This window comes from Rosa rugosa, chromosome 3, assembly GCF_958449725.1.
Source record: "Rosa rugosa chromosome 3, drRosRugo1.1, whole genome shotgun sequence".
In the NCBI taxonomy this organism is placed as follows: Eukaryota; Viridiplantae; Streptophyta; class Magnoliopsida; order Rosales; family Rosaceae; genus Rosa; species Rosa rugosa.
This window is the reverse complement of record NC_084822.1, coordinates 39541283-39604224: the sequence shown is the minus strand read 5'-3', so window position 1 is coordinate 39604224 and position 62942 is coordinate 39541283. Positions and strand designations below refer to the sequence as shown.

At 39.2% G+C, this 62942-nt stretch overlaps 8 protein-coding genes across 8 annotated transcripts; 6 read left to right on the top strand and 2 right to left on the bottom strand.

The window, feature by feature from the left end:
- The first annotated feature begins 3002 nt into the window (after positions 1–3002).
- LOC133740817 (E3 ubiquitin-protein ligase PRT1-like) lies at positions 3003–4974 on the top strand. The gene is made up of 4 exons (XM_062168759.1): positions 3003–3265; positions 3371–3553; positions 3922–3998; positions 4667–4974. The coding sequence occupies exons 1-4, from the start codon at positions 3121–3123 to the stop codon at positions 4856–4858; spliced, it is 597 nt and encodes a 198-aa protein (XP_062024743.1). The 5' UTR covers positions 3003–3120; the 3' UTR covers positions 4859–4974.
- A 451-nt stretch (positions 4975–5425) lies between these two features.
- On the top strand, positions 5426–6418 carry LOC133737708 (uncharacterized). The gene has a single exon (XM_062165213.1). It carries the CDS (start codon positions 5426–5428, stop codon positions 6416–6418), a length of 993 nt encoding a protein of 330 aa, XP_062021197.1.
- An 11415-nt stretch (positions 6419–17833) lies between these two features.
- LOC133738602 (large ribosomal subunit protein P1-like) lies at positions 17834–18323 on the top strand. The gene has a single exon (XM_062166175.1). The coding sequence runs from the start codon at positions 17929–17931 to the stop codon at positions 18259–18261; it is 333 nt and encodes a 110-aa protein (XP_062022159.1). The 5' UTR covers positions 17834–17928; the 3' UTR covers positions 18262–18323.
- Positions 18324–23180: 4857 nt separating this feature from the next.
- LOC133738732 (cyclin-dependent kinase inhibitor 3-like) lies at positions 23181–25959 on the top strand. The gene is made up of 3 exons (XM_062166320.1): positions 23181–23818; positions 25035–25238; positions 25394–25959. The coding sequence occupies exons 1-3, from the start codon at positions 23376–23378 to the stop codon at positions 25461–25463; spliced, it is 717 nt and encodes a 238-aa protein (XP_062022304.1). The 5' UTR covers positions 23181–23375; the 3' UTR covers positions 25464–25959.
- Positions 25960–32559: 6600 nt separating this feature from the next.
- Positions 32560–38576, bottom strand: LOC133739737 (uncharacterized). The gene is made up of 4 exons (XM_062167529.1): positions 37878–38576; positions 34238–34350; positions 33858–33955; positions 32560–32972 (listed from the first exon to the last, which is right to left on the bottom strand). The coding sequence occupies exons 1-4, from the start codon at positions 38050–38052 to the stop codon at positions 32828–32830; spliced, it is 531 nt and encodes a 176-aa protein (XP_062023513.1). The 5' UTR covers positions 38053–38576; the 3' UTR covers positions 32560–32827.
- Positions 38577–41972: 3396 nt separating this feature from the next.
- LOC133739942 (BTB/POZ domain-containing protein At5g48800) lies at positions 41973–45124 on the top strand. The gene is made up of 4 exons (XM_062167766.1): positions 41973–42250; positions 42813–42879; positions 43054–44223; positions 44360–45124. The coding sequence occupies exons 1-4, from the start codon at positions 42168–42170 to the stop codon at positions 44891–44893; spliced, it is 1854 nt and encodes a 617-aa protein (XP_062023750.1). The 5' UTR covers positions 41973–42167; the 3' UTR covers positions 44894–45124.
- A 1352-nt stretch (positions 45125–46476) lies between these two features.
- LOC133735413 (uncharacterized) lies at positions 46477–52673 on the top strand. The gene is made up of 2 exons (XM_062162827.1): positions 46477–47500; positions 47877–52673. Exon 2 carries the CDS (start codon positions 47878–47880, stop codon positions 49000–49002), a length of 1125 nt encoding a protein of 374 aa, XP_062018811.1. The 5' UTR covers positions 46477–47500; position 47877; the 3' UTR covers positions 49003–52673.
- Positions 52674–53790: 1117 nt separating this feature from the next.
- On the bottom strand, positions 53791–55515 carry LOC133738776 (cytochrome b5-like). Its single transcript, XM_062166388.1, has 3 exons — positions 55266–55515; positions 54369–54435; positions 53791–54241 (listed from the first exon to the last, which is right to left on the bottom strand). Exons 1-3 carry the CDS (start codon positions 55350–55352, stop codon positions 53982–53984), a joined length of 414 nt encoding a protein of 137 aa, XP_062022372.1. The 5' UTR covers positions 55353–55515; the 3' UTR covers positions 53791–53981.
- Positions 55516–62942: the final 7427 nt, after the last annotated feature.

The window sequence follows — 62942 nt, the reverse complement described above, 5'->3', positions numbered from 1 at the left end:
GTAATTATCGTACCCTCCATCAATTGACACATCCAATTTCGATTTGGATTAGAAACCCTAACCCACTACCATTGAATTTGAAATTGAGGATCGGATGGATTTATGCATTCTGGGAAGTTTTGGAGTTCTGGAAGAGAGGAGCTGCTGGGTCAGCTACGTTGATGTCAAGGAATGGTAAGGAACTCGGGACTTTGCTTTGGATATGAAATCTGTTAAGAGTTGAGTATTGATCATGTTTTGTCTGCTAGGGAGTCGAATGGTCAGTGATGGTGAAATGCTACTACGACAAAATGATCTCTACTTCGGGGAAAGAAGAATGGTAAGGGTCTGGGTTTTTGGATCTATCTTGTCGTGTGATGTTCATACTTGGTGGAATTCTGGTTTTTTGGATTATTTGTTATGATATCGATATGTGTTGGGAATTTAACATGGTAGTGGACAAGAACGAAATTGGTTGTATGTATAGACAGAGTTGGTTTTGTCAAATAAGAAGATGGATCTGTTACCAATATTTTTGGCAGTGTCATTCCACAAGTTGAACAAAGGGAAATTAATTTGGTGGTAATTGAGAAGCAAACCGATTTGTTAAAGGAAGTTAAGGAGTTTGAGTGAATGCAAATATTGACGGAAAATTGATGATGAGGAAGTTAAGCTAGTAAGGTTCACAAATTGAATTACAATTAAAGAACACGGGAATTACCATATCCCGAATGAGCAAAGAGAACAAAATCATTCGGGAATGGTAACTGTTATTTAATTGCTTAATGTAGAGATGCTAACTAAAGAAAGGTCAAAGTGTTAAATGTGATACCATATTTCAAATGATTCAAATGCCTTTTCACTTGGATTATATGGGAATGGTAAGTGTATTTGTTGCTTAAGAAAGGAATGCTAGACCATGACATCAAATATTTAATCCGAACTATATTACGGAAAGGAGTATGATCACCATATCCTAAATGGTTCAAATGCAATATCATTTGGATTGTTTGGGAATGGATAGTAGATTTTTATGTTAAAAGATAATCCGTTGGACTTTAAGGAAACTAAGCAAATGCTTTGGTTGCTCGGTTAGTTGAGTTATAATGAAGTCAAGTTACTTATTGGTTTAATTTTATTATAAAGGACTTGTGCGTGTGCCTTTGGAACCGGACGAAGTATCGAAAGTCGAAAAGGAAGCTAATTGTGGACGAGCACTCGATATCCAGGTAGGGTGAGATGTCCCTTCCTTGTTAGAGGCTTTTCAGTATATGTGGAATGCTATACTAAGATAGTATGTTGCCTACAAGTACGATTTTGGCTGTTCATTAGTCGATACCTCGTGATACATGTGTTTTCAGAACTGATAATTGCTAATTGCGAAAACCGAGGCTAGACTTGCATGTTGTGATACTGTACCCTTGTATGTTTGTACTTGTGACCTGAAAGTGAATGGGACCTAGACGCGTAGATTTCTAGGGATCCCACGGTGTCGATAACTGTGAACCTCCGGAGGGGGCCGTGCTCCTATGTTTGTCGAGAAAAAGTGAGTATAGACAGTGAACCAGTCATAGGAGACTCAGGGCCAGGAAATGGACACTTTCGCTACTTGTAGTCGGAAGTACTACAGAGTAGTTGGCCGGTTCTCGAATTCAGGACGAACCAGGTCGGTCACCGATTTGATTTATATTGGCCGGCAGGTAAGTATCTCGGAGCTCCAAGTGTGTGAAGCATACTGCACATGTTTTATGAAAGAAAACAAATGTTTGTGGTTGCCACTTTTCTTAAAACATTTTTCGATAAACGTGCACAATATTATGTAGTAAATATTTTCGATTATTATTATTATTATTTTCAAACCTAGCATGGTTGGGTCGGCCCCTATTGGGCATGCGAGGACGAAAGCTCACCCCTACTATAGTGTGCAGGTTTCGAGTATGTGGTCGGGAAGCGTACAGGGGAGGCACATGGCACGGCTTGGCGCATTTCTCTTTAGTTTTATCAAAAGAAGGTTTTGGTCCTTAATCGGATTTTGAAGTAGCTTGTTTATTTACTTTTTATCTATTTCCTAATCGTTTACCAAAATTTTGAGAGACCCGTAACCCTGGGGCGCGTCTCTCATACTTGTATTTACTTGGTGATTTGTTATTTTCCAAATTGGGCTCCTATTGTAAGCCCAAATCCTTTAGCCCACTTTAAAATTCCGCTTTTGATAATGTGTTGTTAGGTTGCTAGAATGATTTGTCCAAGAAAGTGTTTTGTAAACCAACAACCTAAACCCAAAAGGCCTTGCGATTTCGGGTTGATGAGTTATCGGGATGTCATTCGTGACATGTCGGTTCCTCATTGGCTCGGAGTCGCGGCGCTGTGGGACCCCCCCCCCTCTCGGGTTACCACATTACAGGTCATGGCCCCAGCTAGGATGCGTGGGAGGCCCGTGGTTCGAATGATACTTTGGCACAACTCAATCCTTTGATCATCGATACTCAAAATTCATCTCATGAGAATGTTCTGGATTAAGGTTATCATTGGGGGACGCCTCAATGTCAGAGCCTACTCTTAAGAATATAGAGCTTTCTGAAAATTACATTAGTGTACATGAGACATATATGGGATAAAAACTCCATCATGATTGATAATGTATTCGCGCATTTCATTGCGCATGAGTTCTTTGAGTCCGATGATATCGAACCACGCTCTGTTGATGAATGATGAATGCCAACGTAGAGAAATTTGGCCTAAATGGAAAGATGCGATCCAGGTTAAATTGGGGTTGGATTAACTTATTAATGATTGTGTATCCGGAAAAGATTGTTTAAACTTGTTCCTCCATGTTAGTTAGCAGTCACATGTGTTATGTTTTTCGCGTTTGAAAGTTATCATGTTAGAGTTCACACAAATCGCTAATTGTGTTAATTGTTACCTTCACATGTTGCAGAAGAAGAGGAGAAAACTGGCTACTTCTCACCACAGTTTGATGTTCAGGCTTGGAGCTCACAAGCTAATCAAGACACGAATATTCTGGGTGATTCGGTAAGCTAAGATTTGAGTGCAAATGTGGAGAAAACAGTTTTCGATTCATATAATCTAAACAATGGCATAGCCGTTTCTAGGCCTACTGATGGTGGAGACTATGAGGGAATGGAGAATGTTACTGATCAAGTAAAGAATCTCATGTTATGTCAGCAGCGGAGTGGAAGCCCCAAGCAGATTTCAGTTGCAGATGTGCTATGTGCTGCATGCAAAGAACTGCTGTTTCGTCCTGTGGTTCTTAACTGTGGCCATGGTAACTTCTGCATTTATATTTTAAAGTTTCTATTAATTCTATTAGCTGCTAGTCCTCTGTTCTAGAAGTCCAATTATTCTAATATTCCTTATTTTGATTGCACAGTATATTGTGAAAGTTGTATCGTCAAACAAGATGAAGAGAAGATTAGACGTCAAGTTTGTCAAAGTTTCCATCCAACCGGACTTTTGGATGAGGATCTGCAAAACTTTTTGGTCGAACAGTTTCCTAAAGAACTTGCACATAGAAGAGATGGTGTACAGCTAAAGCATGTTAATCCAACTGCATGTATGTCAACTGAATGCTCAATTCCATTCTATTTTGATGCAGTATAATATGGTACTAAGTCATTCATCATAGAAACATGGGATGTTGTGCTACCTATTTTTACTTGATTTATATAGCATAGGAAAATAGAGACGGATAATGTTCCTAGGCTATGCATCCTAGACTGGTAGTTGTATCACGTCAGCATGCATTATTTCACTAAGAAAGCCAAATGACAAGCTACTAAATATGATTTATGAAATGTGTTTGCCTATTGAGCTGCTCTTTCACTTTTACCTACTAAATATTTCACTCGTCAATTATTTATTGATTTATGATTTTTGTCTGTCTTAGATTTTGGTATTAATAGTGTTGCCATTTACCTATAGGTGAAAGCAAAAGCAGTAAAGAAGCAGAGAAGTCATCGGGTTCATATCACATAGGAGTTGGCTGTGATTATTGTGGGGTATACTTCTTTACTTCTTTCTCTGCACATTGATGCTTTGAGAAAAAAAAATTTGCCTTCTCCATCTTGGATAGGTTTATGGCAGTGCAAGTGTGGATACTAAAGTATTAACCAGACAGGTTTATAACTCAAATGATCAGGACCATGAAAAGTTAGGATGAAATAATAACCAGAAACAGTGCACGCTACTTATTTTTGATAGCCCTAGATTCCTAGAAGATAGACACGTTTTCTTATTGAAGTATCTGCAAATTATACATGATTGTTTGATTTATGATGGCTTAAATAGTTGCTATAATATTGCCTGGTCACACTCTGTAGCTGATGATACTACTTTATTGCCTGTCAAGTTTCCGTACTACTATTAACCTCTGCTGGTGAAATTTCAGTTCTGTTTCAGTTACTTGTGCATTTTCATCTAGTTTTGCTGTACATTTGGTATGAAGAGGGCTTGGAGTCAGGGTTAAAGTAATCTATAATGTTTGTATGAAACAGTCTTTATCCCAGAACCTTTATGCTTGCATAAAATCGGAGTCTGATCACTCTAATTATTAGATAATCTTTTTTTCCCTGTTTGAGCCTCAGTTGTAATTAAAAATCTCTCCCCCTCTCCCATTACTGATATCACAATTGCACGAGATAATAACATCTTAGTTTCTTTTCAACAGATGTATCAGATAATTGGGGATAGATACCGGTGCAAAGATTGTGTGGAGAAAATTGGATTTGACCTTTGCAATGATTGTTATAATACTAGTTCCAAGCTTCCATGTCGATTTAATCAGCAACATACAGCAGAACACCAGTTTGAGCTTATACGCGGCAACATTATTCGTGATCAGTTTAAGGATAATGAGTGAGCGGTTAGGGGATGGTTCTTTTGCTGTTTTACTGGCTCACATGTCAGGGATTCCAGAGGAAGATGCCGGGAATAGAGGGCTCCCCCATGCTACCTCCACCAATGGTGAAAGTGATGAGGATGGTGCTGTACAAACTAATTAATAAATGAGAAAACGAATGTTCTCTTATATGATTTATATGACAATGTGATAATGGTGTCGAGAATCTATTGTCCAAATCTGATTATGACACTTCAGATTTGAAAATCTTCCATTAGATATAAGACATGGCGGTAGTTGCATTTCACTAGCCGTTGTAGAGATCACTCAATTTCCTCATTAGCTTTTTAATGTGTTAAGAGCATAACTTTGTTAAAAACTCTAGCTCTTCAGAAAAATTAGTCGAAAAGAGCTCATTGGTAGTAATTTCCTACTTATCACTTTTACATAGCGGTGGTGTAATATCAATGAGATCGAGATCCAAGCTTACCTTCTCGAATTCATAAAATCTCCTCTCATTGTTCATATTAAGAGCCAAATTGACTCTCAAAATAATATTAAGAGGATTGTATGTCAAGAATTTGGGCGATGGGTGCCATTGCTTTGAAGCCTGGAACATTGAGATTCATGCGCTGGGTTCCTAATTTTTCCCCTGCATGTCAGCGCAATACAAATGCCCAAGTTTGGGTGAGGTTATGGGATCTTGGACTCGAGTACTGGGAAGCCCAAACACTCTTTGAAATCACCAATGGAATTGGTGTCCCCATCAGGATTGATGCGAACACACTTGATCGAAAGTTTGGTCTATATGAAAGGGTTCTGGTGGATATTGACCTTTCCACAGAACCCCCATTGGAAATTATGGTAGAACGTGAGGGTGGTGGAACCCTAGTTTTGGAAGTTGAATATGAACATCTGCCCTTATCATGCTCTCACTGTGGTAATGTGGGTCATGCTATTAGTTCTTGTAATTGGCTTCGTCCTTCTCAAGCAAAGGAAGTGAAGGAGAATGACATTAATTCAAGGAGGGGGCGTAAACGAAGTCGATCCCGTCGACATCGTGCAAAGAAGAGTAATGTTTTTCAAGTCTACGTTGCTAAGAAAGTGGTGGAGGTGGTTCAACAGATTGGAGACCCCTCCTCTACTGATCCTAATGCATCATCTGGGATTTCACGGATAGTACATAATGACATGGTCGAGACTTCACAGGTTCCAGAGACACAACTTTCTCCTTTGGCTGCACCTTCTCCAAGAGTGCATTCACCAATTCTAGGACCTCCGTCTGTGGGAGGTTTGGCAGGTATTGTAGCTGTACCTACTGTTAATGCTTTTCAGGCCCTCGCAAATGAGTCTGAGACTGATAGCGAGGGAGAGACCACAGAGATACAATCTAGTGATGATGTGCAACGTGGAGCGGATGTTATCATTGAAGAGGATACTATTTCCAAAACTCCTTCCCCTAAGGAGTTACCTAAAGATATGGCTCAGTCAGAATCTGATGTTCATAAAGCTAAGTCTGTTGGGGTGATTTGGAAAATGAAGAACCTCTTGGTAATCATACATATGCTCAGGCTGAGTTAAGTCCTCTGTGTTCCTGGTTTGATGAGGGTGAAGCAACTGTGGAAGATGAGAATCTTCTTAAGTCTCTCCCAAAATCTCAAAATAAAAAATTGAAGTCCAAAAGAGATTCACGAGACCCTTACCCTACCCGCAATTGGACGCCTGTTGTGCGTCTTGATCTTTGATTCAACCGGCTCTGCTTAATCATGCTTATGTTTTGGTTGTCTTTCCGTTTTGTTATTTCTTCTAAAGGGTATTGGCTTCATGTCCCCCCCTTCGGTACTATTTTTTTTTATTTAATAAAAAAAATATGAGAGCATAAACTCAGAGCAATTGGTCACTAGGTGTCAAAATTGGAAAGATAAAAGAAAAACACTCAAAAGCGTAGGACAGTAAAAAAAAATTTATCATGTGAGAATTTCATTTTATCTTTTCTTTTTTAAAAAAATAGTCCAAATTTAAAACATCTTTCACCAAACAGAAGACAAAGATACTAGTAATCTTTATGATTTAAAGTATCGATATCCTCATTTCTTACGTAAATCTAACCATCAATCAATTATATTTTTCAACTATTGTCTTTTAACTTCGAAGAAGTATCGAAACTCTAGAACCATATACCCTATCAATAAAAAGTTTGGAATATATCTGTTTTGTTTTTGTTCATCAAAGATGGAATAGATATCATCTTAGGCCTCGTTTGGTTCACGGAAGGGAAATCAATTCCCTTATCTTTCCTATGGGGGTGGGAAATCAAAATTCCTGTCAGTTTTCCTTTCCTGTGTTTGGTAAAGTATGGAAAGTATTCAGGAAAGACTATTTGATTTCCTTTCCTGTGTTTGGTTGGTAAAGGAAAGGAAAGTAAAAATATGTCTAAGTTTCAATAATACCCTTGTATTTTGAAATAAAAACAACATCATAAAAATTTAAAAGCACACCAATTTTTTATGCATAATCAATCAATTTTTTATGGGTAAATTTGGCAATTGTATATTTGAGCAGGGTTATTATTGTCCAAAATTGCAGTCATAAATGCTGGGAAAGAAGAGGGGAAAATCAATCCCATGGGTCTTGAGTGGAATGACCTTCCCCCCTATTTTCCCCTCTATCAGGAAAGTGCTTCCATATTTTGTGGTTACCAAACAAAGGAAAGGAAAGACTTTCCTTTCCGGATGCCTCAAATCCATGAACCAAACATGGCCTTAATTAGAGCAAGTTCAGTGGTTGGGTCAATAGGTCAGTGTTACTGGGTCAGTTACTGTTCACTGCCACTGCACTTCTGTTTCCACCCGTTCTATTTTTTGACCGGTCAGTTACTGTTCATTGAATTTTTTATTAATTTATTTATTGTAAAATTGAAATATATTTGATGTAGGGGTCGTCAATGGGCAGGGCAGGGCCGGCCCTGCCCAAAATTAATGGGCTCGGGCCGGGCCGGGCAGGGCCAAAACATATTTTTTTTATTTTTCGGGCCGGGCAGGGCCGGGCTTCTCTTAAAAATCAAGGCCCAGGGCCGCCCATGGGCCCAGGGCCTTACGGGCTTTTTAGGGCCGGGCCGGGCCGGGCTTTTTTGGGTGGGCAGGGCCGAGCCCATTATATTTATATGTCATAATATTTTGTTAAAAAAAATACAAAAAGCTATGAAAAAATTATGATATGTTAATGATTGATCAAAATAAAATACAAAATTAAAAAAACATATGACCTAATGCAATAATTAGTTCAATATAACTACATAAAAAGATATTAATACAAGAATTGAATGGGCTTTCGGGTGGGCTTATAAGGCCGGGCCGGGCGGGCTTTAATGGGCATATAACGGGCCGGGCCACGGGCCGGGCCTGGGCTTTGAACCCTCCGCCCTAGCCCTGCCTCGTGCCCAATGGGCAGGGCCGAGATGGGCTTTGCTGCGGGCCGGGCCGGGCTTTTGCCCACTGGGCCGGGCGGGTGCCCATGGGCTTTTAGGCCCGCGGGCCAAATGATGACCCCTAATTTGATGTTAATAGATGGTAATAATGGACATTTATGGATAACTTATGTAGAACTATTTGGCAACAAGGATCGAAGAGCAGCTTGATCGTGAAAATGGAAAACCTGATTTGCTGCAAATCTGGCATTATGAGTCAGAATTGTGATTGCTATACCTTTTCGAAAATGGAACGACACTAGGAACAAAACTCGTTGCTTTGCCACGACATGTAGGCTTTTTCGGACTTTCGAGATTGTTTTGGGCCTCAAAACTTGTTTGAACCTAAATTTGGCAAGGCCTACGTGCTGTTAAGCCGGGTCCCACATGAAGCAGGCTTGGGTCATGTTGTGCCGTGATATAATAAATATTTAGCCAAGGCCCGGCTCACTTCACTTCAGCCGAGGTCCGGCTCACTTCACCTCAGTCGAGGCCTAGTTCACTTCACCTCACTTGAGTCGAGGTTTGGTTTACTTGTGGTTGAGATAGTCCTAGCCAATGCCCGTTTCAATTAGTCAGGGACGCTGATGGCGAGTTTGGCAAGACATTATGAGTTGATAAAAGCTACTAAATGTCAAATTCTACATTCAGAGACATTACAGCACTAAGTGTAACCGTTACAAAAATAAGTATTGAAGAGTCATGATGGTTGATCGCCAGTTACACATGCACATCAAAAAAAAAATATTCTTAGAATTCAATTTGTAATCAATCCAGTCTCAATAATTAAAGCTGAGATTGTATTTGTTTTATTATCTTTATTATGTACTATAAAAAGGGTCGTAGACATCTTTGTTAGAGGTCCACGACCAAAAACACAACAACTCAATACAAATTCAATATTCTCAAATTCTCTATCACATCTCTACACTCTATCACTCTACAGTATCTCTTGTGAATCATTTTACTTACTGGTATTGTTCTTGTTTTTCATGCACTTTACATTCTTGCAGATTTATTTTGTAGTTCTTTACATCTCTTGCTCATTATTTTGCCTGCACTTAATTTCTTTGCATCTACTTTCCTACTTTTACTTTTTAACCATATTAAGAAAACCATATAAACAAGTTTTTAGGGTTCATGCATTTCTTCGTCCGTACTCGTATTGAATCAAGGCATCAGGGTAACACCTTATATTTTGATTTTGTTTTTACTGTGACTTGTGAGTATCTGCATCCTATAGATTTATCAATTGTCACTCGCACTTTCACATTCACTCACTGAGTTGCACAGCATGAACACTCTGGTTAGCCAAACCGACTCGTGTAAAGTCCTTGCATCCAAGGCAGAGAGAACCCCGCAGCCAAGATTGATCCTTCCTCGGCCCACAATCAACTGATTAAAAGTCAGATCAGCGCAAACTCAGTAACTTAGATCAAAACCTCGCTTGGCCTCTCGGCCACGAGTTGGCACGCCTACGCACACGTCACCAAGCCAGAATGACACGTGTAAGCCAAGAAGACCTCGACCGAGATGATTTTTGAGCGAACAAAACTGCAATTTACTATTTTTCTGACTTTTTATTGAAATGAGTGAAACAACCACTGACAATTTTTTTGAAAAGATTACCACCAACAACTTTAAACGAATCAGATTATTTGCATACCATTCAATCTATGTTGCCTTCGCCTTGTGCGGCCACATTGGAATAAAATAAAAAAAAAATAAAAAAATTAGGAAGATGAAAGCTATAGGAGGAGGAAGAAAAATAGAGGTTAATTGGCTGCCGTCAAATCTCTTGCTTAATTGAAACCAACGGTCCAAATTAAATGACTGTTGGTTTCAAAATCCCAAAAGAACCAACTGTGGCCATGGTAACTTGTGATTTAGATTTTAAAGTTTCAATCAGCTGTCCGTCCTTTGTTCTAAGAGTATACAATTATTCTAATATTCCTTATTTTGATTGCACAGTATATTGTGAAAGTTGTATCGTCAAACAAGATGAACAGAAGCTTAGATGTCAAGTTTGTCAAAGTTTCCATCCAACCGGATATCCAAAAGTTTGTTTGGATCTGCAAAACTTTTTGATCGAACAGTTTCCTAATTGCACATAGAAGAGATGGTGTACAACTTAAGCACGTTAATCCAACTGCATGTATGTCAACTGAATGCTCAATTCCATTCTATTTCGATGCAGTATCATATATACTAAATCATTCATCATTTAAAAATGGTATGTTGTGCTACCTATTTTTACTTGATTTATATAGCATAGGAAAATAGAGAAAGAAGGCACTTAATGTTCCTAGGCAAGTATGCATCTTAGACTGGTATTTTTCTTAATTTTATTTTATTTATCGAGATCACACGGTTCCTCAAATGCTTCCTAGGTCCAGAAACTAATCATTCATCATATCAGAACACCTCCTCCTCCTCGGCCACCAAGAATAGATTGAGATTTAACTCCAATCAGCGTCGGTGGGATTCGAACCCAAATGTGGGGGTTCTACACCTTGAGGCTCTTACCAACTCAACCACATGTAGTGGTTTCCTAGACTGGTAGTTGTTAATACTTATGGCACGTTTACTTAATTGGAATGGAAAATAATCATGAATCGGAGACAAGTGGAATGGGAGAAGAAATGAATCGGTATTGATTCCGGAAGATTGATTCCTAAACCCATCTCCCCCCTTCGTAATCAAATTCCTGAGTATTCAGGAATCGATTCCTGATAAGGAGATGGGACGTACATCCATTCCGATTCCTTGATGTGTTAGTAAACGCAAGAATTCTTTTACCCGGAATCATTCTGATTCCTTTATGTGTTAGTAAACGCAAGAATATTTTTACCCCGTAATCATTCTCTCTCATTCCAAGTAAGTAAACGTGCCCTTAAAAGATATAGTTGTTGGAGCAGGCTCTACTAATCTCTTTTTTTTTTTCTCTGAGTATCACTCAGTATGCATTATTTCACTTAGAAAGCCAAATGACAAGCTACTAAATATGATTTATGAAATGTGTTCGCCTATTGAGCTGGTCTTTCACTTTTACCTACTAAATATTTCACTTTGTCAATTATTTATTGATTTATGATTTTTGTCTGTCTTAGATTTTGGTATTATTTTAATGGTGTTGCCATTTACTTATAGGTGAAAGCAAAAGCAGTAAAGAAGCAGAGAAGTCATCATTGGGTTCATACCACATAGGATTTGGCTGTGATTATTGTGGGGTATACTTCTTTACTTCTTTCTCTGCACATTGATGCTTTGAGAAAATCTTTTTTGCCTTCTCCATCTTGGATAGGTTTATGGCAGTGCAAGTAGATACTAAAGTATTAACCAGATAGGTTTGTGTAGGTCAAATGATCAGGAACATGAAAAGGTTGGATGTAATAATAACCAGAAACAGTGCACGCTACTTCATTTTTGATAGCCCTAGAAGATAGACACGTTTTCTTATTGAAGTATCTGCAAATGATGCATGATTGTTTGATTTATGATGGCTTAAATAGTTGCTATATTGCCTGGTCACACTGTGTAGCTGATGATACTACTTTATTGCCTGTCCAAGTTTCCGTACTACTATTAACCTCTGTGCTTGTGAAATTTCAGTTCTGTTTCAGTTACTTGTGCATTTTCATCTAGCTTTGCTGTACATTTGGTATGAAGAGGGCTTGGAGTCAGGGTTAAAGTAATCTATGATGTTGTATGAAACAGTCTTTATCCCAGAACCTTTATGCTTGCATAAAATCGGAGTCTGATCACTCTAATTATTAGATAATCTTTTTTTCCCTGTTTGAGCCTGAGTTGTAATTAAAAATCTCTCCCCCTCTCCCATTACTGATATCACAATTGCACAAGATAATAACATCTTAGTTTCTTTTCAACAGATGTATCAGATAATTGGGGATAGATACCGGTGCAAAGATTGTGTGGAGAAAATTGGATCTGACCTTTGCAATGATTGTTATAATACTAGTTCCAAGCTTCCATGTCGATTTAATCAGCAACATACAGCAGAACACCAGTTTGAGCTTATACGCGGCAACATTATTCGTGATCAGTTTAAGGATAATGAGTGAGCGGTTAGGGGATGGTTCTTTTGCTGTTTTACTGGCTCACATGTCAGGGATTCCAGAGGAAGATGCCGGAAATAGAGAGCTTCCCCATGCTACCTCCACCAATAGTGAAAATGATGAGGATGATCAAGATGGCTCTGAACCAAGTTTTCAGCGCGGTGGCATTTGAGGCTTGTGTTTTGTTTGGCTTCCAGACTCTGCCTTATGCTGTAAATAATGTCTTTTCCCAGGATTATATCATGGCAAAGGTTTCTATGGAAGACTACTAGATTGTACAGCTTTAGAAGTTTCGTTGATCTAGGATATATAAATTCAGAAGATATTGGTAGTGTACAAACTAATAAATGAGAAAATGGATGGAATATCTCATGATATCATCTTAGGAGCCGCTAGTCTGCAGAGAATTCCTCATAATACTACATGTTAGTCTCTGGGGATCAGCAGCTACACGTGTAACTAACTCATGAGACACCAACCCGTGAGGAGAAAAGACCACGCGCTCCCTGATTGGCCGAGTTTGGGTACCGAAACCAGTGCCTCATAAAACGCACCACGTAAGCATGACGTCACCCGTTTGTCCTTGATTGAATTAAAGAAAATGAATTTACCTGGAGAGAGGTAAAAAAAAAGGGCAGGAGGACTTGAAAAAAGTATTGAAAATAGCAATTGAATTTGCTCACCACAAGATTTTATGTGGTAATCCCACCACTCAATACTATGCTGCCACGTGTAATGATCCATAACCATGGTTAACTATAATTAACAGGAAAGATAATGAGAATTTTGGAATCAAATTTGCTCACCACCAACAGTTGGTGGTGGTGTCACCACCCTCTCAAATACTGACATGTGTAAAATAAGATAACTATAGTTAATTTTTTTGCCAAACTCACACAATAAATGTAATAATAAAAATCTGTTTTACAATTAATACTAATCCATCTTATTTCTTTCTCGTTTGGGTATCGATCTCTCAGTCTCATCTGTAGACTCTCTTTAACCATCTCAATTGCCAAACCTTAATCTCTCCAACACCACAACACCCAGAAAATATACGATTTCAGAAAGAAAAGATATTTAGGATCAGCAGTTGCATCCCTCATTCCCACACCTCAACATGCAACAGCAGGCCTTGCACAGATCTGTTTCAATTCTGCAATCCGTTGAATCAACCTTCTTCCTTGTGGCATCCTCCACAACACCCGCAACACTCTTCAACGTGAATTTTTGAAATTTTTTCTAAACTCCTCGTCCATGATGTCTTCATTTAGCTCGGGCTTTCTTCGATTAATTCAACTTCCCATGCCAACAACCCGTGGAGGATCGTTCATCGTTGTTCTCCTTCACATCGTCGCCGCCGCTGACGTCCCTGGCAGTGGCCTGAGAAGCTTTCCGATTCTTCTTTTGCTTTCTCCTTCGACAGTACGTCATGGCTTTGGCCTTTGGAGTGAGTGGGGGGGGGGGGGGAGAACAAATCCAAAAGAAAACCCATAAAAAATGATGATAATTAAGGATGAATGATGAAAGATGGAGATGAATATAGTAAAATAAATAAAATATAAAGATTTTAATAATGTTAAATGTTTTTTTCTCATTCTTAATTGATTAAGTTAGACGTAGTTAACTAGATGGTATCACCACTTAATTGTTGATGGTGAGCAAATCTGCATCCAGTTTCAACCCCCTAATAAGAGAAAAAAAATAACAAAGACTTTTTTGCAGTAAAAATTAAAACCAAAGGACGACAATGTCAAAATCTGTTGGCTCCTTGCTTTGGAATTTATAGGAGATTCTCCTTGGAGTTTGGGCTGTAAGGCGAGGGTTTCAGGGAAGGAATAAGCTTTTCCACACTCTCAATGATACCATTGCTTGTTGATTTTTATTTTTTACTTTTTTCTTTAAAGAGTATTTCAACAAGGATATAGAAATTATATCTACTATGTTTTCTGTAAAGTTCTATCAACTTTCTATTTTTTTCTTCTCTTTTTTCATCCAATCAATCACTCAGAAATGGTAAAGTATCTAGAGGTTGAAGATGGATTTTTGTAGTAGAAAATTGAAAATCGCAGTGATATTTGATCTAAATATATTGCAATATTCAAAGAGTATTAGTCAAATATTTTAGTATTAATTTATTGAATTGTATTGGAATTAGTTTCTTCATTCTATCTTGCTTGTTGAGTCGCTACCAGAACTTCAATCTCATAATTCCTTTGTATTTTAATTGAGCAATGTAGTAAATGCAACTACAACAAATCTAGACCCACGGAAAAAGCTTTTCAATAGGTTGGATGTCCATTAGGGTTATTGCAAAAAGGTGGAAAGAAAAAAACTACGGTAAGGATTTAGCTTAAAAGACCCTTGAATTCATAGGCCTAGGCTGTCACTTCATTTCCAATCCTCACAATCGACCCTACTATAATATGGTTATCAACAAAATGTGGGAGGCAAAATGACAAAATTTGCATCAGCTCACTGCTAATTGACGAAACTTTGTTTCTCAACTTGATTTAAGACTTTGAAACCTTGGTTTATGAATTGAATTTTTAAAAAGTTAGAATGTGATATGTGGTCAGCTGAGATGAAAACGACAGTCAACCAACAGTGTAACTCCCCACCCCACCCCTGATGTCAGTGAGATTTGAACTCATGACCTCTACAGTGTTAATTAGGCTAGCTAACCAATAGACCATGACTCATCGACGACAGTAAAAGTTAAAACTAGAGGAACACACTGTCAAAATCTATGGGATCCTTGTTTTTGAATGTATAGGAGATTCCCCTCGGAGTGTGGGCTCTATAAGGAGAGGGTTTAGAGAAGTAATAAACATTTCACTCTCAATGGTACCGTTACTTGTTGATTTTAGTTTTTTTTTTTTTTTTTTTCATTTTTTTCTTAAAAGAGTATTTCAACTAGGATATAGAAATTTTATTATTACCTTTCTATTTTTTTTCCTTCTCTTTTTCATCCAATCAATCACTCAGAATTGGTAAAGCATCTCGAGGTTGAAGATGGAATTTTGTGGTGTCAAGCTATAGAAAATTGAAAATTGCAGTGATGTTTGACCAAAAGATATAGTAATATTCAGAGAGTATTAGTATCAATTTATTGAATTGTATTGGAATTAGTTCCTTCATTGTATCTTGCTTGCTGAGTCACTACCCAAACTTCAATCTGAGGCTTACCCGAGTATAAATGAAAATTAGAATTCTCATCAATGTAGTAAAAGAAACTATAAAAAATCTAGACCCAAGTAAAAAGTTTTTCAATAGGTTGGATGTCCATTAGATTTATTGCAAAAAAAAAAAAGTGGGAAGAACAAAACTATAGTAAGGATTTAGCTTAAAAGACCCTTGAAATTCAAAGGTCTAGGCGGTCGCTCATTTCCAATCCTCACGATCGACCCTACTATGATATGGTTATCAACAAAATGTGGGAGGCAAAAAGACAGAACTTGTATGACCTCACTGCTAATTCCCAAAACTTTGTTTCTCAACTTGATTTAAGGCTTTGAAATAACCTTGGTTTATGAGTTGAATTTTAAAAAAGTTAAAACGTGATAGGTGGTGGGCTGAGACGGGAGCCATGGCCAACCACGATGCAACGAATGGTAAGTGGCCAATGACTTGATCATGGAAACCCTGATGATGGTGGTGAATGAGAAGAACCAGATTGAAATAAAAATAGTAACACAAAGAAATAAATGGTAGAATTATTGGATTTCCAAAACTACATATATTAAGTTTGTTAGGATGAGCAAATGAATTTTCACCCAAATTCACAGAATTGGCGGATTGCAAAATATTCTAATGTATACACATTAACCAAGAAAGAAAACAAGTGTTGGAATTTCAAAAAACAAAGCAAGTTCCTTCATTTTTCATTTTTCATTTTTCATTTTTCATTTTTGATTACATTGGAACAGAGAAACGATCTCCTAACCTAATTTAATCCCTCTCACCACTTGAGCTAATTCAAAACTATAAAAAAAAGTTTCTTCATTATTCATTTTATTATAAAAAATAAAATAAAAAAGAGTTTCTTCATTTCATAATGGGGCATCGTAGAGGAATCATCTATGTTTTTATACAAGTGTTGTGGGTCCTCCGCGGGGTCCGCCTTGTTCAATCATCTATTTTTCTGCACATCATCTATTGGTGACTGCACCAATGGGATGGCTGCGTTTTGGCGGGAAATTTGTTGCGGGAAAAAAAGATTCCATTTGCGATGACCGTACTGGTTTAGGGAATTATGTATGTTATGCATTGATGTGTGCACTTAATCCCTAAAAAGCCATAAATTCAGGGGAAAAGTTGGGATTATTATTCCGATACCAAATCGGGTACATGATTTTTAAACACTGATTCAGCATTTCGAGGAACCACGAAGTGAAGCTCCCTAACGTCTAACGATTTCCTTCAACATCTTTTCTCCTTCTTCAATTGTGCAATTATATATACTAGCATCTTGGCATGTGCTCCGCGCTTGTTAATTTGCTTTTATAACAAAAAAGGAAAATAGTGAAATTTTTTTTGAAAAAAAAAAAGTGAAATTTTAAGAAAATAAAAAAGAGAAAAAAAAATTGAAGGCAACATAACGGTTCAAAACGTGGCATTTTTTCCTTATTTTTTGGCTATTATTTCTTGGGAAAATAACTGATTAGATTTATTTACTATTTTAGCCTCATAATATAATTTTTATTTACTAAACAATTCAATTAACAAAGGGCATAATGGGATTTTCAAAAATTTAACCATGGGAAGTAAGAATTTGCTTAATATAATAGATATATATATATATATATATATATATATATATATATATATTTTTTTTTTTTAAATTCAAAAATATTATATGTAATGTTGCTGAATTATAAAAATAAATATATTATTCATTTGTAAACTCGCATTTACTGGCTTTCCTTTTAGCTTTGTGGTTACTGGTTAAGGCCTTTGGCTTTTTTACAAGAGAGAGGAGTTCGAAAACTGATATGGTGGTGTTGAATTGGTTGCGGTGTTTCGTGGTTTGTTCCTTAACTTCAAAGTAAACTCGCATTTCTAAATAAGTAAACCAAAATTTGTTGTTACAAACTATATTATCTTGCGACACTACTTAATTGCTTCCACCACTGCCAATATCAGCTAGTCCCCGCTAACCATTACCATTGGTCATTCATAATACTATTTAGTATCGAGACGATGTGAAGTTTTCAATATCTTGTTATTTATCTAAATATGAAGTGGCCAAGTAAATGTTTTAGGTAAGAGTAGTCGTGAGAATCTGGGACTTAAGGCTCAATGAGATTAAATACATACCACTAAAGACCTTTCCGTACATTTAATAATTCAGGGGGCTAAAGTTTGAACTATTTCTTTTTTACTAACCAATATATAAAAGAATTATTAAATGAACCTAAAATAAAGATTGCATAACACTTTAGATGAATTTATTCTAACAAAAAGGAAAGCAGAGCCATTGTGGTGTTGCAGCAGCCGCAGAGCACTCTTAAGCACAATCACTCTCAGATCTCATCTTCCTCAGAACCATGTCGATTTCAGAGATTGCTTGCACCTACGCCGCTTTGATCCTCCACGACGATGGCATCCCCATCACTGCTGAGAAGATTGCCGCTTTGGTCAAAGCTGCCAATGTCTCTGTCGAGTCCTACTGGCCTGGTTTGTTTGCCAAGCTTGCCGAGAAGAGAGACATCGGTGACCTCATCTTGAATGTTGGTGCCGGAGGCGGTGGTGGTGCTGTTGCCGTTGCTGCCCCAGGTGCAGGCGCCGCCGCCCCTGCTGCAGCTGCTCCAGTGGAAGAGAAGAAGGAGGAGCCAAAGGAAGAGAGTGATGAAGATATGGGATTCAGCTTGTTCGACTAGGAGATCCTTTCAGAATTATAAGCAGTGATTTTATGTTTCAGAACTTGTAGTACTTTTGAGACTATTTTACTTTATTTAATCTACTAGGGTTTCTCCCTTTTGGTTTAAAAAAAAAAAAAAAAAAAAAAAAAAAAAAAATTCTAACAAAAAGGGTTTTATGCACTTGAGAACCAAGATTAAATTATAAAAAATTCTGTAACAAGTGACTCGTCTTGCAACTTATATAGTCTATCAGTGGGTTCGCACCAACTTGGAATCTGGAACAGTTAGTTTGGTAGCTTCACTTGCAAAGTCTCTTCTTCAAGCTATTGCGGAGGGAAAAGTAGGCATTACCATGAGGTTGCAAAATCAAGATGCATGCTAGGTCAAAGCCTAAAGCCAGGGTTATGACAAAGGTAAGAAGAAACCTAAGGGCTGCAAGAACAAGAAGTTCATAGGGCAGGTCCTTTTGCCGGTGCTTCACTAGGAGTAACTTGGTAACTCCAATTCTTTAAGGAAATAGAATATTTTAGCTTAATTTATTTTCTACTATTCAGGTCTATAAACTATCGAAAGTGTATTTGTTACTCTCGTACAATTGTGATACATTCAACGGCTTAATAACTACACAAAATTTCCTTAAAAATAAAGTGCTTTTGTTAAGTAATAGGCTTATTTATACGAGCTCCGATAGAGTATTTGTGGGGTACGGAGTAACAAGAATAAAGAGATGTTGTTAAAGCAAAGCAAAATTTTCTTACTTTGATTGCCTAAGATCATTCCACTTTAATTGTCCTCTAATGCTAAAACAAAAGAGAGTTGGGGACACCGGTATTGATAATGCTACAGAAGTGTGTACTGTATCCAATTTTCAGCAGGAAAAATTTCCTTGCTCCCTTCGGTCCAAGTTGACCTAAAAGACTTGAAGACTTTGAATGAGTCTGTCCAATTTAGCTCAACTTTGACGTGAAGACTACTAAGCGTGCCAAAACTTTGAATAACTTACAAAATTACAAAATTTAAATGTAGGTAACATTACAAAATGACTCATCGGGATCTCCCGGCTACGACAGAGTTGAGCCATGAATAGAAACCCTAAAGTAAAACCCTAGAGATTCTAACATAATGTTAACCTTAGAGTGAAGCTCTAAGTAACCAGTGACCAGTAACCTGACGCTACTAGAGAATGCCCCGAACACAGTCAAAAGCATTCTCCAATATACACTTAGGCCCCAATCCACCTGGATCCCAAATACGGGCCCAAAAGTGAACAGGCCTAACCAACACAGCCCACTCAGAACCACCAGGCCCTATAGCAGCCCATGACACCAGAAAATCGGACCATGCCCAGGCCCCTGAAGAAGTACTCAGGGCACCTAGACCACCATCCCGACGCCTCCACACTTAGTCAGGCCACCGTCGGAGTACACCATCTCCATCACTCTCTGCGGCTTTCGTCCTCACCGGGTAATTGTCGCTTCCTGGAGCTCGGATCCACCACCAGCCCACAAAGATAGTCGATCTTGGAACCCATCGAGGAGCACCATGGGGCCAGACAGCCCAAAGCAAGGCCGCCGCCATAGACCGGAACAAACCCAACCACCACACACCACCAACCACCCTCAGACTCCTAGATCGGAGACCAAGCCAACCTCCCACCAGTGAGCGAACTCGTTCACCATCACGCCAGCCCCGCCTTCCTCGAAAAGGGGAAAAAATAGAACCATGATCCCAAACTTTATTTTCTGCATCAGACAGAGTACGATGAGATTCCCTAAGAGCCGGATGCCACAACCCACAGGTTGAATAGAAGGGAAGTACGACCCCGAGGAGGGCGACAGACAGGCTTCACGGGGCGGAGAGACCTCCACGGAAGCCAAAGATCTCGACAAGCAAAACCCTAGAGATAGGGTTCGTCGCCGCCAGAAGAGAGAGAGGAGAGCTCTCATATTTTTTTCCTACAAAACTACAAGGAATCACCTCTTAACACTTTTTAAGAGTTAATTCTAAGACATGGTTTATCCTAAAATCTGTTATGTGGTCTGAATATGCTTATCCTATAATCTGCTCTGTGGTCTGAATGCTTATCCTATAATCAAGAGGAGCAATTTCAATAAATAAGTAATAATATTAGAGAAGAACACCATGATAAGTGGTCTAATAGAAGAAGTTTTCTTGAAATATTACCAACAATAACAAAGAAAAAAAAAAGCCTAGAAAATAAACATCAAACGATCTTATAGGAGCCTTATTCTCTATTGATCTCGATTGTCCGGCAAAAAATAGACCTAGGTATCATATAATCCTCAAGTAGGCGAAGCATAAAAGGAGGCAGGAAAAAAAAAAAAAACCTAAGCTCAATGAAATGCCCAATTCATATGTGAAAGTGGAGCCGTGCTTTAACGACACCATATGAGTTTGAGAAAGAAGGGCAAATGTTAACAACACCAAAGTATATATGACCTTTATATTTGGGCTAAATACAAATTACTACCCTGTGATTTAGGTCCAAAATCAATTCAGTCCCTGAACTTCCAATTTCATCAAAAACACCCCTGCACTTTCAATTTTGATCTAATAGGTGCAATTTGTTAGTTTTCCGACAATTGAGTTATTTAACTTGTTAATGTGGCTCATATATGGCCTATGTTTTATGATGTGGTGTCGAGGTGGTCTGCATAGTCAATTTAGGAGTGAGTCCTACTATTAAAAATAAATAGTTTTTCAACAAATAATCCAACTATAACTTGAACCCATAACAGAATATTAACGAATTGGACCTATTAGATCAAAATTGAAAGTGCAGGGGTGTTTTTGATGAAATTAGAAGTCCAGGGACTGAATTGATTTTGGACCTAAACCACAGGGTACTAACTAGTATTTAGCCCTTTATATTTTTAACGCTCGTGTTTTATTTGGGATCGACACTTTGGTGTGGACACGTGTTAGCCACGAGTCCAGTGAATGAATCAGCGGGAATGAAAGTGAGTTCCTCGAATTCACTCTTAGGTGAACTTCAAACCACAATTAAGGATTGACCAATTTTATCAGTTGATAATTCAATCAGATTACATATAATGATCCGCTCGTAACGTCGGTAAAAAAAAAAAAAAATCATATAACAAGGGACGTAAACAATTTCAATTATTTTTTCTTTTGTATAGTGAAAAACAATCTCAATTTTCTTAATTGAGAATTTGAGATAATGAAAAAAAAAAGGGAAAATGCTCATTTACCCAATTTTAGCTTAAAATGTGCCCACTTGCCCGACTAAGAGTTTTTAAACCCCATTTACCCAAAACACTCTAAGGGATTATTTCCCCTTTACCCAATTAATTCTTTTTATTAATTTTTGGGACTTTTTTGCCCTCTCCTTCAATCTCTCTACTCTCAGTTTCTCTCTCTCTCTCTCCCCCTCACCGATTTCTCTCTCCTCCCCCCTCACCGATTTCTCTATCTCTCTCTCTCTCTCTCTCTCTCTCTCTCTCTCTCTCTCCAGAAGACGTCAGATCTCTCTCTCCCTCCCTCCATCCCTCCGGCAGGTCGCCCACGACGCCTGCTCTAGCCATCGCCGCACCGAAACTCGTCGTCGTGCTCTCCGCTGCCAGGCTCGACGCCAAGCCGACGGTCCTCGTCGCTGAGAAGCTCGGCGAGGCCGGGGTTGACCTTCTGAAGGAATCGACGACGGACTGAAAATGGCTATCTGCTATTGTGCAGTCATAACCATAAAAGTTGTAACATTAGTGCCCCCCAGTAGACTTTGTATTGGGGGCCAATGATGACTGCTTTATTTATTGACGGACTGAAAACTGCTATTCCAAAGTAAATGTAGTGTTAAATTGCAGTAGTTGATAAATGAAAAAAATTGTGTTGTTTGTGTCAGTCTAGTGGGGGGCAGTAGACAGAATATTGACCCTCATAATGTGGGTTTTTAGACATTATCTGTTGTTTTGAGTGTGAATAACTTGTATAATCTGCGAAACATAGGAAGCGGTGTAATGTTTGATGGTCTATTGGGGGGCAGTAGACACATTAGTGCCACCCAATAATGTCTTTCTTAGGAGACAGTAATCATCTCTTGTTGATTTGTTTGTGATAAAGTGCAATACACTGTGAATCCTTGAAACTGGTGCAAGTTTTAATGGTTTAGTGGGGGGCAGTAGACACATTACTGCCCCCAAATAATGTCTTCATACGAAGTCAGAACCCTTCACTTAATTGGTGCAAGTTTTAATGGTTTAGTGGCGGGCAGTAGACACATTACTGCCCCCAAATAATGTCTTCATACGAAGTCAGAACCCTTCACAAAACTGGGGCAAGTTTTAATGGTTTAGTGGGGGGCAGTAATAATAGTTTAGTGGGGGGCAGTAGACACATTACTGCCCCCAAATAATGTCTTCGTGTTAAGTTTAGGGTTTAGGGGCAGCGTTAGGGGCAGTAGACACATTGCCGATGAACTGCGACGAGGACGTTGGAGTGGCTGGATCGCCGATCAATCGAACGGCGACGAGAACGTTGGATCGCCGACTGGAGCTTCATCGTCGTGTTCAGATTTGGACTGCATCTCCGGCTCGGCGATCAGAGAGAGAGAGACAGACCGGAGGTGGAGATCATGGGGAGGAGAGAGAGAGAGAGAGAGAGAGAGAGAGAGAGTGGAGGTGGAGATCGGGGGGAGAGAGAGAGAGTTTGGGAAGGAGAGAGAGACTGATAAGACATGGATGAGTTTTAATTTAATTAACAGGGGCTAAAATGTCAATAGATGTAAGATTGGGTAAATGGGGTTAAAAAACTCTTGGTGGAGTAAGTGGGCATTTTTTGGGCTAAAAATGGGTAACTGGTCACATCCCCAAAAAAAAAAGAGATGGGTCCACAAAATAAAATTAATAGATGATGAAGAATAGGAGGGGAGGGGAGGGGGGAAATGTAGATATATAAAGGACTGTTCCCTAAACCCCTACCCTAACTTTTCTTCTCTCTTCTCTCCTTTTACAGATTCATTCATTTTACAAAAAAAATTGGTCTCTCCCGCTCTCTCTCTCTCTGTGAACTCTGAACCTGCCTTTCTCTCTTGCTCAGTCACCCCACAGCCTTAAACCCCCAAAACGAGAAATTCAAAATCAAATTGAGAGGGCCGAATGGGAAAATACATGAAGAAATCCAAAATCACAGGCGACATCGCCGTCATGGAGGTTTCAATTTCACCTCAGTCCTCCCTCGGCGTTCGAACCAGAGCCAAAACCCTAGCCCTCCAGAAGCTCCACCAGCAGCAGCAGCAATCGCCCGACTCCGATTCCTCGTCTCTGTACTATCTCCAGCTCCGAAGCCGCCGCCTTGAAAAGCCGCCGCTGCGAAGCGACGTCAACAAGCAGGCTCAGGGTCCTCGGGATTGCTGCGCGGGGGGCAGGGCCGTGAATTCGAGGTTGAGTGTGGGCTCGTCCGCGGATTTGGGCTTGGATGAGAGGAGGAAGGAGAAGGACGGGGAGGGGTGTTTTGGTAATGTTGAAAGTGAAGCAGAGTATGCCAACGATGTTGAGGCTTCATTTGGGGAAAACAACTTGGATTTTGATGGCAGAGATAGGTATATTTTCCTTCTCTCTACTTTGTGATTTATTTTGTTTTTTTTTTTATATGTAGGATTTATCATAGATCTATAATTTCTGGTGCGCATTTCTCTTCTCTGTTTCGTTACTAGTCTGGTTGATAATCAGAACACAAAAGAAAGGAATTTGTATTTCCCTCAACAAATTCTTCCCTCGCATATGGAGAGGGGTTAGACATTTTGAAAGCTTTGAGCTGTACCGGTTTACTTTCTTAGTTTCTTTGCTTTGGCTTTTAGGCACAAGTAAGATTTTTCTCATGGTTGTTTCATTTTAAACGTTTTTTTTTTTTTTTTCTGTTTGTTTCTTCCTTCTCTCACACACAGGCACGGATTGAACTCTTGTTCCATTGGTGGTATTGCTGCTCTTTGATTGATTTCCATGAAAAGGGACCTTTGAGAAAGTTCTTTAATGAATATCTAAGTTTACAAACCACATGTTAGGAAAAGCAACTTTTCCATATCGAGGAAAGCGGATTTATTTCTTTCCTGCTTACCAAATAGGAAAAAAGGTCTAATTGTGCACACATCATACATGACTGCATATTAATTGTATTCAATGTTAGTTTGAAACTCCAGTTTTGTTTGTCTAATTTGGCCCCTCAGATTTCCCACTGAACCTGTTTCATCAGCCTGTTGCATAACTAGAAACACTGTTTCCATCTGTTTGTACATATTACGAGAAACTATTGTTGGTATTCTGGTTAGGAATTCATTTTTTGCTTGATTGTGTTTTTACCCGTCAGTTAAGTAGTATTTGATGAAAAGAAATTATAAAATTGTCTATTGCAGTACTGACAGCAATAGCTCCTGCACTTCATTTGTGTTAGCAATCATGTATCGTTTTCACGGGGCCTAGTTGCCCCTGAATACATTTATGTGGGACACTCTATTTCTGAGGTTAGCAGTAGGTGACAAAGAGTTGCAGATCTCGTGCTTTAATTGTATCACACACTGCCAACTTGAAGCTTGTTATATTCAATGCACACTTTTTCCTCTTTTTTTTTTTTTTTTTTTTTTTTTTTTTGTTTTTTTTGGTGGCACTTTAATTTGTAACTTGGTAAGTGTTCTTGATGTTTCATTAGTAATTTAGTCTTATGTTAAGAAAGCAAAGAGTAAATAATTTGGGGATGGTCTTTTACATATGCTGGTGAATGTTTTTAAGCAAGACCTTATCAAATTTGTCATGATTATACAGGAGCACCCGAGAAAGCACGCCATGCAGCTTGATAAGGAACTCGGACTCTGTTGGAACCCCTGGTTCTACAACAAGGCGGTCAAGTTCTATTGCAAATAACCAAAGAGTTAGAAATGATACCCAAAGAACCATTCCAACTGCACTTGATATGGACGAGTTCTTTGCCCAAGCTGAGCAGCAGCAACAGAAACTCTTTATGGAGAAGTAGGTTACTTTCAGTCCATCATTGACTCTTTTAGTTATTTCAATGTGTTTTAATTCGTGGTACCATGGGCTGTAATGCACCCACAAATACCATGAATTCCCCTTACGTAGGTTACTTTCAGTCCATCATTGACTCTTTTGCTTGATTTTTGCAGGTACAACTTTGATATTACCAGTGATATGCCCCTTCCAGGAAGGTATGAATGGGAGCAAGTGATTCCCTAAGCGAGGCAAATGTTCCGATGCCCACAGTTTCTCAGTTATCTTTTTGGTTGAGAATTCGAAGCAAGTGTAGTAGTTAGTGGCTCAGCGTCTCAGATCAACCTCATAACCCCATGTAAAGAAATGTCATCTGACTATTTATGACAAATCTGTTAATCAGTCCCTAGAGTATAAACCCAGGATTTTTGTTGAAGAGTGTAGGGATCGTTTCAGAAGGGATCGGGTGGTTGGTTTTATTTCATTGATGGCTCTTCTGTCAATATCAATTGGAGGGGTATATCTAATTATCTAGATTTTCAATTTGTCCTCTCGGAATTAGCCTTTGTCTATATTTAGGTAGGGATGACCGGATGATGAGCTCATTGCTCTTTGGAAATAAATGTTACCTAAATTTCCTTTCCCATATCTCCGTCTTCTCAATTTCATCTGAGTTTAAGTACCCAGCATTCTATTGATGACTAATTAAATCAGTCAAACCTACCTGTACTTTTTGGTACAAGTCTTGATGCTGATGTTTCAAAATTTTGGAAATCTTATTTGAGACTGCTTTCTGATGTGGTTGTTTCCTCTACGTGTTTAATGTGTTTCAAGGAGGGTGATCGTTGATGTGTACCGGTTAGACTTGAGAGGCTTAGAGCTATCATGGTCCATGCACCCAGTTGGACTGGTTGGTTAAGTTGAACTGCAGTTGGTTTCATCCCTTCTGATTAGTTCTCTTTCCTCTGCTCAATGATTTTATACCTGTTTGCTAGTAGGAAGGTAGGATATGCTTTGTTTTTGCCCGACTTCTAATTCTAACCGTGTATTGTATGAAATAGTGAGATTTTGGACTTGTAATACACAACTAATATTGAAGCAAGCAAAGCAAAGCTGCAAAAGCATGCACTAGATTTTGGATCCGCAAAGAATCCATATCAGAATCTGGAAGTTGATTTGGGAAGTCGTGCTTTTGCACAATTTATATCATGAAGAACAAATGTGGTGTGGTCTGTGACTCTGTGAGTGACCCGGTAGGTGGGGTTGGGGAGGCAGTTCTGGAGTGATGAATAGTATTATGAAACTGAAGAGCTCCAGGTCTGCCAGACATGAATGTTTTTGTTGAATTTGTTGTATTACTCTTTAACATTTTCTGCTTCTAGATTTGTGGTGGCAAAGAATGGCCCCAGTTTGAGTGTGTCAAGTGGGCAATTACATGAAACCATGAATGTAAATTTTTGAAGTTCCAATGGTACATGATAGGGTTCTGATTTCTCAAGAAGCTGTGATTACATCGCAAGTGGAGGCTTGGATTTTCTCATCTTTCTCGTTTTTTTTTTTTTTTTTTTTTTTTTTTTTTCAGGGGGGTCTGGTGTGACTGCCCTCAAGCCTTGATTAATGAAATTGCAGAATACAAGGAGGGGGGGGGGGGGGGGGGGACGTAGAGCCTGAACCCAGATTACAATAAACATAAGGAGAACATCCTAAAATAATACCAAGACTCTCTACAAAATCTATGTATGCTAACAAACACCAATTAGCAAAGAGTGCGCTAACGGCTACTCTATTTACTTTGACATAGCGGTGACATATCGGAAAGATAACTCTATCAAGAAGAAGCATTATTACAAATAGCACAGCTTTCTCACTATGTTGTCGCACAAAAATAAATCTGGCGACACTCAATTTCATCCTGCCACTAGGAGGTTGCGTCCATTTGATCAAACAAATAGCTCGCCGCCTCACTAGGCTAGACAATGCACACTGAATGTTCATAAAGCCCACGTCGCCCTACCAAAAGATTGTAGGGACTTATTGCCAACAAGAAACCACGTCTTACTAAAAATAAAAAACAATAACATATAAAATAAAAATTAATATACCATGGGTCCTGGGCCCAAGCCCAAACATCACTAAGCCCAAGCCAAGTTTGACCACTGCAGATGGTATGACTCCACCGTCCCGACTGCCTGACCCCTACCTCCCCGCCACCGGCCACTCCATTGCCACCTCCTTGACTCCAAGGGATCGCGCGCCGTTCCACATAACGCTCATCAACCCCGTTTCGCCGGCGAACGCCGCCACTCCCCAGAACAGATCCGGACTGCACATCCCAGATCGGATCCAATTGACCCGATCCGAGCGAAGGGAATCCCAGCCACGCCGCCACACTGTAACCAACACCCAGTGACCTCCAATCAGGCAACCACCACTCAAACCACCCTTCTAGCAATCCGTGCACCACTATGGGGTAAAACGACCCCCACCGCACCTGCCAGTCATCTACCCATCACCGCCCTTCACCATCGAACCCTCCAGACGATCTGGACAGAGCCTCCCTCCCCCCGCAGAGCCTACACCGGCTGAACCACGTACCAACCGACCGTCGGTCCCTTTAGGCCCGTCTGATGACGAAGCCTCGAGGGCGTGCCGTCGGACAGGGCATAAACTTTCACAAAGGCTGTCAAGCGCGTACGACGCGTTCTAGGGTATTTTTCTCAAGCGATTCGTGGGTATTTTACACAGAATCCTTCTTTCTCATTCTTTTTGTGAAAGCTTTGGTTCCATTGGAAGACTGGAACTTGAAGGGTTGGCTGTTGCTATCCAGTCCAATTTGGTATGATGCTTTTGCAGTTTTGCACCACTTTTTTTTTAGTTTTGATGTTACAGAATATGCTTTGGATAGTAGAGGATAGGATACCAATGAACTAACAGAGCAGTAGAACTTAGGTTGGGGTGTTTTTACTGTTTGAAAGTGGTGATTCTCGATGATGTAAGCCGTATTTGCATTCCGGTTTTATATTTGTGGGAATTGTGGCAGCATCATTAGGGCAACTCCCACCTATAGTCCTATATGGAGATCCCAAGTCTCATTTTGAGGACTCTAATCGTAGTATTCATATAGCACCTCTTCATCTCCAATCTTTAGGTCCTATAATAAGAGCCCTATTTCTTTTTTTGTTTCTTTTGACGATAATTTGATCATAGTATTAATTGGTAATTTATGAATGATTTATATACGCAATATATAGTCATTAAATAAAAATGAAAAATAAATTTTGCGTTTTTGTTATTATTTTTGACAACCATAGATTTACGTGCCACATGTCATTACTACTTATGATATGATGTCTTATTCCTATTTTGGATGTGATTTTACCCATCATGTGTCAACAGATATAAGTTTTATTAACAAAAACCCTAAGTGTGCTCTCTAAGCCGCGCCTCCAAGCTTCCAAAGCCGCCATATTAGTGCCTTGTGCACCACCCCGCAGCCGTCTAGCGACCCTCCCCCTTCTCCTTCATCTTTGTTCTCAAATGGCTTCTCTTGCGGAAGTTACTGCAAGCTTTCAAGCGTCTCTTGCACTTGCAGGAGATGATGTGATTGATATCACGATGTTGTCCCGTGGAAAAACTCGACGAAATTCTCAAGCATACTTGTTGGGAAGATCCCTCTCACCCAAGCCTGTGGAGAACAATGATCTTTGCTGTCACTTTCGTCGGATTTGGATGTTGAAAAAAAACTTCAAAATCTAGGAGAGATCAAACTCCCTTTTCCTCTTCTCTTTTGATCACCGGGGCGACTTGCGCAAGGTGATTAGAGGAGGGCCTTGGAACTTTGCTCGAGCTCGATCCAATGGTGTTGATGGAATATGATGGTGTGACACCAATTGAAAAGATCCCTCTGAACCTGCTATACTATTGGATGTCCAGCAAGAGAGATAAGCGCACTCCTACCCCTTCACCTCAGAAAGTCCAAACCCTAGTCTTGATTGATGAAAACAGAGGACAAGTGGCTCATCAACCAAAGAAGCTCAAGATGCCTAAATTCATCACCAAATTTACTGCAAAATCTTTGGGGCTTCAAGAAACTCTAGGAGGTCCAATGGTGCCAGTTGTAGCTGCAGAGATGAAGAAGAAAAGGGGGCGTCTTCTTAGAACCCGAAATAAAAATCCACCAAAGACTAAGAATGACAAGGAACCTGCTCCTCCATTGAGTCTCACTTATTCACCATGTTCCTCTAGCCCTTCGGGTAAGGGTAAGGGGAAAGAGATTAAGTAATTTGTAAGTTGGGTTTTAGCTTGCTCTCTAAACTCTGCTATGTTTTTGCACTAAATATTTGATCCTTCTGGAGCACCACAATTGCGGGCATTGGCAAAAGAAGGCTCAAGTCAAAAGTATTTTTTTGTAAGCCTAGTTTAGGTTTAGTGTTGCCAAGCTCTTTGAATAATTGAGCATGATTTGTAACAGTGAATGGTACCGGGTGTCTATATGGACCATTTGTATGTGCCGTTCTCGCCGTTCAATCAATGGAATTCATTTGAACTAAAATAAAATAAAATATAAGTTATATTAAATTGTGGATAAGATATGATTTATCATCACGAATTAAGAAGTGATGTTTTTTGTCACTTGTCAAAAAACATCACTTCTTAGTTCGTGACGATAAGAAGGAAAGTAGTGTTGACATGTGTGGCCCAGCACAACAGAAGCGTGTGGCCCAGCACAACAGAAGCTGTGATTACATCACAAGTGGAGACTTGGATTTTAGATCACAAATTCGTGACAAAAACATCACGAACTGAGAAGTGATGTTTTTGTCACGGATTTGTTTCTTATTCGCCACGTATCATATCTTAACTTATCCAGATAATCTTTTTCACCCTCCATAAATATAGTCATTCACTCCATCATCTCTCGCAAAATAATGCATAATTAAAAACAATCATCTCAACGAGGTGGCTTTTAGCACTTTGGCGATGTTAGATCTTGGCAGCATATCATACATGCGCGCAATTAGCTTTTTTTCAATGAGATTCACAACTTGGCCTCACTCTAACAACGCCCTTAGTAGACTTGCAATTCTCGCACACTTCATGTACACGATCCCACAATTTTCTCTTCTCTGTATTAGTATCCTTAAAACCATCTTTACCAATGATAACCATAGCTATGCACAAATAAACCTTTTTGGAGTGATTCTTATCTAGTTGTCTTGACATTTTCTTGAAATTGAGAGCTAGCTAGATGAATTACCATGGTGAAAAATGAAGAACTTTGGAGGAGATGGAGGATGTTTTGGTGTTGACCATTATAAAGAAATGCGTTAGTATTAGAGGCTTTTTTTTTTCTTTTTTTTTTAAACACTATTCCAAAAGGCAAATATATTTTAGTAATTTTATGAACTTTTTAAATTTTTTTTTTTAAGGTATTATTTGGTTAAAAGATTGTTTAGTTTAATATTAGTTGTGGAATATAATCTTACGAATTTTTGGTCCATTACCTTCAAGAAAATTTGTTTGTTGTTTTACTTGTGTTTTTATTTTTATTTTTAGAGGAATTAATGTGGACCGTCGCCTTTGAATCAATTCAATTTGGCCGTAGGTTTGAGATAGCAAGAGTGGTGGTGCTGCTATTTGAGACGGTGAGAGTGATGCCACTTCCTGAGCAAGCGAGAGTGTTTTTGCTGCCTGATGAGTGATGAGACCACGGGCGTGATCTCGCTGCCTAATGAGACGGTGAGAGTGATTATTTTGGTCAGATCCATGAAGAAGTCTCAGTGAAAGAAAGATGGATCGACTTAGAGAGAGAAATTGAGCAAATGTGGTGAGTTATTTGTTATTGTTGCATTCACAGCAAAGATCTTCTGTTGTGCTGGGGCACACATATCGACCATAAGTGGACGGAAAGGGCTGTTGTATTTTAGAGAAAGTTTGTTATTCAATCATGTATAGTAGAAGACAAATCTTGTCTTAGAACAATAATTTGCATGCCTCTACTCAATATAAAAAACCTATACAAATGCATATCTTGACTATTTCTCTTATTTTCTTAATATTACGATATTTTTTTCTTCTTCTAACTTTATTGAAATCCCCTCACATAGATAATACCAATTTGTTGATAAAGATACTACTAATTACACTACAGTGATTTCTTAACCCACATGGAATTTACCTAATTATTCTTAAAAAAAAACTTCCATCACGACGGAAAAACTTATGTTAAGTGATAAGAGTAACTTACTAAAACAAATTTCCTTGGTAAACATGCAATGTCTCACTTGCTTTTAATAATTAGTGACTGGCCTGTGATGGGCGGATGTGAGAGACATTCACATTCCTGCTATATATAAGTTATAACAGTTGTGGGGAAGAACCCTTCTCTTCTACTTTGAATCAAAGGGAATTTAACTGCATAATACTTTTAACTAGTTAAATTTTGCACCAATAAAGTGATTGTTTATCCAAAGGTAATTTTGACATGAAAGAGAGATTTCATTTATCTCATAGCTAGAACGGCACATAGGGTAGATCCCTATACTTGCACCATAAATCAGTGACCAAGTAGATTATTAAAAATCAGTACTATCATTAATATATTGAAGCTCACTTCTTCAAAAAGAGCCTACAAAAGACAAAAAAATCTCTAATCACCTAAACAAATAAATGAATATTCCACAACCAATGCACTTAATTGTGGTATGACTAGAAGAGGCTTTGATCAAATGATTTTACAAAACTTTTTGTATTTGCAGGCTCAACAGACCGAGCGTTAAGTAGTGAGGGTGGCAAGACACCCTACTTAAAAAACTAGCACCGCCCGGTCCTAGCATTAGCGCCAAGAGATACCCAGAAAATCTTAACACTGAGCCACAACCCGACAAAGGTAGGTCCAAGATCAAGCATAGCGGTAGCAGCGCCATCAGTAGAGATGGGGAACTCTGTACCTAAAGGTGTGTCAAGCGGCAACCCACACATGGTCGGAACCACGCCACCCTGACCAGTAAAATCTGCACAGTCGATGCCATCTTTGTGCATGGGGAAGAAACCGTCGCTACTGGAATACCAAAGCAAGGGGTATGTATGCTAGTCATCTAATGATGACACAATGATGGAGATGGACTGTTCCGAAGGCCCTTGCTGTGTCTCGGTGGAAAGAGTCAATGGCCAAGGAGAACCCTAGCAGATGCATACATTGTTTCAAACTTTCTAATATCGGTAGTCAGTGATCCTACTATTCAAAGCAATTCAAACCTTAAAATGCACCTTTATAGTTCATAACCAATCCACTTCTCTATTCCTCGCAGTAAAGTGGAGTGCCGGTGGTAGTGGGAAGATGAGTCACCAAATCACTTAATATCATACAAATAACGTAGCAACATGTGAACAAATTAGCCTCGACAAATCACTATTCCATTAGCACAAAAATTAAAAGATTTGGATTCTAACTTTCCCTGGTTCTAGATTCCGTTAATGCCTCTTAGAAAGGCAAAACCTATAGAACGGATCATGTTGGAGTAAGGTTGTACCTAGGTTCGATCTTGTCCAATGTTTAGTGGAACCGTAGACTAGCTAATGGATACAGCTACAAGAAGGGCTATGTGATGTTATGGATTTGTAGATGCTAAGCTTGCTACTGCATTGTGCTTTGCTTCTGCCATTTCAACTTCACATGCATCAGCACTTGTAGACCTTTCATTTTCCATTGTCACTTCTTTGAGCCTTGCTAGTTGTATGGCACGTAGCTCGTATCTGATAATCAGAAGATAATGTTAAATAGTGTGTCTGCAGATCTAAAGTCATTAAAATGAAGGCTAACACTGAAATGAGTAAACAATTTTCATGATTCCATTCCAAAGCACTCTGCTTATCACGCTAATCATGAAACTAAATTACTTGCTGAAGATGTGTTAGCTGGAGATACTTCATCATTCTGTTCGCCGTTATTAACAAGCAAACTTCATCTACAGGAACTGAAGAACCGAAGAGTGATAATAGTCCGAAAGAAATTTGAACCGTTTTGGAAACTAGTCATGGACTTGTGTGCCTCTGGTACTAACAGAGGGAGGGGAATCAATTATGCCTAAAAATGTTATCTAGCTAAGCATCATGTTATTGCCAACAAACTTTTTACAGGGAACAACACTAAATGATTGTATATCAACATAAATTCAATAACCTTAGAAGCTTTACCATATCAGACGTAATCAAAGAGCCTGGTGCTATCACATAAAATATTTTGTTCCTTCATTTGAAAGGCTTGTTCGTTACAAGGTTGAAATGGTGGATGTCCAGGTGTAAGTTCACAAAATCAAACAAAGTTATACTGAAAGGGTTAATTTTGGCTTTAAACTAATGAGCAAGTCAAAGTGTAGAGTATGCAATTGTTGAGATTACTGGACCATTTTTGCTTGATTGCTGTTCTAATTTTTTGTTCTATGATAGAAATGAGGTCAACAGTCTAGAGCTCTATCAGAAGCTATCTGTATGTACCGAGCACTTACGTGATCAGCTGGAAATTCAAAACAAATTTAAAGCAAACCAATCATACACATATTCCTTAAACCTGGCTATCAATCATCAAACCATGCTCTGAAATGACATTGGTGAAAACCAATTAAAAGATTGGAAACTTACTCGGCCACCTGTTTCTTGACAAGCATAAAGTATACTCTCCAAAATTGATGTTCCTTCATGTGGCCTGGGCATAGCTTATATCTTAGGTGGGAAAGTTCCTGAAAAACAAAAATGATACAAATTTTGCTTGAAATGATTTTATGATGCTGTTAAGTTATAACTTATCAGAAATCTAGCTCTGGTGCCTAGGATATCCCCTTATAACAGTTTGATTCAATTCCTAAGCTACTGTCGTGAAAATTAGTTTTATTTTGGCTACAAAGTTCAACATAATCAGAGGCACCAGCCAATTGAAAAAGGAAAAATTCCAAATTGTTACTGGAATAGTTGCATTTAGAGTTATTAATTGGACAAGAAATACAAAAACCAATAAAATCAACCTTCACTTTTGAAAGCACAAGCATGGCATGCCTTTCCTGCCATTCCGAGAGATCTTTCTGAATGTTGCTTGAAGTTGTCAGAGAGTTGTCACCAGAAGTAGCTCCTTCATCATCTGCACCACAATCAATTCAATGTACATACTTAAATTGAAGAACGAGAATAAAATAAGCTTAAGAACCATTACAGTCTTTGTGCACTGATGCATGGAATCAAATGCATGAAAAGAAACCAAGCCTCTAGATTTAAGAGTTAATCAACACTTAACCACATCACAGTTAGTCAAACTCGTTATCAAGCTTAATCACTAATTCATTTTCTCTCAACTGCTCAAAACATCAAAACAACATAAGTTGGACTAATGCAATCTATCCTAGTTTCTAGAGTTTTCTGTTTTTGCACTTACTTACAGATGGTTGTAGTGGCAAGCCAAATTATCATTATTCTAATTATTCATTTGAAGAGAAACAAATTTTATTAATTCTTATATATATACACACAAGTTTTATTGATCACAAAGCATGATAAACAAAAATGGACTAGGAGTCCACACAGGAAACAAAAAAGGACTAGGAGTCCACACAGGAAAAAGGATAATATAGAGCATAACACACACACACACACACACACACACAGAGGCTGCATCGAAACCAGCCTAACCAAGACAAAACGCCTAAACTATTGCTGGCTAGACCATATTAATTTGAAATCAGATTCCTACGCCCATTTGTAGTTCTCTCGAAAAGAAATCTCTACAATTTATTGTTTCCTACAAATGTAAGTCTTGAGATGTATTTGACTATCAGAATTACAAGAGCTGTGCAATAGCAACTCAAACAGAATCCTTTTGTCTCCGTAAATACTTTCCTACTGAAACATCAAATCATATTTCCTACTTCACCTTTTATCCAATATATTTGGCATGATGGGTTTGGTCGTTCAAAGCAAAGTCAACCAGTTTCAGTATTTTCTTCTCATATTGGAACGAGAATATGCCTATTTTTGTGTGTGTGACAGGAAACATGCATTAACTGAAGGGAATAAGAAAAACTTACTATGCAGCAGCAACATACCTAAAACACAAAAACAAAGACAAATATTTTTCTTTGAAGAAACAAGATTATATTGAAACAAGAAAACGTACAAATGATTAATAAGGAATCCACAACCAGAAAACAGGAAATGAGTTCAAAAGATCTCTAGAACCTACAGGACAAGGAAAACTCAAGAACATAGACAAACATCACTTCCCAGCAGCTAGCATGTCAAATATAATAGGAGAAAGAGATTAACCTCTAACATCAAGAGATCTTCCACTCCTTACCCCACCTCATATAACCCATAAAACTACCAACAAGAAACCCCAGAAGGTGATACATTTCTTCCCTTGTCCAAAGCTTGAAAGTGAGTACTCAACAGCTCAAAACCGCACCTTGGAATAACCCAAACAGCTTCAATCTCTCCAAACAACTTGTACCACAATTAAATAGAAAAAGGCCAGTATAGAAAGCCATGAACTTTGTCATAAGTGTTAACCCTCCTATGAGCCACCACCAATCAAGAATTCTAATTTCCAAAGGGGCTCTTTCATTCCTAAATATGAGTAAAAGGAGGATCCACTTTATTGTAAAAAAAAGTACTACTAGGATTTGCAGGAGAACAACCCTGGCCGTTCTAACTTCCATCTTCTAGAATCCTCTTAAAGGAAACATGCGAGCCCCTTTCAAAGTCTCTCATAGCAACCACCTCAACAATCATTATGATTTCTCATAGAACCAAAATCCCAGTTACAAGGAGACAGAAGCATCCACAAGCTTTGAGATACATTTCTCATGATTTCTGGACAGTAAGTACAGTCAAGGATTCATCACTTTCAAATGGATGATTTTCTAGCTAGCCATCCTTTTAGAACCTCACCCTATCCTCATTCCCCACCACAAATTTAAGACACTGAAGGAAAGAAGAATAACCATGGGAAATATCTTTCCATGGACTACAACTTGATCCTCTCAAAGAGGGCTTTGCATCCCATCCATTTACAGCTTCCCCGTATGTACTTCTACTTACAGCATGCCACAAACAAAAAGGTTCCTCACAATACCTTCAATTATAAGCAATTGTTGGAGAAAAATTCCTAAATTGGTTCAAACAATCCATACGGCATTCGAAATTTTCTCATCTAAATCTCCAAGGAATGAAGCTACTTAAACCGAAATGTATGGAGAATGGGCAGCCAAAAATTGAAGCAACATGAGCAAACAGCATGGGATTTCTTTTCCTACACAAATTCATGATTTTTCGAGAATAACTGGGTTTATTTCTGAACGAGAAATCAGAAATTTATTTGGTATTCAAAAGATTCAAATTCTTGTAGAAAAGCAAAGTGGCTGCACATCAAGATCATTCTCAGTAACAGAGGGGGGTAATAGACTTCTCATGGCAACTACAAAGAGTAAGGCATTTGGAAGCAATTGGCAGTAGGTTACAGCCCTCAACAGAATGGAATAGCAGATATAAAATGCCAAACAGTTTTGGAGATGGTGACTTCCAAGTTGACACTACGAATAAGCTTTTGGTTGGAAGGGGCTGCACATACAGCTGCGCATACTCACAAAAGCTGGCCAACTAAGGCTTTGAAAAACAATACTCCACTTGAAGGTTCAAGGATTGAAGGCTTCAAGCCATTAGTAAGTCATTTTAAGAATTTTAGCTCTATTTTTATGCTCAAATCCCTGCAGAAAGAGAACTAAATTTGATAGAAAAGGCCAAAAATGCATTTTTTTTTTTAGGTATCTTTCCAGCCCAAGAGGATAAGCACTTAAGAATTGTGAAATTCTTTTTAATGAAAAGGCTGGCTGGGATCAGAATGAAAATAAAGTGCAGAATATGAAAATGAAATTTCTAACAGCAAGGAAAACGGCAAGAAGAAGATGAGATTCTCAGTCACCATCATCTCCAACAATCAATTCAATTACAAATCCTTCCTCCCCAAATTACTCTTCATCACAGTCTTCCATTAAGTACCCAAAGGATATGCATGAAACCTGCATTTTTCTCGTATAGAACCCGAAATCTTTGGAGAGGTCTAAAACTTGATGTTTCGGTGACACCATCGCAAGAGGACATATGTTGATAATCCAAAAGTCCAAGAAGTCATTGGGGGAGAAATGGATCTTAAATACGAAGTTCAACTTGAATACTGGCTGATATACTCACAGGATTATGCAGAAAGCATGTTGAGGTTAATGCACGCTCCCCTAGTGTATAGACTATTACATCTCAACACTTATTATACACAGTTGCAATGGCATACCAAATTCAATTCATCATAGACTTCCAAGGAGTCATTGCAGTTCTCTCTAGAGTCTAGATAACAAACCTCTACAGCTTAATGTTCCTATGAATGTAACCCTTGCTGATGTATTTCAATATTATAGTGCAAATCTCTTGCAACTCAAACAAAGCCAAAGCCCTTCGTCGTAACTACTTTCCTACTTCCCTATCTCCTAATCAACTCTTAGTGCAACAGAAAATCATATCACCCAATACACAAAGCAATGTTCTTTTAGTTTGGTTTTTCTCTGGGACCGAATAGAATGGCATAAGATGAGAAGAGTGATAAGAGGGGGAGGTCGATCATACCTGGGAGAGGGAAAGTCTTGAAGGTTTCTACAGTGAAAGACTTGACATGATTGATCAACTGCTCCGTGACTCCAAGTAGCTCTTCTTGAGGTTCATTTGGCTTTGGGGGATCTGGGTTCTGGGTCTTTTCAGTGTTCCGTAGAAGGGTGCGCCGGAACCACGAAGATAAGTCCATCGGCTAAGTGGTGGCAATGCGCGGTGAAACAGAGATTGTGACTCGTGACTTGTGTTGTTGGAGAGTGATTGGTAAGTTTGTTTTTTTGAGGAGACAAAAATAGTGTTTGGCTTTTACGGCTTAGTATGGATTAAGGGCCTAATTCCGGCCCGAATGGGGGTTCGAGATGGAAAAATCGGGGATTGAGGATGGAACAACATGGGGATTGAGGTCGGACCTCGGATCCTCGCCGGATTTAATATTTTGTGATGTTTAATTTGAATTTAGTTGAAAAAATAGTTTGTAGGTGAATTGGAGCTCGAGGCATTGAATCAAATTAGATTACAAATAACAAAATACGGGGAACGAGACTCCCGAAAGAAACTCTGCGACACAAGTGAGGACAACTAAACACCCGATGATTAGCAGAGATGTAGATATGGAAAGTTTTACAGGGATGAGGGTGGTGCAGGCAAATCCAACCCATTTCCGCCTGTTGTTAACCCTACTACTCGTGAGTAGTCAAAGTACTTTTGGAAACATAGAGAGTTGGACCATTAGACGATCAAGTTGAGTTTAAATTATAAATAGAACCAACGAGCTTGTATGAGACTGTTTCTAAAACCGGTAAAAGGGTAATGAGTACTTTTACAGTCGAATTCTCATTTTGATTTCTTTTTCTTGTAACCTGAAAAGGTCTACTACATGTTCATAGAAACACACAAAACATCCAATACGAGTGGAAGGGGGTATTGATGAGTTCATTAATGATTCTAGTCAAGAAGAGCTCGATCCGATCCATATCTGGTTGGATCGAATAAAGAAGTTGGCAATTAGTTGATCCCAATTAATTGAGGTTTTGATGGAGACCTAAGTCTAGTTCATCATCAGAAGACGTTTAAATATTCAATCATGTCTCATTGGGTAGCATGCATTTATCAAGATGGTCGAATGCAGCTGTCTCCAGATCGATGTTAATTGGTTAGTGTCACATCGAAACCAATATGACATAGGATGCCCTATTAATAATTATGCCATGTCTCAATTTCACTAATTGTTGTTGATCGATTTCCTTTTCTTTTGTGATCAAAACACTTGGCGTGCAATATTCCAATGATGCGACTGACTTTGGCTCACCACCACAACAACAAAATTCACGCCTTCTATCCACAATAATACACACCTATCTATGTAATATATATCATCATCCTAAAAGGCTGAAATCTTTACCATGCTATAATGATTCTAAATGAAGCAACGTACATATACTCATCTGGGTATATGCATGTCAATCAGTTCAAGTGTTGAAGATATACAAATGTAGCTACAATCTAAAAACAAGAAATGAACATTTTACCCGAGGGTCAAAGCTACGAAAAAAGAGTAGTTATCCCATACCATATTGCAATATAGTATTGTCTGACTCTCGTATTTTTCTATTAAGAAATAAAATCGTTGTGTAACTGGTGTCACATAATTATATGGTCATGTGATTTTGTATAACGGAGAGGACATAATAAACTGGTTATGTATGACAATTGTTGGGGATACTACTTTTTAGCCTCCTCGATCTGAATAGAAAGAACTCAACTCCAGACCCTAATTTGTTGTTTTCAACCAAGTAGAGAATCTATGAGCACTTTCATATTATCAATCGGCACAAATGCAAAAACCTATAGAACATGTAAAGTTATGATGCTACAAAGTTGAGAGTTGTAACTTTAGTGGTAAATGTAATATTTTCTCACATTACAATAAGAGTTCGATTTTTATCTTCTTAATTTATTAGAATCAATTTATATTTCTTAAACTTTAAATAGCTTACATAAGAAATGCATGTCCTACGTTCTATCTCTCAAGACTCTCCGATTTAGGGTAAACTTAAGCGATTCTACATTTGTACATTTCTTTGCATTAATGAATGATTATGCATTTTTTTTTTCTTTTATTTATTTATTTATTTATTTTCTACTTTTTTTTTTCTTCCTTTTTTTTAAAAAGAGGATCAAAAGATTTCACTCCTATCTCCATGGTGACTCGAACCCATGACTTCGTCATTAGGTAGTGGGTGATCTAACCACTGAGCTAACACCACTTCATCAAATGATTATGCATTTGGATATTAAAAAAAAGTACGGAACAAATAACAGTTGTAAACTCAATTCCTCTCGTCTTGGATTATTACATGCAATAACCCTAAGTTGCTGTTTTCACCAACCTAAGAAACTACCAAGTTAGGGTCGATCATTTGGCACAAACTAAAGATTTTGGTGATTTGGAGGAAACCCATTTTGACTTGAAAAGCATGTTTTTGATACAAGACTTGAAAAGCATTCAAACCCTTAGAATGCACTCATTTGTAGTATGATCCACCACCAATCCTCAAGTCCTTAACTTTAGGATCTTGCTCTGCTCTCCATGCGTACCATTATGGTTAATCTATGCACCAAAGCTCATTAGGCCTGTGACAATTGACAAATGACAAATATGATATGTTACACATGAAACAGCCAAACAGGTTTCATGATCTTGACTGGAACCAAAAATTTTTTTGTATGCATCTCAAAACAAAGCAATGGTGGTGGTAGTGGAAGATATGATCTGATATCAAATCAAATGACGATATCATTACTAGCAAAATGTAATAATGTGTGGTCGGATCCACTTTGCCCTACATTACATTTTTAAAACCTTAATTTGATATGAGACACTGCAGGTGGTGGTGGGCAATCATGAATTATATAAAGTTATGAAAAGTGGCCACACCATTCACCACACATTTATCCAAAACTTGGTTCTATTTTTTTCTCTTTTTTGATCGACCTTAAAATTTCTTGGTTTTGATCGATCTCCTCCCTCACGTGGAGTGGTTTTGTCAAATTTTTCAGAAGGGAAAGCTATATCTTTCTTTGTTTTCAACCCTAAATTAGCGTAATTGGGTATAATAGGAGTTTCCTACATGATTTAAGCATTGGAGTTGGAGCTAAAGCTAGCTGCCACCCAAAAATGGATCCTTCATTTCCTCGTTTTGGTGTTGAAAATAGCATAGTTGATGCTTAAGTTACCTCTAACAAAATGATGAAAGTTTCCATAGATCTAGGTTTAACAGATTAACCGTTAATAGTTACTTAATTGGTAGTTTGGTACTGTATCGATAGAAATGGCAGCTTGATACTAAACAAAATATTCTTGCTTTTAGACACTCCTCGTGCTGACTAGTTGAACATGTTATAAGATGATTATAAATTTGTAATGGCCGTTATATACATTGCATTTTTGTGATTTAGTTTTTTTTTTTAAATATTTTTTTATGGTCTTATATGTTACGAAGATGAATGATATGTCTTATATTTAATAGATCACTGATCAAATATGAACAAAAGTATCATGTTGGAGAGTAGTTTTCATACTCTATTTGACTATTTCAAAATAGCATGAACTATACGAGTGTGGTTCACTGAAATTCAGTCAAATTTTTTAACTCTTAATTAATGCCGTAACGCTATTGATTGATGAAAATGGTCATTTTACATGAATAAAATCATACCTTGAAAATCAATATGTTTTTTGCTTAAAAATGAGTCATTTTGTAGGACCACTCGAAAGAGGAGGTGAGTGAAGGGTAGGTGATAATTTTTGGTTGAAGGAATATTTAACTTTTTTTATGGTTTATAGGGGACAAAAAGTAAAAGATGTCAAACCAAAATAACAACCTTTTCACTTTCCCGCTTTTTTGCCACGAGAGGTTTTGACTTTGTCCGCAAACAAAGGCCTCCTTCTCCTTTGTGTGTGCCTTTGAATTAGAAATACATTTAATCCCAACAAAACCAGGAAGAGATCCTGCAAGATTTTAAGTGAGATTTCAATACCCCATTGAAAAAGAAAGTAAAGGTAGAAAATTTAATCTATGATGATGACCCACCAAAGAGAAGGAGGCCCATTGCTTTGGACAGTTGCAATCTTTGTTTTGCCGCAACACTTGTTTGACGAAATGGCCAAACACTTCTTCACCAACAGCAACATCTCCAACTGGGTTCCTTCTGTCCCTCTCGTTCCCAGTTCAGTTCCCAGTTCCCTCATTCAACCCCACCATCTTTTTCTCTTTGCTTCATTCACATTCCCATTTTCTCTCCTCCATGGACCGCGGCGGGGACAAGCAGCACCACCAGCAGCTCTCTTTGCCTAAGAGTGCAAGGCAGCAGCACAGATATAACGAATGGTTTGTTGTTTATTTTTCCTTTGTTTTCAGTTCTGTTTCACCCGAATACTTTGCGCTTTTCTTGTTCTATTGTTTTGCCCGAGTGATACTTCAAGTTGTGTGTTTAATGTCTCTTTTTGCTTAGATCTTGTAATCTACTTCTGTTCTACTTCTGTTTATCACAGACCTACAGTTGCAGTGCTTTTTTTTTTTTCATCTTGTCTTTATTAGTTCTTGTGTTTTTGTTTTCGCTTCTCTTTTTTGACGACATGTTTTCGCTTCTCTTTCTCTCTTTTGATGTTATAAACATGTAGCTGAGTTGAGATTACTGTTCTCTCCAGTACCAATGTTCTTTTCATTGTTTTCTTTTCTTATTGGTTTCTTGGGTGCAAGTGTATAACCTCAAAGGGCTCTGAAAAAAGTGAAAAGTCTTTATATCAATGTGAAGTACTAATTCCATGTACTTTGTGTTCTATTATGATTTGTATGCTTACTATTTAAGTACTCCTGATTAACCAAAAACAAAATTAGACGCTTTGATGATATATGTAAGATTTAATCTTTGGCTGTTAATGTTATGTAGGATTTTCCGGGATGTTCCAAGTGATATTACAATAGAAGTGAATGGAGGTGCTTTCTCACTGCATAAGGTAACTACTTGCTATTGATTCTGCAATTCTTCAGTACTTTCTTCTTGGAAACAGATTGATCAGAAGGACTTGCAACAAATTTTTATAGGGCAGAGAATATGTTTAAATCTATAACACGACTCATATTCTCACCTTTTTCATATACTTTTGATCTAATGTTATTCTGGAATGCAGTTCCCTCTTGTCTCTCGAAGTGGGCGCATCCGGAAGCTAGTAGCTGAACATAGAGATTCTGATATCTCAAGGGTGGAGCTTCTTAATCTACCAGGAGGCGCTGAAACATTTGAGTTGGCAGCGAAATTCTGTTATGGTATTAACTTTGAAATCACATCAGCAAATGTTGCGCAGCTGTGTTGTATATCCGATTTCCTTGAAATGACTGAAGAGTTCTCAAAAGACAATCTTGGCTCGCGTGCTGAAGAGTATCTCGAAAGCATTGTTTGCAAGAGTCTTGAAATGTGCGTTGAAGTTTTGCAACAATGTGAGACTTTACTTCCTCTAGCTGATGAGCTCAGAGTAATTAGCCGCTGCATAGATGCAATCGCCTCAAAGGCCTGCGTGGAGCAAATTGCTTCAAGCTTCTCCCGCTTGGAGTATAGCAGCTCAGGAAGGCTACACATGAACAGGCAAGCCAAATGTGATGGGGACTGGTGGATAGAAGATCTTTCTGGCCTCCGGGTTGACTTGTACCAAAGAGTCATAACAGCCATGAAGTGTCGTGGAGTCCGCCCCGAGAGTATCGGTGCATCTCTGATGAACTATGCTCAGAAGGAGTTGACAAAGAAGTCCAGCTTATGGAACCCACCTGGCCAGACAAAAGTTGATGTAAATTCAACTGGGCACGAAAAACTAGTGGTTGAAACGATTGTCAGCCTTCTTCCTGTTGAGAAACTTGCTGTTCCAATCAACTTCCTTTTCGGGCTTTTGCGAAGTGCAGTGATTCTTGATTGCACAGTTGCTTGCAGACTTGATCTGGAGAGGAGGATTGGGTCTCAGCTGGATATTGCTTCTCTTGATGATCTTCTGATACCATCTTTCAAGCACTCTGGTGATACTTTGTTTGATGTGGATACGGTGCATAGGATTTTAATTAACTTTTCTCAGCAAGAGGATAGTGAAGAAGAAGAAATGGAAGATGGTTCTGTTTTTGAATCTGATAGTCCTCATTCGCCTTCCCAAACCGCGCTTTTTAAGGTTTCAAAGTTAGTGGACAACTACCTTGCTGAGATTGCTCCTGATGCAAACCTCAAGCTCACTAAATTTCTAGTCATTGCTGATGCTTTGCCTGAACATGCACGAACTGTTCATGATGGGTTATATCGAGCCATAGACATCTATTTAAAAGTATGTCTTTATCATCTTTTTCCTCGGAATTATGCAATATGCTTCACTTATGCATTATACACTCTTGTTTTCTAGTTACTAATTAAGTTCCTTAATTATGGAGATATTTCATTTAATAAGTCCTTTTCTGTGACAGGCCCATCAAGGTTTATCAGATACTGACAAGAAGAAGCTCTGCAAACTAATCGATTTCCAAAAGCTCTCTCAAGAAGCCGGTGCACACGCTGCACAGAATGAGCGCCTCCCTCTCCAGTCGATAGTACAAGTTCTTTACTTTGAGCAATTAAGGCTCAGAAATTCCTTGGGCTGCTCTAATGGTGAAGACGAACACAAGCCAATGCACCAGTCATGGCGGATCAGCAGTGGTGCACTCAGTGCAGCAATGTCTCCTCGAGACAACTATGCATCATTGAGGCGAGAAAACCGTGAGCTAAAACTTGAGCTAGCTCGGCTACGAATGAGACTAAATGATCTTGAGAGAGAACATGTCTGTATGAAGAGGGATATGGAAAAGTCCAACTCTCGTAAATTTATGAGTTCTTTCTCCAAGAAAATTGGCAAGCTAAGCTTCTTTGGACATAGTTCTTCAAGGGCATCCACTTCTCCATCAAGACAATCATATAGAACGGATTCTAAGGTGATCGAAAGAACATGTGCAAGCATAGATTAGGTAATCCACATTACGAAGAAGTTTTTCTGTTTTGTTGATTAAGTGCAAGTCATGCTTGAATTTTTGCTTCTTTGTTACGCTTTTTCAATCACCTTGTACATAAGATTTGGTGTTTTGAGTAAGCAATAGCAGGGAAAGCTTCTTGATTGCAAGTGATGCTTTTGAGTGAATAATACAGTTTTGATTTTGTGTAAAATTTAAATCATCATATAATTTTTAAAGTGACATGCAGGATAATACTCATATATATACAATCTAGCTGCTTGACATGAAGTTTATATAGAAAATTTTCTCTTGGCTGTAAAAGTATATCAGAGAATAGAACAAACAAATGAAAGTATTAACTTATATAGCTGATCTAGTAAGGTAACAAGCATTGGTGCATAAACAACATACAAAATATGATTCAGTCTGAATCATCAATATTTATAGTCTGGATATGGCATCCGACAATCAGCGGCCTTGGTTTGCCGCTCCACATAGTCGTCTGGCAAGTCAAATCTCACTATAAGTTGACGCAACTTACGAGCACTATCTGGTTTTCTTATACAAGATTTCAGGGCGGGGACCTGTTTACTGGTTGTAAACTTGAGATCACCAAGTTTGCCAGTAATGCTACCGAGGCTAGCTTTACCTTTTCTAGTCTCATTTTTTGAAGATAGAGATGATGATTTTCGTTTAGGCTCTGCCTGAGCTGTCTTGTGGCCTACCAACACCGGCGCAGACACCCTTTGTACATTTCTTCGTACTTCTTTGTCATAGTCTTGTTCTTCAGCAGGACACACAGTAGTAGTAGCACAAGATATGTTCAAGAACTGATGCTTAAGCCACCGCCTGTGCTCTTTGTACTTTGGTGTCATCCCAGCATCTGTCCTGTTGGGTGGGAAGGTCTTTTTCGATTCTTGTTGAGCTTGATCTTTCGGAGACTCTTGTTGTTTCTGCTGCGAAGCAGAAGGTGAAGACTGATCAGAATCAGAGTTCTCTCTAGCTTTAAGCAACTGATAGATAGTGCGGTTAGGAACTATGAAGAACACTCTTCCAGCGGTTCCAGGGGTCAAAACTGCTTCTGGCTTAACCACAATCCATGGGAACTCGAAGATATCGGGGCGAGTGATGCTGTGCCTCGGGTACCTTCTCATGACCTCAGCTGCAGTAATTGGTACCCGATGAATCTCCACTCGCCTACCAGGGCGCACCAGTTTCAGCACACCTGCTTCCTTTGCTATGGTTCCCATTGCCACTATTTGTCTATTTTTTTCTTAGCAAATAGGTCTAATGAGAACTCTTGTAAGCAAATACGAGTAAAGAAAAACTCAGGAAGAGGGAATATTAGGCTACCTAGGCTCTCTTATTATATTTTCATCCTCTTGCAAGATGATGAAAGTGTTGGCGTGAAATCTCATGAGGAGATTTTGGAGGACATGATAGTTGGCTCCAAGAAATTCATCCGAGAGGATATTTAATTAGTTTCTACTACATTCATATTTTTAAAGATCCTTCCTTTGTTTGCGAGTGCTCATTCGGCTATAGTGGTATTGGCATGCTCTTATCCATTTTTTCTTTTGGTCTAGCTATCCAAATCTTTGTTGAAGGATATCGACATAATGTGTGCCTCTACAAACTAGGGTTTGTTGTAGAGTTGTAATAGGAGTAGTTATAGATTCCCTAATTATGTTTGGACTCTATTACCTTTACGGTACTTTGTAATTCCCTATATATAGGGCTCCTATTATCAATAATACACACAACTATTTCTACACAATTCTATTATCCTACAACACGTTATCAGCACGAGTTCTAACCCTAGCTTCAGAAAAGAAAAGAAAAAAACCTAGAACTTCCTCTCTGCCGCCAACCCAAAACAAAACAAAAAAAAAAAAAATCTCCATTCCGGCCTGCCTCAGCCTCACCTCATCTCATCTCACCTCACCGGCCGAACCTGCAAACCCAGCAGCCCAGCCCGGCCGGCCTCCTCCCCAGCGCCCCCGCGCCCAGACGCCTGCGGCTCAGCACACCAGCCTCACCCCAGCAGCCCACTGCAGCCCCTGCTGCCTGCACTGCTTCCTGCGCGCTGCTGCCTCCCTGCCAGCACACCACAGCCTCCCTGCCACTGCGCTGCTCCTGCTGCACGTCCCTGCCAGCCTACCGCGACCCCGCAGCCCGCTCAGCAGCCCTGCAGTACGCTGCGACCCCGAGCACCGCTAAGCAGCCCCGCAACCCCGAGCACCAGTACGCTGCTTCCCTGCACCCATACCACCAGCGAACTGCAGCAGCGACCCACTAGCAGCACCGCCTCCGATTTGCACCACCAGCAGCAGCCCAGTCCGCCTGCAGCCTAGGAGGAAGAAGAACGAACGAAAGAAAGAAGAAGAAGACCGAAAAAAAAAAATAATAAAAAAAAGAGAAGGGCTGGGCCCGAAAAAAAAAAAAGAAAAAAAGGGAAAGGGTTGGGCCCGGAAAGAAAAAAAAAAAGGAGAAAGAAGAAAAAAAAAAGGGGAAGGGAGAAGGGCAGCCCACCAACTGCCATTTCCGACCAGATTCCAGCGATCTTATTTTAGCTACACGCCTGCATCAACACGCGCGTGTCTTCAAGCCAAGAACAATCACGTAAGTTTTTATAATTAAGGTTGCTGCTTTCTTGTATTTAAATTCCTTTTATTTTCTGCAAATATTGGAATATATGTTGCCAAATGAGTTTGATATTTAACAAAGCGGAATTGTGGGGATTCACGCTTAACGAACTAAGAGTGTTCATAATTAAACGAACTAAGAGTGTTCGTGTGAACTAAGAGCGTTCACAATGCTTGGACTAAGAGCGTCCGTAAGCATCAAATTGTGACCATATTAAAACATCATTGTTTGGTCTAATCCAAAAGAGATTCTTGGAAATTGATTTCTTGGTAGCATAGCTCGGAAATCTTATTATTTAGTTTTCGTGGAAGTTTAGCTCCGAAACTAATATATTTTCTCTTCTTATTTTCAGGATGTCGAATGAACCTAGACTCGACTTTCCCATGCTTGACTCAACAGGCTCAGATTACCACAGTTGGGTAACCGATGTTGAGAACCATCTCACTTCAAAGGGAATATTACCCATAATCCAGGCACCTAACCCGGATCTTGTGTTCATCAGAACATCTGCAAAGAATGCTCAAGCAGTTATCTTGATGCGACGTCATATGGACAAAGCACTCAGATTGGAGTATATGTCGATCAAGGATGCAAGAGAGCTATGGGTAGCGCTAGAAGAGCGTTTTGGCAATGTCCAAGATTCCCTCCTCCCTGACTTGAAAGTTCAATGGAACAATCTGCGCTTTGCTGACTTCAAGTCTGTTGCTGAATATAATTCAGAGGCTCTTCGCTTACAATCCATGTTGCGATTCTGTGGACAACCTGTCACAGAGCAAGAGCTAATTGAGAAAACTCTCTCCACCTTCCCCGTCTCAGCCATTGTGGTATCAAAGCAATACCGTACTGAGGTTAATGCTGGACGGATCACGAGGTTTCATCAGCTTATCAATATCATATCTGTAGCTGAGAAACATGATAACATACTCGTGAGAAATTATAATTCAAGGCCCATTGGAACTAAGAGCGTTCATGAGGCGAATTATAATGCACCCAAAAGAGGGCGCAAGGAGCGAAACCCTAATGAGGGACATGAAGGACGTATGGGTCCATATAACCGCCCTAATAAGGAAGGAAACCGCAAGTTTGGTGCGGATACACGTGGTGGCAATGTCACACGTGGGGGAGATGGTCGTGGTCGTGGTCATGGTGGTTGCGCCATGGCTCGTGGTGGAGGTACCATGGGTCGTGGTGGTGGCACCAACCCTCCTAGGGAACGCCCACAACGTGCACAACGTGCACCTCAATTAAAGGGAGGCAACCGCAATGATGAGTGTCATCGATGTGGATCAATTGAGCATTGGTTCAAGCAATGCAAGGCAAGTGAGGAACTAGCTGCAAGATACAGGGCATATAGGGACCTGAGAGAGCAAGAAGTGTACCTTGCAGAAGAAGAAGAAGATGGTGGAGATGTCAATCTCACCATAGAGGACTTCAAAGCTGAAGATGAAGTGCACATGGATGCAACAGACTTTGATTAGATTAGTCCTTTTTATTTTTCCAAGAACTTTTGTAATGGCAATTTGCCTTAGTCAATAAATGACAATTGTATTAACTCTTTCTTATGTGGCGGACCCAATAAAATGTGATGTCTAGGAAAGTCATTGAGATTATTGGTACTTAAGAGAGCCTCGCTCCACCAACATCTCTCTCTACTTCCCTGGTCATATTTGATTGGAGTTACCAAACGGATAGAGTGACTACAATGTGTCTTACTTTGATTTTATTTTGGATTAGACTTTGGAAACTTTGATGTAATCATTGGCTATTAATAAAGTGTCAATTCTTTTACTTAATGTCTTGGACATACATTAATTCGAACTTTATTATATAAGAGCCAATGTTTTTCATGTGGAAACACATTATGAGAATGGACAGAGTTCCTTTGCATCACCTCTAATGACTACGAACGTAAACGAGTATTAGAGAAACTTATGTGTCGCTCTAGTGGGTTGTATGCAACCACTATTTGAGTTATTGAATCCAACTATGTCATGAGAGACGACTTATGGGATTTTGGCACATATAGGCTTTGACATGATGATCCGTGTATTAAAGACTTTACACAGACATCCATTTTCAGAACGAAGAAAAGTAAGAACCAAGAATTGGTTCGAGGAGCTGCACATGCGCCTCATGGCGTCATGATTGTGCAAAGACAGGCCATACATGGCCAGTGCCGCCTACCCCCTGCGGCAAATACATGGCATTGACGCCATAAACTCCTCTCTCTACTTCTCAAGTCTATTGTGACATTATGGCTTAACCAAAACCTTCATTGGTTGATTATAAAGCCCATGTTTCGTTCTGTAAAGCCTGTTATTTAGGATTGAGACCATCCTATGCAAAGGAGATTGAGGAAATAATTCCATTCTTACAAAGAATCCAAGGGAATTCTATGGATTTGATCAACCAACTTGCGGACCATATAGATGTTTTATGGTGTTGGTTGATACGCAAACACGCTGGTCACGTGTTGTGCCATTATCCACTCGTAATGCTGCTTATACTACACTCCTAGCACATAACATATGGCTACGGGCTCACTACCCAGATCATCCCATTCAGTCAATTTGACCTGATAATGTTAGAGAGTTTACATCGACAGTTTTCGATGACTATTGCATATCATTGGGTATTGATATCAAGTATCATATTCCCATGTACACACCCAATTGATCTCGCGGAAAAGCCACCATTAAACGACTACAATGGTAGCCCGGACATTGGTAATGCGCACCAATATTTCCGCTTGGGTTATGCAATATCGCATGCAGCTATGCTAATTCGTCTACGACTCATAGCAGCCACTCAACTTTTATTTGCGTTACAGCTAGTGACTGGGTTCGAGTCTAATATCTCGTATTTATGCATATTTGAGTGTGCGATTCATGTGCCAATTGCGCCGCCACAGCGCATCAACATGAGTCATTGCAACGAATGCATATATATATATATATATATTTGTTGGACATGAGTCTCCAACTGTAAGTCCGCTATGTAGAACCCTTGACAGGCGATCTCTATTTCGCTGGATTTGCGAATTGTCACTTTGATGAGACAGTCTTCCCGTCGTTAGGGGGAGATTAGAACGTCAATGTTCAACAGGAACGACAGGAATTGTCGTGGTCTGTCCCCACTATGTCTCATCTTGATCCCCTAAAAGTGACGAGATCACATATACTTGCTGCAAACATGCCTGCAAGGATTGATGTCCCCACAAGAGGACATGGTGCCACCCAGAGAAGATGGGTACTGCACCACTACCATGGATGGTAATATGGTGACGCCACAAGGTGGCATAATGGCGTCATAGGCCATGGGTTCCGCTAGAGAGCGTAGGAGACCCATAGGTTCGATGGATTCTCTTCCTAAGAAGAGAGCGAGTTTGGCACAACTTGATCCATTGATCATTGATACTCAAAATCCATCTCATGAGAATATTTTGGATTGTGGTTATGTCCAAGAGACATCGTTGGGGGACGCCTCAATGTTAGAACCAATTCCTGAGAATATAGAGATCTCTACGAACTACACTAGTGTACATGAGGACGTGGAATTATTGAGACCAATGACATCGAACCTTACTCCGTTGAAGAATGCCAACGTAGAGAAAATTGGCCTAAATGGAAAGATGCGATCCAGGTTGAATTGGATTCACTAACGAAGAGGAAGGATTTCGGGCCTGAGATGCCAACACCTCCTAACATAAAACCTGTTGACATTAATAGGTCTTCGTTAGATAGCGTGATGAGAGAAAGAGATGGCAATCTCGCCTTATGGCGCAAGGTTTCTCACAACGCCCTGGAATCGACTACGAGAAGACATATTCTCTCGTAATGGATGTCATTGCACTCCACTACCTTGTCAGTTTGGTAGTTTCCAAATAACTGAACATGCAGCTTACGAATGTGGTCACTACGTATTTCTATGGGGATCTAGATACGGAATATAATGAAGGTTCTTGTGGACTTTGTTTACCCAAGTCAAGTGGCTCTAGACCACGGAGCGCATTTGCAACGAGGTTGAAATGCTCACTAAAATGACTACTTGATTGGGAAGGGATATGATGAACTATGCCCACGCGTTTCCATGACAAGTTCCGGATTTGCAATTGTCGCGGTTTATGTTGATAAACATAATTGGAACCCTTGTGAGTTAAGGAAAACCGCTGAACACCTGAAATCCGAGTTTGAGGGGAAGGACCTTGGGAGAACACGGTTTTGTATACCGTGTCAATAGATGCTTAGACATTTTTGATAAAGTCAAAGATGCACCATGGTCGTCCGTAGTCTTGGCCCTAAAATGGATCCGTTTCGTCCCAGGGATGATGACGAAGACGTGTTAATAGCAGGAATGCTTACTCATGTACAATAGGCGCATTATTGTACTTAGCACAATACAAGACCGGACACCTCAATTGTTATGAACTTGTTGGCTAGATGTAGCCATGCGCCAACGCAACGCCATTGGACTGGTATAAAAACAATCTTTCAATACTTGAGATGTACGATTGATATGGGCTTGTTCTATCCCTACAGAGAAAAGAGATGACGGAAGTGTGGGATCGGACCCCACAAGGCAAAATGCCACCTTCCGTGCTCCTCATCCCCTCCATCAAAATGACAACAAGCACTTCTAAATATTGAAGTGAACCATATCCAATCAGAGGATAATGTAGCGGACTTATTTACTAAGTCGTTACCAAAATCCACCTTCGAGAAACATGTGAAGAGCATCGGATTGAGAAAGTTATCCGAACTCCCATGATTGTAGCAATCAGGGGGAGATATTGACATCAGGGGGAGGCATGATGTCTACATGTTCGATCTCGAAGAGTGAAGGACGTGTTGTGCTCTTTTTGTCCTTCGACCAGGGTTATTTTTGTCCCACAGGGTTTTTGTTACCTGGCAAGGTTTTTAACGAGGCAACAATCAAAGCGTCATCACCAAGTTTGAGCGGCACAAGGGGGAGTGTTGAAGGATATCGACATAATGTGTGCCTCTACAAACTAGGGTTTGTTGTAGAGTTGTAATAGGAGTAGTTATAGATTCCCTAATTATGTTTGGACTCTATTACCTTTACGGTACTTTGTAATTCCCTATATATAGGGCTCCTATTATCAATAATACACACAACTATTTCTACACAATTCTATTATCCTACAACAATCTTCTATTTTCTCTGTTTATAACATTTTAGTATGTTATAATGCAAATGGTCAAATGGTGAACTATACTAATGATTTGATAGACTATGAGAAGATCGTAAAATGAGGCTTCATTCAATATTGTGAATCGAAATACCACCGGATGAATATCTAATCGGTAAACATAATGTCTCAGTGCGTCTAGTCATCTAACATTGTGAATTGTGTAGAGAAATACAATAGCTAGTTGGTATATAGAACATGTCCCAATGTGTGGTCGAAATTGCCAAAATTATTAAAGAATTGTATTGAATCTTTCAAATATGGGAAACCTTATTTTTGTTGAGATTTGAGTGTTTGTTTATATGAAACTAAAGAGTACTTCAATAACTTGCACGCCAGAATTTACGATGGTGCTCAAAAGTATCTAAGAGGGAGTGGTGAAGTGATACCAAACCACAAACCTCAATCCCCCAATAGCATTGGATTGAACGAATTTGAAAACGAGCGACTCCAATTTGAACCAGCGTGCTTAATTCACCAAAACTAACAAAATATAGCTGTAAATGATCCAATGAACGTCCTTGAAATATCCACCTCTCGTTGACATAGAGGTAAATTTGATTCACTTGCAATTTCGATTATTTTAGTCAATTATTGAGATATTCATGTACCAGTTTCCTCATCACAGTTCCACTTGTTTGTTTTGCCCTCTGTTTTTCTTTCTGGCTCCTGCCACTTATTTCATTAATCAAGGGAGGTTTTGATTGAATAAGGTTCTTTAGTAAGACCTTGGAGATCACAGTTCCACTTGTTTGTTTTGCCCTCTGTTTTTCTTCTGGCTTCTGCCACTTATTTCATTAATCAAGAAACAGAGGTTTTGATTGAATAAGGTTCTCTAGTAAAACCTGAGAGTTGCTATATACATCCAAAAATTTGATCACTATTCTGAGTATTCTCAGCACTCGAAATTTGGTCTGTAATTTCCAACATTATCCCCAAGAGACTGAGAATTTGGGTGCTGAGTGTGGGGATGAAAATCGTAAATAGTATCTCTCTAAAATATAAAGCTTACATATCAATATCATAAAGCCTAAGTTTGAGTGAGATCACCAAAGCATTTACTTAGTGCAAACCAAAAGGCTGGCATAAAATCATTACCAGAAGGATATTTGATTTCTTCACATTCCTTGATGAACAATTCCGGACATGAAAAAGTTGAAAACTACCAAAGGGCCAACCCCCTAACATAAACTTATTACTTATTAAAAAGACAAATTTCACAATTTTCTCTTTTTCGGTTTTCAGCATTTAGGCTGTTGGTGATTTGGTATAGGAGCGCACAACGAAAGCCAAACCCAAAATGAGCAGGGGAACAAGGAACTGGAGGAGTCTGATCATGAAATCGGTTGTTTTGTCCGGATTGTACTGAGGCTGCTTGGGAGGAGTGTACTTTGTCGACTTAGCTGTGATGAATGCTTTATCAATGTCTCCTACATAGTACTCATCCATCATTGCTCTAGCTGCAGTACTGTGACCAACATCCTCAAAATCATCAGTTGCATCCTTCCCTGCAAAACCATAGTTTACACTAAAGCCTCAAATTGAATAGGGGGCATAAGCAGGTTTCTGTAAATCCATAACAGAAAAAAAAATAAAAATAAAAATAAAAGTCAGACATTGCTATTGTTTTCAAACCTGTGGATGACAATAAGACCTCATCACCACCAGGATGGTCCTCCAAAAATTTTGTCACATCATACACCTGTTCAAACAGATAGTTATTCACCAAATTATTATTAATCTTCCTCAATTAGAAATGAGCTTCTTCCATATTGCTTCTAGTCCAGGAATGGTCAACAAATGCCTACGAGATCGATATACAATACAAACTGCCCGAATTACAGATCAAACTTCACACGCTATAACTTTAATTAGCCATTGACTCATTGCACCCCCACCAAATGCAAAATCAAACTCGTTTAAAAGATATCAATGTGCACTTGTGTAGCATAAGCCCAACCACCAATTTTTTGAGTTCACATCAAACAAACAACGAAATCTGGCATGACAAAGTCCACATTGCAACCACCACCTAGCAACTACCACATTTTTCCACAAATGAAGCTGAAGCTATCGTGAACTTATAGATCATTCACATTCATGATAGTGAAACTAAAACCAATCTTTTTCAATCTGATTCATACCAATCAAATTCAACTGCCTCCTTTTCTCAAGCAATCTTAAAGCTACAATTTATACGTGGGACCAAAATATCAAACTCAACGGCTCAACCCTATGTTTCTCAATTGGATTCATACAAATCTAATTCAACTCCCCATATGCTGAACATTAACATAAACAAGGACACAAATATTCACAAGGACACAAATATTTCACAAACACAAATACATGCAAATCAAAACACAAACTCATACTCATCAATAGCAGTGAAAACCCAAATAAAAAAAAATAAAAAAAACCAATCACAGATCAAATATAGAGCAATCACAATGACCTGACACAACCATTCCAGGTTCAATCAAAACCAAGAATGAATCTTTAACAAAAACCCAGAATGGGATACGAGCATACCTTGCCATCAATGACGAGCCAGCAGTCTTTGCGGTCGCTGTGCTTGGAGACCTCGTCCAAAGTGTAGAACTTTTTCTCCCCGCCCATTGTTAGAGAAGACAGAGCTGTTTTTTTGAGTTGTGGGACTTTGAAACTGATCAAGAGAGTTCCACTGACAGAGTCCGTGTTGGATTTGAATGGGAAAATAAAGGTGAGAGAGGTGGGTTGGGTTGGTGAGGGCAAAACAAAATTAAATTGCGAATGGGGCAATTGTAAAGAATGGTGGGAGGGCTTTGTCCACACCAACTCCCATGTCACCATACCAAAATAATTTATTATTAATGTTGCCTATTGTTTATAGGATTTCGTTTTCGCCACATTCTTTGTTTTGCTTTATATTTTGGGACGATTTTTGTGGTGTTTTTAGATAAATTTTGGTTGACATGTTTTAAATTTCATAATTTAGTCAATATGTTTTATAGATTGCCAAAAAAGAAGAAGTTTTATGATCTTTGCAATTTTGTCACTTTAAAAAAATAGAAAATAATTAGTGCTATTCGATAATGTTTTACAAACATTTATTATATATATATATATATATATATATATATATATATATATATATACATATTTAAAATCCGGTAATACATTTTTGGAAAATAAATTTGGAAGAATAAAAATGTCAAACACAATCTATATTGTTGTTTAAGGTTTTAATAAAAATAGACTTAATACCTAATTTGCTACCCTAAAGAATTGATAGATAATAATTTCTTAACGAGCCAAAGGATCTCTCTCTCTCTCTCTCTCACTCACACATAGAGAAACTCTCTATGGTCGGCTTTTTCCGGCGACGCCCTGATGTCTGTGCTGGCCTTCGGCCTCACTGACGTTTTGCAATCTACTGCCGAACAGGTGATTGATGCTATTGCTTGGGAGAGCTTCTTAGGAGGGGTATTTTGCTTGAGGTATTGGCAAGGTGGTTTCGGCGACGGATTTCGGTGCGAAGTCTCTGAGGCGCAACGTTCGTGCTGTAAAGGATTGGAGGGCCTCGTCGATGGCTTTCTGGACCAACGATGTCGTGGGTTATGGAGGTTTTGAATCAACAGCAACATGGGATCGTGGCGGCGCAGGTTGGGCGATGCTAAACCGAGGCTGTTACGTGCGGCAGTGAGTGAAGGAGATGAAGACTGGGGTTGGGTCAAGCCAGGCTTGCTGGACTTTGAGTGAGAGCTCTTCCCTTTGGGCTACCCTCTTGGGCTTGGTGATTTATCCCAGGGTGTTAGCCCTTGGCCTATATTATGTTATTAGCTTCGTCTAGTTTCAGTAATTTTCTAATTTTTTAGAGAGTTATGCACTTTTTTGTGCCATCTATTTTTTTCCCACCCCTAAAGAAAAGCAATGGCAAAATCATCTAGGGCTGACATTTTCAACCGAGACAAACCAACCAACCGAATCCGTGCCGAACCAAAGAAGTTGGTAACCGACACTGTCGGTAACCGAAGTCTTGGCACGGTACAACCGTACCGACTCCACATACACGGTACGGTAATGGTTTTAATTTTCATATATACACGGTATACCGTACCGTACCAAACTCTTGTATAATACTCATATTTTTTTAATTTTTTATTCTTCTCTTCTTTCTGGACGCTGCTTCTCTCTTCTCTTTCTTCTTTCTTCTTTTTCTTTCTTTTGCCGTCTCTTTCTGTCTCTCTTCTTGTCTTCTTCTTTTTAGTTTTTTATTCTTTTTTCTCTTCTCTTTCTTCTTACTTCTTTTTCTCTTTCCCTGTCTCTTGTCTCTCTTTTTCTTCTTCTTCTTCTTTCCCGTCTCTTCTGTTTCTTATCTTCTTCTTCTTGAAAAATAGCAACCTGTAAAGTGCTTCTCTCAGACTCTGCTCTCTTCCCAGAATCTAATTCAAACTCGGCCCTAGATCTCTTTTTTTTTTTTTTTTTGAAAAGGGTTTGGAACCCAGTCAAGCTGGGATCTCTCTTTTACTTCAAGTAAGTTTCTTTTCTTGCTTATGTTGATTTTCTTTACTGGGAGGAAAAATCTGGTTTTGGGTCTAGTTGGTGTTGAGTAAAGTTTTGGTCTTTTGTTTCTTTGCGTCTCGGGTTTTGTAACTTTGTTAGTTGTGAAATTTGGAGAACACCCAGATGAAGTGTTGTTAGAAATTCGGAGAATCATGCTTTATAGATGAATAAAGTTTGAAACTTTTGTTTGATTTTAGCAGAGGTTGCAGATCTGAGGTTGCTTATTCCTTCACCACAATCACTGTTCCATCACTGTGTGTAGTATGGAGATTGGAGAGACCCATAACCATGTGGGTCGAAGAGTTCTCAGAAGGAGAAAACAGAAGAAGAAGGGATTGGTGATGTAAGGTTTGCGGCCCAATGTCAAACTCGGTTACAAGCCCAACTGTACCGAACCGACTGATTAATTCGGTATACCGACTTCTCGATATACCGGATTTTGTGGCCGGTAGTGGTATGGTTTTTTGCATACCAGTATAAGTTGGTACGGTACATGGTATCAGCCCGTAAGCTCCGGTACCGAACCGAACCCAGCCCTAAAATCATCACTTCTTTTACAAATTCCCTAGGACTGCTATGACTAGCATGATATAGACTGCAAAAAATATGAAGGTTAACCACAATGAGAAATATACTTGCCCTGTTAGCATGCATTTAACATCAACTAAGAATGTTGAAGGGATAGAGAATGAACCTCCCTTTTGAGTTTTGAGAAATAGGTTGGAGGAAAAGGACACACACCCATTCCTGATTAATTCAATTCAAGTAAAAAAGAATAAGACAAACTTGGATAATGAAATGGAGAAGATTGCCAGATGAAGAGAAATGCCTATCTACTTTATTTAGAGCATGTTTAGCAATGCTAGCCATTTTTGAGTCAAATTGTAGCCAAAGTAGCTAAAAAGTCATTTTGGTTAGCCATTTTAGAAATACGTCTACATCAGTACTCTATATTTTAGCTAGTTTTAAATTATATTATTTTTTAAATGAAGATTAAATAGTTTAAAAGTATTTATAAATTACATAAAATAACTCAAAATGAATGTTTTAAATTATAGAGAGCCTTATCTCGCTCTCTATATGTAGGAGCATGTTTAGCTTTTTATATATTTTACAATTTAAATAATTGATTAATTAAAAGTATTTTGTAGAACTTTTCAACGAACTATTTGATGAAGTATCCGAATAATGTATTTTTCACGTACTATACATATCCCTTATTTTACTCACTATGCTAAAGTTTGAAATTTTATCGTCTTGAATATCCTTATTTACTTTCATTAGACGTGTGCACCCCTAGGATTAAAAACTTCGCTAAAAAAAATCTAATAGAGAAGTATTAAAATCTGTTAGACATAGGCAAAGGCCAAGTTCTTGAAGCTGAAATGTGGGTATTTACTCGATTTGTAGGGTTTAGGGATTTAGTGCTAAACCATATCTAGCATGTAGATAGAGAGAAAAATATGTTAGCAAATTGCCTGACTATCAGATTTTTGATGAAGTTTTAATTATAGCTGCCCCGACCATGCTTGATGACCTTAGTGGCACTTCTTGACCGCGTGCAATCTGCACCAGCCCCATGGGTTAACTTTATGTTTTTCTTTTTGTTTCTGGGTGTTATGCCTCCTTTACACACAAGAAAAAAAGAAAAAAACATTAGAGTCACATGTAAAATTATAGTTGTGAAGCTTCTTGTATAGCTTCCATCTCAATCTCAAAGTACTTACAAGTTAAAATTATACAACTGAAAAACTTGTATGAATACATTTAGAGTCACATATCAACATTGACAAAAGCAATTAGTCAGAATCTTGTCTACATGTACTGTTAAGTAGTCCAAAAATGGAACTAGAATATAAAGAAATCAATAGAGCAAACAAACTATATCGACTACATTCATTCCAAACTATTCCCAGGACACTCAGTTGGATATGAAGAGGAAAAGAGGATATGTCAATCTGATTTTTCCTTATGTAGTATTTGGTGTGAACCAAACAGACCGAACTCCTAGCTGGGTAGGACAATCAGGGAAATTAGTAAGAGGTCTAATCTTGCAGTCCTTCAAGGAAAACACCCCAACATCATGCCTTGCCACCGTTGATCTTCCGAAAAGAAACATACCATAAACCGATGCTAATGATAAACAAGAATGATCAAAAGCAAAATAAATGCAGTTTCTTTCAAGTATCTTGAGCGTGGCTCGTGGCCCACCATTGTACCGATTCTGTCCCAACTTAACCACCCATTAGGTGTTGGGTTTTAATCACAAAAGGCCTCGGTACAATTGGGTGTGATCCACCCACTTATAAGTTATATTTGTTCAAGTAAATCTCTATTTTGTGTCTGGCCCAAACTCTATGTTACTTAACCTAGTGGTAATAGGGTTTATTTAGAAGAATCTAGAGATTCCTATTCAATGTATGATTATCTTTCCTTGTATGATTCAGATTCTATACATTGTAATCCTCTATATAAAGAGGCCGCTATTATCAATGAGAACACACAACGATTTTTTCTCAATTTTTGTTTCTCTAAAACATGTTATCAACACGAAGCCCTAACCCTGAAAATCCTAATTTCGTAGCCCTCAAATTCCAGCATCCACCGCCTCACATATAAAAGCCCTAGCCTCAAGGAGCCCATAATCGACGGCGGAACCACCGGAACCGGCCTGAAACCACCTAAACCGGTCGTCGGAAAATCCGAACCGACCCCTGCCCTATGCCTGCCCTCCGCAGATCTGCCGAGCCCTGCTGAGAGTCCCTGCAGCATCTGCCGAGCCCCTGCGCACCTGCTACTGACACCTGCCGACAGCCCTGTTTGGCTCCAGTTTTGTTGCAGCTGGTCAACAGTCTCTTTTTTGTGCGGGCGTGCCAGCACCGTTCGGGTGCGGTCGTCGGGGGTGTCCCTTGACCTGACTTCTTTCGAGCGATTGTGGACGAGGAGAGCACCAACCTCGTCGCGGGATTCTTTGTGCCTCGTGGTGAGGACTTTTGCTAAACTTCTTCAAAATCACACAATCGATACTCGACGTCGTAGATCGAGCAGAGCGAAAATCACTGGGAAGTGGGGAGAACTTGCTAAAGCGTGACTTTAGCTTGACTGGTTTGCGAGGGCGTTACCCTTGCTTGGCTGGTTCCGTAACCGTTGTGGTCGCGGTACTACAGTCGGCTCCCGAGGAGACTAGGACCGAAGCACGTTGACAGAGGGTTTGGTGGCACTGACAGTCGGCTCCTGAGGATTCTGGGACTGGAGTGTGGTCACCGATAAGAGAAGGAAAGGGGTTGCTCTGGAAAGGCTTGGATGATCATAGAGATTAATTGATGAGTTGTGTCTTGTTACTTCTTCGTAGCCTCTATATATAGGCTACCAGACCACAGTGGTTGGCCTTAAACAAATCATGATGAGTTTTCCAATCAAGCACTAATGGAATCATGATAGGTTTTCCAATTGGCCACCATGAAATGTAGTTGAATGCTTCCCCACGTGCATGCCATATTCCTTAATTGAATGGAGTATGAATATTCGCATGGGCGTGCCTTTTCTTGCAGCTTGCATAATCTTCCATAATTCTGCAGGTAGGCTTTATCTAGCCTCTAAATAATATATTTCGAACTTGTCGACAATATATAGCTTGAGCCACTGACATTGGCTCAATTTCTCCAAGACACGCATTGTCAGGCCAAAATGCTCATTTTGGGTTCAAACAAGCCCTGCACAGGCCCCTACCGAGACCTGCTGAGCCCCTGTGCGCCTGCTGCCGACAGCACCTGCACGAGCCCTGCACAGCCTCCGCAACAACCCTGCACAGCATCCGCAACAGCCCAGCCTTGCTCCGGCCACCACCACCGGCAGGGGCGGAGGGATGAAGGGGCACCCTGGGTCACGTGCCCCAGTCAGGTTTCTTGGCACAAGTTGATTTATATATATAAAACCAGGACAAAGAACAAATTCAGTGCAGCAAGTGCAGCCAGCCATGCGGGCAAAGAGAGCAGGTATGTGAGGAAGGAAAGAAGTTTGGAACTAGTTCGATCAGTGGAAACCAGGGCCCTAACCTACCAATTGGGCTTTTTCTTTTTCTTTTATTTAGTTTTTGTTTCTTTTTGTCTTTTCTTTTCTATATACTTTTTTCTTCTTTTTCTTATATCGATATATATATATATATATATATATATATATATATGTTTATTATATCAATTCTTATCTTATCAAAAATTATTTAATATATTAATATCTAGAATGGAAATCAGGTTTTTATATCCTATATAATATAATATTATTATATAATATCTTTCATTCCCAAACCCTTTTTGACATCAATCATAGAATTGATTACAATTAATATTTACAAATTTCTCAGTCTAATGCGGAATGATTAAAAAAAAATTAATTAACATCAGTAACATGTATTGCCGCAGTCGAATGAGAACGATATTTTTACTAGTGTAGATGATGAGACTATTATGAAAGTTGAGGATAATTACCGTTGGTAGATAAAAATTACATATAGAAATTTTTTATGCTTTGATATTATCAATATTTTTCTGTGCCCCAGTAAACATAATTTTCTGGCTCCGCCACTGACCACCGGCCACTTGTTTCCGGCCACTTTTCCGGCGACCTTTTTCAGGCCAGCTCCATCAACTTTTCCGGAAACTTTTCAAGGTAAATTTTTCTAAAAGTTGCCGTTTTTGAAGTTTTTCATTATTTTCTTGTTTTTCTCGGGGACTTGCAACCTCCATTCTTCTACCCCCCTTTCTTCTTCATAGGGGAGACCAAAAGCCGAACTGTGGGGGTTCGTGCTCACTCCAAGCTTAGAGCTTGTAGAGTCTTCCAAACTTAGAGTTTGTTGAGAAGAAAACGATCGACCACATACATTGTTGTTTCTATCTAATCCAAACCCCTCTTGGAATCGAATTTTCTTGGAAGTGACTACGCTCAGAAATCCCTAATTTCTTAGAAGCGACTACGCTAAGAAATTTTATAGTTTTTCATGGTAGCCTTTTTCTCTCCGAAACTAACCCTAATCTTGTGTTGTTTTTCAGGATGAGCAACCTGAACAAGTTGAACTTTGTTCCATTGGAGACAACAGGCGCAGGATACCATAGGTGGGTCCGAGATGTGCGCCAACATCTTAAGGCTGATGGACTTCTGGAAACCATCCAAGAGCCAAGTCAGGACGTGCTTACTCCTCAACAAGCTGCTACTTTTGAAGCAAATAGAGCTACGAGAGAGGCAAATGAAGCCAAAGCCATCATTCTCATGACAAGGCACATGAATGACATGCTCCAAAGTGAATACCTCAACGAGGAAAACCCCATAAAACTATGGGAGGAACTTGAGCAGCGATTTGGCAACGTTCGTGACTCCCTGTTTCCTGATTTAGAAGTGAGATGGCATAGCCTCCGCTTTTGTGATTTCAAGTCTGTACTTGATTATAACTCGGAAGCCCTTCATATCAAGTCTTTGATGGAGTTTTGTGGCAAAACCATAACTGATACGATGTTGATCGAGAAGACTCTCTGTACCTTCCCCGTCTCTGCACTGATGATTTCTAAGAATTATCGGATTGATGTAAATGCAGGACGTATCACAAGGTTTCATTAGCTTATTGGTGCCATGAACGTAGCTGAGAAGCATGACAATATCCTTGTGAAGAACTAT

Excerpts from the sequence above, each read along its gene's own strand:
- LOC133740817 (XM_062168759.1), top strand. The coding sequence starts at position 3,121 with ATGGAGAATGTTACTGATCAAGTAAAGAATCTCATGTTATGTCAGCAG. Across the intron at positions 3,554-3,921 it reads GCATGTTAATCCAACTGCAT|GTGAAAGCAAAAGCAGTAAA; the intron begins GTATGTCAACTG and ends ATTTACCTATAG. Across the intron at positions 3,999-4,666 it reads TTGGCTGTGATTATTGTGGG|ATGTATCAGATAATTGGGGA; the intron begins GTATACTTCTTT and ends TCTTTTCAACAG.
- LOC133738602 (XM_062166175.1), top strand. The coding sequence starts at position 17,929 with ATGTCGATTTCAGAGATTGCTTGCACCTACGCCGCTTTGATCCTCCAC.
- LOC133737708 (XM_062165213.1), top strand. The coding sequence starts at position 5,426 with ATGGGTGCCATTGCTTTGAAGCCTGGAACATTGAGATTCATGCGCTGG.
- LOC133739737 (XM_062167529.1), bottom strand. The coding sequence starts at position 38,052 with ATGGACTTATCTTCGTGGTTCCGGCGCACCCTTCTACGGAACACTGAA. Across the intron at positions 33,956-34,237 it reads TTGTGCTTTCAAAAGTGAAG|GAACTTTCCCACCTAAGATA; the intron begins GTTGATTTTATT and ends TTTGTTTTTCAG. Across the intron at positions 32,973-33,857 it reads GTCAAGAAACAGGTGGCCGA|ATACGAGCTACGTGCCATAC; the intron begins GTAAGTTTCCAA and ends TCTGATTATCAG.
- LOC133739942 (XM_062167766.1), top strand. The coding sequence starts at position 42,168 with ATGGACCGCGGCGGGGACAAGCAGCACCACCAGCAGCTCTCTTTGCCT. Across the intron at positions 42,880-43,053 it reads GTGCTTTCTCACTGCATAAG|TTCCCTCTTGTCTCTCGAAG; the intron begins GTAACTACTTGC and ends TCTGGAATGCAG. Across the intron at positions 44,224-44,359 it reads CCATAGACATCTATTTAAAA|GCCCATCAAGGTTTATCAGA; the intron begins GTATGTCTTTAT and ends TTTCTGTGACAG.
- LOC133735413 (XM_062162827.1), top strand. The coding sequence starts at position 47,878 with ATGTCGAATGAACCTAGACTCGACTTTCCCATGCTTGACTCAACAGGC.
- LOC133738776 (XM_062166388.1), bottom strand. The coding sequence starts at position 55,352 with ATGGGCGGGGAGAAAAAGTTCTACACTTTGGACGAGGTCTCCAAGCAC. Across the intron at positions 54,436-55,265 it reads GGCTCGTCATTGATGGCAAG|GTGTATGATGTGACAAAATT; the intron begins GTATGCTCGTAT and ends CTGTTTGAACAG. Across the intron at positions 54,242-54,368 it reads GGTCTTATTGTCATCCACAG|GGAAGGATGCAACTGATGAT; the intron begins GTTTGAAAACAA and ends ATGGTTTTGCAG.
- LOC133738732 (XM_062166320.1), top strand. The coding sequence starts at position 23,376 with ATGGGAAAATACATGAAGAAATCCAAAATCACAGGCGACATCGCCGTC. Across the intron at positions 23,819-25,034 it reads GATTTTGATGGCAGAGATAG|GAGCACCCGAGAAAGCACGC; the intron begins GTATATTTTCCT and ends ATGATTATACAG. Across the intron at positions 25,239-25,393 it reads CAGAAACTCTTTATGGAGAA|GTACAACTTTGATATTACCA; the intron begins GTAGGTTACTTT and ends TGATTTTTGCAG.